At 35.3% G+C, this 72,089-nt stretch overlaps 1 protein-coding gene and 1 long non-coding RNA gene across 2 annotated transcripts; one reads left to right on the top strand and one right to left on the bottom strand.

Moving 5' to 3' along the window:
• Window positions 1–39,130: 39,130 nt before the first annotated feature.
• On the bottom strand, window positions 39,131–57,758 carry LOC131160980 (subtilisin-like protease SBT3.9). Its single transcript, XM_058116846.1, has 10 exons — window positions 57,622–57,758; window positions 45,658–45,755; window positions 45,235–45,390; window positions 45,034–45,145; window positions 43,410–43,965; window positions 42,040–42,137; window positions 41,710–41,949; window positions 40,091–40,205; window positions 39,822–40,014; window positions 39,131–39,699 (listed from the first exon to the last, which is right to left on the bottom strand). The coding sequence occupies exons 1-10, from the start codon at window positions 57,756–57,758 to the stop codon at window positions 39,131–39,133; spliced, it is 2,274 nt and encodes a 757-aa protein (XP_057972829.1).
• Window positions 57,759–60,635: 2,877 nt separating this feature from the next.
• Window positions 60,636–63,674, top strand: LOC131160234 (uncharacterized). Its single transcript, XR_009137968.1, has 3 exons — window positions 60,636–60,989; window positions 61,429–61,508; window positions 63,274–63,674. It is a non-coding gene; the product is annotated as an uncharacterized LOC131160234 (long non-coding RNA).
• The last annotated feature ends 8,415 nt before the right edge of the window (window positions 63,675–72,089 follow it).

The following is a 72,089-nucleotide window of genomic DNA, read 5'->3' as shown; positions in this document are numbered from 1 at the left end:
AGCTTCGTGCAAAATGAGAGCAAGAGAGAGCCTTGAAAATTTGAGAGCAATTGAGAGAGATTTGAATGTTGAATTTAATTCTTGGTAGCTAAATCAATTAAACTTGGGTGTATTTATAGAAGTGGAAAAGTATCTAGCTTGTTCCCCAAGGTTACTTGGAGCAGGGTCCAAGTTTTAAATAAGTTTGAGCCTCAAGTAATTGAATTTTTCAAAATATGTCCGTTATGTATTTTAAAATCTACCACGTAGCAGTTGATTGTGAGGTTTTTGTCAGTCGCCTGTCAATGCATTACTCATATAAAATACACAGGCAGTAGGGTGGCAATCGCCTATCAGCATAGGGTCAATCGCTTGTCACTGAGTAACTTAGTTTTCAAAAACAAACAGAAGGGTGACAGTTGACTAACAAAACTTAGTCAGTCGTTTCAAAATACACTATCAGTCGCCTGTCAAGTCCTAAACAGTTGACTTACATGTTTTTATCTGTACATTTTAAAATCTTTAATATGACAGTAGACTATCCATCTGGAGTCAGTCGTCTAGTAAGTAAAAAATTTGATTTCAAATTTAGTTTTGTTCTCTCTCTCTTTACCTACTTATGTCTTGGAATATCAATTTGTTTTCTTTTAAAATTATGTCTCAAGGTTTAAAAATAAGGTCTCTAAGTCTTGTCTTTCCTAAGAGCTTCATAAAGAAGATTCATACTTGAAATATACTTGAAGTACTTATAAGGCTTGTCCTAATGATTTATTTAACTTTTCCTTTGAGTTCTCTTTATTGCTGAGCTTCAATGTTCCTTGATCCTTGTGAGCTTTCAAGATATGTCATTTTAAGGTCTGAGCTTTATTTGATCCTTAATTTTTGACATGAGCTTTTAGAATTGTCATTTAATCATCTGTAATCCACTTTGCCTTCATTAACTGAAATATGACAACTTTGAAGTATATTAGATAGCCTTACTTTGTTATCATCAAAATCAAGAGTCGTGAGCCTAGTTAGGCCAACAAATTTGTATAAAAATATATCTCAATAACAAACTTAGGGTTTCAAAGATTTCTACCAAGAGTATTCTAAATATCTCTAAACAATATTTTCTCAATGTTCACGCACAAGGAGATATTCAAAACTAAGCTTGTAAAAAGATTTTTACACAACCAAAAATACAAGTCCAAATGAGTCTTGCAATAACAATGCAAAAACCCACTTAACTATAAGATTTTTCCCACACTCAGATTTATCAAATTAAATCAGTGAAAAAATCTTTACTTAACTCTCAATATGAAAATCAAATATCAACAAATGTAATGAGAGTTTCTAGCAATGTAGAACAATATATAAACACTCATAAGGCTTTGATTTCTTAAGAGAATGATAGTATGTGACTGTGTGGGGTTTGTATGAAGAAATAGGGCCCTAAAAAATTTAGAGAAATTTTGCTAATTAAAATCCCTAATCACATGCTAATTATTGCAAATGAGGGTATATATATATATAGCCTCTACCAAAAATATGGCTGTTGGGACATAGAGGGGATAATAAATTTTTAAAAAAAAATCAGTTTAACCCAAATAACCCCATTTTAACCTCGATAAAAATCGAACAACCCGAGAGGGTCGATCGACTATATTGATGGTTCGGTCGACTGTGGTGCTCAGTTCGGTCGACCAGGGAGAATTTGAACTACAATTTTTGTTGACCATTCATAAGGCGATTTCTGAACCTCTGAGGTTCGGTCGACCGGACGTAGTTTGGTTAACCGAACGTCATCTACCTCTGTCGACCAGGATGTTGGGGTTTCCCGCGTGATGGTTCGATCGACCAGAGCATTGCTTTACATTTCTGGTCGGTCGACCGAAGAGTCAAACTGTTGACCCCAGGGAGGTTCGGTCGACCGAAGTGCTTAATGTATTTGAGTTCGATCTAAGGCCTTTGAACATATACCCTAAAAATCTGGCATCGGTCAACTTTCGGTCGATCGAAGGGTGATCCCTAAGGTCCATCTATGGTTTTGGAGCTTATAGTCCTATGTGCATGATATGCAGATTATTACAGATCCATTTGAAATTAAATTAATACAAACCAAATAATATTACAAAAAATGATATATATATATATATATATATATATGTCGGGTCTTCATAATTCTTCAAATTGCTGCATGCTATCAATGTGATCTAGTTAGTATGATCCTAGACACAAACTTGAAAGTCATCAAATACAAAGAGTATTTGTCATTATCAAAATGGGGAATGACCCATAGGGTCAACATGGTTAATTGAAAACTAATATATGATTTCAAAAATTATTTTGAATTATATTTTTAAAATGATATTTTTATGAGTTTATGGGCATCTAAATGGGTGTAGACAATTATCTAAGTGAATGGCGGGTGACCCGAAATTATTTTTGTTAAAGTTTGATAAACATTATTGATCCATAACCTAACAGTTTAAGCTTTTAGGTAAAATGTTAATCTAACATGGTATCAGAGCCGGTTTCCAAGAAGTCCTGAGTTCTAGTCTTGCTACCCGCATTTATTCTGTGATGTTTTAAAAAAAATTATTATGTTCCCTATAATGAGTATTCTGCACATGCTGGAAAGTGTTAAAACTTTATATGCATTATTAGCTTACAACCTAATAGTTTAAGTTTTTAGGTAAAGTGGTAATCTAACAATTTTTATTTTGGCATGTAATCATACTAGATCCTCTATTTCTTAATTTAATTTTTGTATTTTGCCAAAAAGTAAGCCTATGATTTCATGGAACAATCATAATTTGAAAAATCACATGTTATACTTAGGGGTGTATTTGAGTTGGGTCAAGTTGAGTCGACATAATAAAATACTTAAATTCGATGTGTCTCGAAAATGTTAAGCTCGAAACTCAATTTGAATTTGATTAATTTAATAGTTGTTAAACCCAAACTCGACTCAACTACAAGTTCATAAAATTTAAGTTCGACTCAGTGAAGCTCCAATTATAAATTAATATTAAATACGTGTATAAATATATATATATATATATAAATAATGTACATATAATATTAAATATATTCATAAAATATATATTAGAAGATATATATATTATATAAAAATAATAAAATTAAAAATGTTGATTAGACTCGAAACTTGACTTGAGTATTATTACTAAACGCAAACTTTAAAGTAGAATCAAGTCAAGTCAAATTTGGGAACAAGTCAAATTCAAGTAATTTACGAGTAAATTTAACTCATTCACACTTCTATTGACATAACATTATAACAATTAAATTCTTAGAAATTGTAAGTAATTATTAAAAAAATTTAACAAAGGAAAATGTAATTAATAATCTAAAATATGCAATAATTAGATAGTTTAACAAAATAATTTCTTATTCCGTTGCTAACCTAGTGACCTTTACGCGGCGAAGGGTCAGCACTCCTATCTTGATGACGTGGATTTTTTTATTTTAAATAAAATTAGAAAATTGACTGAAAGTTCTCTAGAAAAGTCAACTGCAGCCATAATTAAGATGCCATAGATGAGGTGGCAGGGGTAGGCGGATTGCCGCGTCACACCAACATTCACGTCTACTCATTGCTGACTGTACACACGCGCTTTGGTTGGTTTGTGGCAGGGGTAGGCGGATTGCCGCGTCACACCAACGTTCACGTCTACTCATTGCTGACTGTACACACGCTTCACAATTTGTTAAGAAAAACATTTTATTTTATTTTATTATTTGATAAAAATATTATTTTTTTCATAACTTTAAATATTTAATTTGTTGAAAAATTGAAGAGTTAGTTTGAATTTTTTTATTTTTATAAAGAAATTATTAAAATGTGTTTGTTAGTTTTGTTATTTATTGACATCTTAAAAACTTAGATAAAGATTTTACAATTATCATTTATATTAGCAACATGTTTCGATTAATATAATGTTTTTGAACAATTTGATTTTATGAATTAAATCATTAATTTTACACTCAAATTCTAACAAATATTAAAATAAATAGACCATGTAAATTTAAAAAATAATTAAATTAAAATATTTATATATTTTAAGAAAAAAATTGAAAATATTATAAGCAAGTTTTTTTTTTTTTTACAAAAATGCACTATATTTTTGTAGAGACCCGAACTTGGGAAATAAAGGAAAATAAAAAGAATATAGATAAAAGAAAAAGGAAAATAAATAAGGGAAAGGAAGAAAATTTGAATTCGTCGACAAGGAGGTCTTGAGAGTCAAGAAATTTCAGGTTTCAAAAGATTTGTTGACGAACTCATTGTTCTCGTCGATGAGTGTCCTTCATTGACTCGTCAACGAATCTTTTATACTCATCTACCAGCCTATAAATAGGCCTTGGATCATCTTATCCACGAAAATTTCTCTCCTCTCTTTTTCTTTCGCTAGGGTTCGGCCCTTATGCCTTCTCTATTTGATTTTGGTTCAAATTCAGCCCGATTCGACGATTAGAAATTACCACGAGATTCTAGGGGCGATTCTCTCCAAGTTAATCGGAGCGGAATCGTGATTTGGGGTTCTTGAGCACCACCCCAAAATTAGGGTAAGAAAGTTATTTTTAAGATTTATTAGCTATTTAATTTATATGGATTTGGAAATGTTAGGATATTGAGCATTATGGAGTTGAACTGATTAAGTTAGGATTTTTGGAATACAAGGTTTCGTTTTTTCATTTGTTTTAGGCAGAACTTTGAGTATCAGGTAAGAGAAATAAATTATACCAACTTTTTATTAAATTTGAACCGATTAATTTCGAGTAAAGGATCCGTATAAATATAGTATGATTTTTCTGAATGAATTAGGCAATTGAAAACATTGGTTTTGATTATAATTCGTATTTAGGGAAAAACTGTGTGGCATGAAAATAACTCTTCATAATTTAACTGGTCGTGAAAACAGTCTGGTTGTGAATACTGTCTGATTATGAATACTGTCTAGTTATGAATACTGTCTGGTTGTGAACATAAATGTGCATGTGATGTTTATTTGTGAAAGCTTTATGTGATGTGAAAGTCCCTGTGTGGGTCACGTACTGAGAAGTACGCAGTGAAAGTCCCTGTGTGGGCCGCGTACTAAGAATGATGGGAAGGGATGCTTAGTGCGTAGTTGTATGATGTGAAAGTTCCTGTGTGGGCCACGTATTGAGAATGATGGGGAGGGATGCTCAGTGCACAGTTGTGTGATGTGAAAGTCCTTGTGTGGGCCACATACTAAGAAGTATGCAGTAAAAATCCCTATGTGGGCCACGTACTGAGAATGATGGGGAGAGATGCTTAGTACGAAGCCAAGAGGCCGGATAGTAAAGGTATGATGTAGAGATGTGCATTTCAATTATGGATGTGCGTGCATGAATGTGAATTGAATGTATGGTAATTGTGATATGATGTGGTAAACATGTATGCAGATTCTGTGGTATGGTTGATATTGAATGTGTGTGGATTCTAGTTGGAAAATGAAAGTTAATTACAACAAAATATTAAATGTAATTTTATACTGTGACATTATATATGATTGAAGCGAGGTAAAACTCTCTGGCCGAGGGCTTACTAAGTAAGGTGAGTGCCCTAATAAGTATTAGTCGTAGTCACGCCTGAATTAATCGGGTAAGTTTACAAACGGTATCAGAGCAAAGGGGCGTTACATGTATGGGCGTGTAATCTACCCAATCCTCGAGAACCTTCGTTAATAAATAATGGTTGCATATGCGCGAGTACAGTCTGCTTGTTTTTTGTCAGTTCCAGTTGATTAATAAATGATTTTATTTTATATTTACTAAAACTCTTCTACCACACACTATTATAGTTTATTCCTTCCTTACTAAGAAGTGTCTCACCCCAATGAATAATCAATTTTTCAAGTCCTTCGGGTGATCGAGCTTAGAAAATTCCGGGGGTAGGGTTTAGGTTTTGGTAATTATGAGTGGTTGTAAGAACAGTTATATGTATAGTTTATGTTTTAAATGCTAGTGATGTAATATGGATAAATGGATATACCTTTTTGGGTTGAATAGTATAGAACTCTAGTATTTTATTGGAGAATGTTTAATTATTTTTGCTGCGTGAATGCTATCAAAGACGTGTGAGTGGTCTCTTAATGTCCCCAGGCCCCACGTGGGGGGTTCAGGGCGTTGCAAAGTGGTATAAGAGCTTTATGTTATAGATTATGCAGACTCTACGGCAGATTAATTCTAGAGTATAGATTCAAGTTAAGATGAGGATAGGAACTGGTAGATTAGTGGACCACTAGGATTTTGAGTTTTGTTTTGTGGCTTGGAGGCAGAAACCCCTTGATGGCCTTCTGTGATTTTCTAAATCAGTCGTGAGTTTCAGAAAACCATGGTAAATCCATCGACAATAATGTTTCAAAGCAGAGAGACTGAAACTTGAAAGTAGAACTCGAAGGTTAAGATGGGTGATTTATGAGGATAAGCCTCCGAAAGAGAATTTTGGTAATTTAGGAATTGTGATTTGATGATTGAGGTCAATTGGGTGTTTGATGTTTAAATTGAGGATTTGAATGTTAAACTGGTTTGTTGCTTCTTAATTGTACCAGTTGTATTAAGATGTGGAAATTTTAAACTTGCCTCTATCCTATCTTCAGGGTGGAGCCAAGAGGTAAAGACGTGAACGCTGGAGGGGAGAATGAGTTAGGGGCTTCCAACGGGGATGAGATTGATACCTTCGGACTGCTACAAGGTATAGCCTGACAAGTTAGGGAAGAAATTAGATGGGATCCCGAGGGATCGAACTGCCCACCTGTGAACTAGGGCTGTTCGATCAACCAATTCACTCATCTGAAACCCTCTGCTTTTGCTGGTGGCACCGACCCAATCATAGCTGAAAGCTGGGTGCAGGAGATGAACAAGATATTGATGGTGCTGGGTTGTACTGAGGAACAAAAGGTTCTTTTCCCCACCTTTAAGCTGACAGTAGAGGCCGAGTAATGGTGGCTAGCGATGAAACTGTAGGAGGAGCAGCGGACAGTATGCATGATGATGACTTGGGGTCGTTTCAAGGAGGTCTTCTACAATCGGTATTTCCCCGCCACCACTAGGAATGCGAAGGCGGAGGACTTTTTTAACCTGACTTAGGGGCACCTCACTGTTCAGCAGTATGCTACTAGATTCGTGGAGCTTTCTTGCTTCGCTCCCTTCATGGTCCCAAATGAATACCAAAAGGTGAGGAGATTTGAAAGGGGCCTCAAACATAGGATCCACGAGTAGGTGGCCATCTTGCAGGTGCAAAACTTCTCAGAGTTGGTGGATAAAGCCACCATAGTAGAGTTGAGCCTATAGAGAGGTGTAGAAATTTCAGAGCAGAGGAAGAGACTCATGCCTTCCAGCTCCCATGCAAATGTTAGACAGGGTTCATGGAGGGGAGATAGAGATATGAGGGGTCAGAGGCCAATTAGGGGGGATCAAGACTATCGAGGTAACTTAACACCCTCTTACTGTGTGAGGTGTAATAAGAGGCATTGGGGAGAATGTCGAGGTAGGGGTGCTATATGTTACGAGTGTGGCAACTACAACCGCATAGCTCAATATTGTCGTGAGCCGCTCGACAATGCACTCACTTCTAATCACAACCAGGGATCGCCGATCAACGCATCCACTCCTGATCAAAACCGGAGGAACAACCCGGTGCCTCAAGGCGGCCCAGCGCGTGTCTACACACTTGCCCCAGCTGAGACAGGCACTGCTAGAGGCTCAGGTAACATGTTTTTGTTAGGATAAATAATAAGTTTCATTCGATTCAAGGAGATGCAATTTTTTACAAGTTGGAGCATAATGAAATGTGTGAAATGTAGTTAGTTAATAAACTTCTAAGTTCGTGAAAGATAATGGGTTAGAAAATTTTAGGGATGAAATTTCTATAAGAGGGGGAGATTGTAGAGACCTGAACTCAGGAAATAAAGGAAAATAAATAAAAGGAAAGGGAAAATAAATATGGGAAAGGAAGAAAATTTGAAAGGGCAACACAACAAGGCCTCGTCGACGAATGCCCTGTACTCGTCAACGAGGAGATCCTGAGAGCCCAGAAATTTCAGTTTTTAAAAGATTCATCGATGAACTCATTGTTCTCATCGATGAGTGTCCTTCTTTGACTCGTCGACGAGTCATCGACGAACCTTTTATACTCGCCAACGAGTACTAGCCTATAAATAGACCTTGGATCATTATATCCGCGAAAATTTCTCCCCTCTCTTTCTCTCTCTCTCTAGGATTCGGCCCTTCTACATTCTCTCTTCGATTTTGGCTCGAATTCAGCCCGATTCGATGATCAGAAATCACCATGAGATTCTAGAGGCGATTCTCTCCAAGTTAATTGGAGCAGAATCGTGATTTGGGGTTCTTGGGCACCACTCCAAAACTAGGGTAAGTGAGTTATTTTTAGGATTTATTATCTTTTAAATTTATGTGGACTTAGAAATGTTAGGATATTGGGCATTCTGGGGTTGAATTGATTAAGTTTGGATTTTTGGAATACAAGGTTCCATTTTTCCATTTGTTTTAGGTAGAACTTCGAGGATCAGGTAAGGGGAATAAATTATACTAGCTTTTTTTAAAATTTGAACCGATTAATTTTGAGTGAAGGAATCGTATAAATATAGTATGATTTTTCTGAACAAATTAGGCATTTGAAAACATTGGTTTTGATTATAATTCGTATTTATGGAAAAATCCTGTGACAGGAAAATAACAACATTGGTTTTGATTATAATTCGTATTTATGGAAAAATCCTGTGACAGGAAAATAACTCTTCAAAATTTAACTGGTAGTGAAAACTGTCTAGTTGTGAATATTGTCTTATTGTGAATAATGTTTGGTTGTGAATACTGTCTAGTTGTGAACATAAATGTGCATGTGAGGTTTATTTGTGAAAGCTCTATGTGATGTGAAAGTCCCTGTATGGGCCACGTACTGAGAAGTACGCAGTGAAAGTCCTTGTGTGGGCCACATACTGAGAACGATGGAAAGGGATGCTTAGTGCGCAGTTGTAGTGACCCGAAGAATAATAGTATTTTAATAATAAGAGGGAGGAAAATGGAAATAGGAACAGAAGGAGGCAGTAGGCTTCGTCAATGAATACAAGGATTCGTCGACGAATGTCTTCAGGATCTCGTCGACGAGGTTCCGTTTCGTCGACGAGAAAACAACGAGTGAGGATTTTGGGTTACTCTGAATTTCGTCGACGAAGGGTAAGGTTCATTGACGAATTTCCTTAAGAACTCGTCAACGAATTTCCTTAAGGACTCGTTGATGAGATGATGTGGCTCATCGATGAATCCCGCAGTATAAAATGTCCTAAACTGATTTTTAATCGCAGAATTTCAGCCAAACCCTCTCTCTCTCTCTCTCTCTCTCTCTCTCTCTCTCTCTCTCTCTCTATCTCTCTTTCTCTCTCTCTCTCTCTCTCTCTCCTCTACGGCTCCTCCTCCTTCTTCTGTCGATTTTGGTCCCGTTAGTCACCGGATCGATGATCTGAGGCCACCACGACGTTTCTGGCGGAGTTCTCTTCAAGTCTGCCGAAACGGATCGTTGGTGAAACGAAGTTGGAATCCATCTCAAATTCAGGATAAGGTCTTTTATTCAGTTTTTTTTTTTTTTTTTTTGATTCTTGGAAGTTATAGGAAATGATGTAGGCTAAGAAATATTGATGTTTTGTTCTAGGATTTATAGTTTTCAGGGTGTTGAGTGGAGAACCTTGCAGGTGTTGGTCCCGTTATAGTAGGAGATTTTTAGCAGGAAACAGGTAAGGGAAATATGCTATGCTAGGTTATATGAATATGTTTTCAATATGAAATTATAAATGTTCCACCAAAGTATTGTTTACAGCAGAAGTTTATACAGTTTATCAAATGTGATTAATATGTTTTAAAATTTCTATGTGGCTTGAGAATATAGATAAAGTATAGAAACATGCTTTACAGTATTTTCAGAGATGTGTTTTATAGAATATATAGACAGTAAATGTATTTTTACAGCAACTATAGAAATACCATGATTATACAGTTTTACAGTACCATGGCATACAGATTTACAGTTAATTATAGAGATACAGTTGATATAGATACAGTTTTCTACAACGTCATGGTTTATACAGTTATTACAGAATCATGGTAAAACAAATAGTGGTATATAGAGATGTATTATATAGTATCAGACCTTGTAGGACCATATAGTTACAGAGCACGGTACCGTAACTACATACAGTTTATAGAGTACAATCACCTATTTAGATAATACGTGGTATAAAGGTCGATCGCATAGAGCCCACGAGTGGACAGGCTCCCCATCAGATATGGGTGTAGGAGCGCTGGCCAGACTATGGAGTATAGTGATTTATTCCTGGTTGGCCAGCTAGGGTAAATCCCACCTACGGGCCGCACAACCCTGTCACGAGGGGTTTAATCATGACACACAATTATCTATAGGGAAGTTTACAGTTATTACTATGTTTATACAGTTTTACAGAAATAGAAAACATATACATATATTAGCAGTATTTTGAATAGAAACCTAAAGTACAGAAATGTTAATCAATAGGAAAAAGATGAAGACTATATTTCTAGTATTGTGCTTTACAGATTCAGTGATACATGATTATATGAAAATAGATTTTCATATTATTGTAACTCATTTGCCACACACTAGTAATAGCATATTTCGTCTTACTGAGCGTTGAATCATTTTTCAGGTGATCCAGGTAGGCGAGCAGACCAGGCTCGCAGATAGAAGGGCTTCAGTATTGTCCTGTCAAAGAGAGAGTGAGTATATTTTTGGGAGTATTTTTGTATAGCCCTCACGGGTTGAGGATATTGGGGAAATAGTAAAATATGTGTATATTTTGGGAAACATGTTAGCACTCTGGTATTGTATTGTATATATTTACATATGGTTATGTTTATTTGATTTCTGCTTCTCGCTGCTTAGGTTAATGATTGGATTCAATCTAGTATGGTATCAAAGCATGTTGAATTTCATAATATAAAAAAATAAAAAATAAAAACCATTTGAATAGCAGGTCCTTATAGTAGTTGTGTGATGTGAAGGTCCCTGTGTGGGCCACGTACTGAGAACGATGGGGAGGGATACTCAATGCGTAGTTGTATGATGTGAAAGTCCCTATGTGAGCCATGTACCGAGAACAATGGGGAGGGATGCTCAGTGCGCAGTTGTGTGATATGAAAGTCCCTGTGTGGGCCACGTACTGAGAAGTACGTAGTGAAAGTCCCTGTGTGGGCCACGTACTGAGAAGTATGCAGTAAAAGTCCCTGTGTGGGTCACGTACTAAGAAATACGTAGTGAAACTCCGTATGTGGGCCATGTGTTGAGAAGTACGCAGTAAAAGTCCCTGTGTGGGCCACGTACTGAAAATGATAGGGAGGGATGCTTAGTACGCAGCGAGGAGGCCGGATAATAAAGGTGTGATATAGAGATATGCATTTCAATTATATATGATTGTGCGTGCATGAATGTGAATTGAATGTATGGTAATTGTGATGTGATGTGGTAAACATGTATGCAGATTCTGTGGTATGGTTGATATTGAATGTGTGTGGGTTCTAGTTAGCAAATGAAAGTTAATTCTAGCAAAATATTAAATGTAATTTTATACTGTGACATTATGTATGATTGAAGTGAGGTAAAACTCTCAACCCGAGGGCTTACTAAGTAAGGTGAGTGTCCAAATAAGTATCAGTTGTAGCCACGCCTGAATTAATTGGGCAAGGTTACAAACGGTATGTAACGGCCTGCTAGATTTACCACATAATCAATCATATTAAATACCCAGATACCAATAACTAATGATATAGCAAAGTCGACCCGAACCCGTGGGTAACGAGGACACACCTGTCATGCACAAGGGACACCTAAGCAGCGGTAAAAATAAATTTCATCCATAGTAACAGTACCAAAGCTACTCACAATTCACAATAATTCTGTAAAAATATATATACAATCCCCATAACATTAAACGATAAAAACTAGGATCACATATGAAAAACCAACCGACCCTAGTTCAAAACTCACCCTCCTAGCAGGGTAGTATAAACTGCCCCTAATGGCACAGAGCTCGGTCCGCCTATATGTCTGGGTTTCCTGAAATATTTTTAAGCTTGGGTGAGACACCTCTTAGTAAGGGAAATAAACTAAATACAGTTGTATGACAACATCAGTATTTTCATGTTATAATAAATAAACAGTACGTGATACATGCTTGGTAAAAATCTATAATATAATAACTGAGTAATGGATATATAATCATAGGCATATTAAATCATACTAACTTTCTATTATCATAAAATTGTCTACTATAACTAATAATATTGAAATATACCCACGATGGATAGCTAGCTGATGTCATGTATTACCCTCCATGACGGGTTGTGCAACCCAAAGGTGGGACCTGACAATGGCTGGCCAACCACTACTAAGTCAAATATGTCTGTAAGTACGATGGGTCCCCCCCCCCCACCCTAGTCCAGACTGCCAGGGGGACATCTACAACACTACACTGAAGCCACATCGACTATCCATCTCCCACCCTCTCTACTGGCAGGGGTGGTAGCACAAGTCTGAACTAAACTGAATAGCTACGGTATCGTGCCCTTAATACTGATCTAAACTACCATTCGGGTTCTGATAATATATACGACATATATATATATATATATATATATATATATATATATAATGGTTTAACATAAAAACTAGATTGATAGCATTACTCTGAATTCTGACATATCATAGTAAGCACGGCCTTGCACTGGATAAAGTACATAATTACGAACTTGCGCCGGCTATCAATCCCGACCTTGCGCCGAGCATCACGTACATACTGAATTGAATATATGTACTGTTTATCATAAGTGTTGAAACCATACTTTCTTGTATTTTCCATGTTTTTCCTGAAAATAATTGTAAGCATGCCTTTTCTGTAAATCTGACTTAACATAATACAATATACATAAAACAATATTCATGCCACACAAACTGAATAAAAACATGAAATCTGTTCTAGAATTACATTTTCTGACATTTTACACTAAAAACATATTCCTGTATAACAGCAGTATTTTTCAAAATATACTCATACATAATACATGCTTTCTGAAAATTCATCTACTATTAAATAATAATTTTAATGAAAAATTATTGTTTTAGTTTATTCTCTTACTTGACCACTGGAAAGCCCAAAAAATAACTAGCTGTGCATCCGCAAAGTTCTTAGTTCAACACCCTAAAAATAATACTTTTCAAAACAAAACTTTAGTATTTTTCCAAATACTACTTTTCTACAACTCTAAAAATACCAAATATTCACTAAAAAGCCTAGAAAAACCAACTTACCCTGAATCTAGGATGGTGTCCAAGTTAGCCTTACCAATGATCTACTCCACCAGAAATGAAGAGAAACTTCCCAGGAGTAGCGTGGCGGCTTTGGATCGTCAAACCAACGGAAAATCGGCCTGGATTTCTAGAGAGAAGAGAAGAAAATCGTACAGAAGAGAGAGAGAGCTGAGAGAAAAGGATTTCTCTCGCAGAAAGGGTCATCTTGGCCTTATATAGAATGCTCAGCCATGTGTCTTCGTCGACGAGACACGTCACTTCATCGATGAGGCCTTATAGGAATTTCGTCAACAAACACTTACCCTTCATCTATGAATTTCAGGTTCGAAAACAGCCTTCTCGATATCTTCTCATCGACGAGACACGTGTCCCCGCCGACGAGCCCAAGAAGCTCGTTCGTCGACGAGACCCTATTGAATTTCCTATTTCAATTTCTTTTCCTCTCCTCCTCCTATTATTTTAAATAATATAATTCATCAGGTCTTTACGTGGTATCAGAGCAAAGGGGTGTTACATGTATGGGCGTGTAATTTCCCAATCGTCGGGAACCTTCGCTGATAAATAATGGTTGCATATGTGTGAGTACAGTCTGCTTGTGTTTTGTTAGTTGTAGTTGATTAATAAATGATTGTATTTTATATTTACTAAAACTCTTCTGCCTCACACTGTTATAGTACCCCTATGAATTATTAATTTTTCAGGTCGTTCAAGCGATCGAGCTTAGAAAGTTCTGGGGGCAGGGTTTAGTTTTTGGTAATTATGAGTGGTTGACAGAGTAGTTACATGTACATGTTTTGTTTTAAATGCTGGTGATGTAATATAGATAAATGGATATACCTTTTTGGGTTGAATAGTATAGAACTCTAGTATTTTATTGGAGAATGTTTAAATATTTACGCTGCGTGAATGGTATCAGAGACGTGTGAGTGGTCTCTTAATATCCCTGGGCCCCACGTGGTGGGTTCGTGGCGTTAAAATTTTAATTGTCATGTACAATATGATTGTTTAGGGAGTATTTCTGTTTTTATGACATGGGAACTCCAACCACCGATGAGCCCTTCGAACCCCTTGGTGTGGCACCTGTAGTGATCCCAAAAAAAATAAAAAATAAAATAAAATAAAATAATAAATAAATAAATAAATAAAATTAAAAAGTAACGAATTAAGTAATTAACTAAATTAAATAATTAATTAAATAATGATAATCATTAATTAAATTATATAACATAACATATTAATATATAATAATATAATATAATATATGATTATAATATATAATATATAATATATAATATATATACATATATATATATATATATATATATATATATATATATATAAAATAGGATAAGCCTCCTGAAGCTTAAGCTTCAGGAGATAGAATTGTTCTGCAAGAAACTCACGCCCCCCCTCTGAAATATTTTCCTACGCCCAGCCTCAGCTCTAGCTCCTTCCGTCTCCGTCTCTCTTTCTTTCAATTTCTCAGCGGATATGTAGTGGATCAGGAAACGGAAGGTGCCGTTGGATTCCTGGTTTCGCTGCTGACATTTCTACTGGAACAGATTTGTCGTGGGAACGACTTAGGTATTACTCTTGGGAAAAGGTAATTTTTTCCTATATTTCTAATTTCTTTGAAAATATGCGGTTAGATCGACGATCAGGCACCGCCATGTGGTTCTAATCACGGTTGTCGTCATTTTGGCATAAGTAAACTTCCAATTTAGGTTTTTTAGACCTCACTCCAAAGCGAGAGTAGGATTTGGAAAATTTGGAAAATTGGGTATATTTGCGGGTATTACTATTTATTTAGGAATTATAGTCCTAGGAAATATTTAAATAGTATTTTATTTAGGAATAATTTATTAGAATTAGGAATTTAATTTCAGGGTCCGGGTAGGTGCCGCAGGCATCTTTTCGGGGTCCCTGTTGACGTAGTGTAAGAAATCAAGTACGGGAAAAAATATATATTAAATCAGAATTTTTATGAATTAAATGAAAAATAAATTGTGTTATATGAATGTGTAAATTTTTCGGTATGAGTTTAAAATGTCAACTATTTAAATTATGTTTTTCAAAATTTTGGACTATTTATTAGATACGTATATGTAAAATTGAACTGATGAAAGTGAAATATTTTTCAGAATAATTATGCAAGAAATTAAAATTATTTTTCTAGTATATGAATGTTAAATCTGGGTTGACTTATTTTCAAGCAATGCATGAATTTTACTACTAAATTATGTGGCATGAGTAAATAGGAATACTGTGTGGAAATATGTTACATGTAGGAGATATATGATATACAGGGAATGAATAGAGTATGGAAATGTTAAATGAAATATGCTGCTTGTGTGTTTTAATACAACCTTATAAACAACTGAAATATGCTGGGTAAACAGCTGAAAAATGTTAGGTAAAACAGCTGAAAGATGTTGGATAAAACAGGTGAAAGATGCTGCGTAAATATATGACAGCTGAAAAATGCTGGGTAAAACAGCTAAAATATGTTGGGTAAAACAGCTGAAAGATGTTGGGTAAATGTATGACAGCTGAAAAATGTTGGATAAAACAACTGAAAGATGTTGGGTACAAAATGAAATGAAATGAAAAAGGAAATGAATGAAATAGAAATGAAATGTGTAATATGAACAATGTAAAATGGGAAAGAGTCACGTAAAGTGAAATGAAATGAAAAGTAAAAGATGAAAACATGAACAATTGAGAGATGCAAAATAATGGCAAACAAAATGATGTATTATGATATTAGAAGTACTTATGTACCTAGAATGTGCTACGATTTAGGCGGGGCATACTCTTCGCCTGAGGGCTTGTTGAGAAAGGCGAGTGCACTAGTAACTTCAGAAGTGGTAGTAGCTACATAACGTACTAGGGTAGAGGGAACCTATTTGTATGGGCGGGTAGAGTTCCTTATACTTAGGGCCTTCGCCGGTAAGCTATTGTTGAACGGTGTGAGTACGAGATCAATCTAACACTTGAGGGCTTACTAAGTAAGGTGAGTGACCTGGTATGCTTTAGTAGTGACCTTAGGGTTACCTAAATATCAGAGCAGAGGAGTGCTTCTTGTATGGGTGGGTAATCACTCCTATCCTTGGGTAATCTCGTGGGTTAAATCTCTGTATGTGTTTGAATAGGATCAGAAAATGATTTCAGAAATTATGTTAAATATTTGCAAATGTTAAATATTATGTTGATTATAAACTCATGTTAGCCACACACTGTTTTAGTATATTATTTCTTCCTTTACTGAGGTGTATCTCACCCGAATATGAACTAATCTTTTTCAGGACCTCCACAAGATCGAGCTTAGAGAGCTTGAGCTGCTATAGCACCTTTGAGGAAAAAGGGTATAATTTTGATGTTTTTGCGAATGTTAATATTTTATGTATTATGTTTAAGTCTTCTAAGTGATGGATGGTTGTGAAACATACTGATATTTGGGGATTATGTTTTGGAGATATGTATTTATGTGAATACAGGTGGATGTATGATGTATGTTAGAATGTAGATGGATATAAAAAACTCTGGTGTTGTATTTGTTGAAAGATTTTAGTTATGTTTTCCACTGCATAAATGATATTAGAATGTGGATTATTAGGTAAATGAATTGATTAGTAGCACTCCGGACCCACTTAGGGGGTCGGGGGGTTACAGCACCAAACCCACGAGGGTGGAAATGTTGTTGCCCACTCATTGATACACCCTTGGTAATTAACCGTGTAAACCATAAGTGGGAAATCGAACCCATCACCAAAGTCATAAGTTTGCTCTTAGCACTCGAGTAACATAATTATACTTAAGCAACATAATTCTACTTAATTTATATATTTATTATAATATCTAATTTGTAATATTTATGCATTTAATTGTGATTTGATTCAAGGACAAAAATAAATACAAGACCAATTGGATTTTGAATATATTTTCATTCTGAAAACAATAACCAAACAATTTGTTTGTTTTTGTATCCACTTTTAGTTTCTAATTTTAGTTTTTATTTTTATTTTTTATTTTTAAAAAATCATAAATTTTGACATTGATACAAAATGACCCAAAATAACAAAATTTGGATCTAGAAGAAATTTAATTATGAAAATTGTAATATATTGTTCAAAAAATGAGCAAGTTGCAACCCTCCAATTGAGAAAATATTAGGTACACATAGGGATGCGCATAATTTGGGTTTAACCGAATTAATCGACCAAGTTCGATTGATTCGGTTTAGTTTGAGATTTGGATAATTTCGAATTTTCGGTTTTTGGTTTAGGTATAGGGAGTCTTTAGTTCGGTTAGCTGAATTACCTGAATTACTAATTACGTAATAATTAAATATAAATTAATAACATTAATATATAATATATGTTAAATCTTAAATGTTTAATCTTAAAATATCTCTTTATCAATAAACCATTTTATTAATTAAGCTGGAATTGGTAAACTAGAAACAAAAATTTGCAATCATATTTTGTTTTTACAATTAATTTTAAATTTATTCGATCAAATTCTATTAACCAAATTATCCAAAAAGTTGGATCGGTCAGGTATGTTTCGATTACAACAACTAATTCAGACGGTTTGGTTAGGGATTAGTGTTAACCGAAAAATTCAGTTAATTAACCGAATTTGCTCGAACCGACCGTTTGCACACCCCTAGGTACACTAGTGTGTACACTGGATTCAATATAATTTAACTATATGTTTATATTTTAGTTAAGTTAGTCACTTATAATTATTTTTGTAGACGTGATGAAATCATATTGAATGTGACATGTATACACTTACCCTATGTATGGGGAGCCCTTGAATTTGGATTGGCATTGATGTGGATAAAATGTAATGTAAAATTATATTAAAATTTGTTCAAATTCACTCAAATTCAAATCCACAGACTAAATCCAATACTTCCAAACAGTAACTTACTATATCTAATAATTTCTCCTAATCACAATATGCCACGTTAGCATTTAGATAAACACAAGTAAAAAGTTTTACTTGGTGTGGATGCCAATGATATGGGCCCATATCACTTTAGTGGGTTTAAATATTAGAGTGCGAAAAATAAATCATGAAAAACACAAAAAAATTTATTTGTATGTACATATACACCTATGCAAATTACATACACATCTATGTGTATCCATGTACTCATCCATAAGGGTGTACACGGTTTAGTGCGGTTCAGTTTTGGCAAAAACTGAAAACCGAATTGAAAATGTCAGTTTTGAAATTTTTGGATCAAAACCAAAGCCAAACCAAACTTGCTCTTCCTTTGAGAAACAAAAATTTGGCGATTCGATTATGATTTTTTTGGTTTTAAACTGATTTAATAAAAAAAAATTAACCTTTATGGTTTGGCAGTGCTTTAACCATCAACATACAACAAAGTCTTTCCATTCTCATATTACATCTCAAACTAAAAATCCAACTAACTCGGTCCATACGACCATAATACAAGCCCTGAGGCATACAACATAAACTACTCACATCCGAGTTCTTGCAGGCACTCACAAAAAGACACTATACTAGTCTGCACCCCCTGGTCCTACTAAACCCGATCTCTGAGATTCCCTGAAAAGATATGTTGTATACGGGGTGATACACCTCTCAGTAAGGAAGATTAAGTTAATGACAGTGTGTGGTTAGCATGCGTTTCAGTGTATACAAAATCATACATCTCTCTTTTACTGAAAATAGTATGTATACTCATTTCTCATTTCTCATAGTATAAAACAGTACTAAAAACAATTACATCATTTACATAAATATACATATATGCATGAAAGACTCTCCTTGGAACTAAACACCATGTATAAACCCCCATGGTCAAGGCCGTGCTACCCAAAAGTTGGACTAAAACCTGGGGGATCAACCTAGGCCAAGTCATTCCTTGCTAACTACGTTTACAGGCTTCCACAAGCTTGCATGCGGGTCCAATTGCCTTACAACTTTGTGGTACATACTCCCAGGGAAGGTAACACATCTACCTGAGTCAATCGGCTAGGACCACCCAATACCACTCTCGAGTAAAGTGTGGGTGCACACGGTTAATTGGTGAAACTCTCTCTAGCAACGGTACCGTGCTCATAACAACTGGGTCCTCAAGGTTCCTAGACCATATCATGCAATTTAAGTAATTAAAAATGTACTCTAAACTCATTTCACATTAAATATGTCATTTTATAAATCCTGGCTTCGCATCGTATAATATAAACTCAGGCCTTGGCCCTCTGTTACAATTCAACTTTCAATCGCTGAATAAAACTCAGTCTTTTTATAAACCCCGGCCTTGTGCCGTTTAATACGAACTCAGGCCTTGGCCCTCTTATAAAGTCCTTGCATTTTTCAAACAGTTACAATATGTTTCACAAACAGTTCAGTATTATACAAATATTCTCATTTTCGGTATTACTATAACTCTCAAAACAATATTCACCAGCCACACAAATTTTTTTTTTTTTTTTCATAACGAAAGCATAACTCATAGGCAACCATGAAAAACACTATATAAATGGTTTATAGGATAAAACCAAGCTTTCCATCGTTCATTTCTACTCAAAATATCATATCGTATATCCTAGGTTTGAAAAAGGGCATTTTTAATTGTTAGTTTTCGAAAGAATAACTGAAAACATAAATATTCTCACTCAAACCATATTTCCATTGGTTCAAAATCATTAAAATGTTGCATTAACATAATCCCCTTACCTGTTTTTGAAATAGAAACCGAAACGAATCGAAAACAAAAAAAGTCCTAGCTTTTCGAACCGATGAAACTATAAGATCTAGTAAGCCGAAAGAAGAAAAACTGATCCTGGAGCACTTGGGGCCCGTAGGAGTCTTTTAGCGAGGAAAACTTGAAACCCTAGTAAAGCTCAAAAGAGGATTTTTTAAGATTTCCAAAAAATTGAGCTCATTCCTATTTATAGGAGAGCAACCCAGGGGAAAACCGGCATCGGTTTCCCCTGCTTCCACAAAAATCGTCGCAAGTTTTGTGGTTGACTAGCCCGGTTGACCCAAAATCGGCGCCGATTTTCTTCTAGCTTGCAAAACCATTGCCGGTTTGGGCCATGACTTGCCCAATTCCTTATTTTTCTTTATTTCTCTCTTTATATTTATTTTCTTTTATTTTTTGAGTTTGGGTTCCTATAATCTCCCTTCTTTATAAGAATTTCGTTCTCAAAATTTTCTAATTGTTATTGAACATACTCTAAACTCACAACTCAACTCTACCAAAGAGTCGACAGCCACCCACGTAGCGGCTCCTGCCCAAGTTTATTACATACCCTCACTTATGGCAGAGGAATACTATGGTTACAACATAAGGTCTTGAAGATTACAATCGCATACTAAACTCCCTCTCAGATACCTGAAAATAACTAATAACTATACAACCTACCTTACTTACCTAGAGCTAAACCTCTCTGAAAAGCTGTGGATATTTCTGGCGTATCTTAGACTCTAACTCCCAAGAAGCCTCCTTTACTGCATGATTCCGCTACAACACCTTCACTAATGGTATCTCCTTAGCACACAGCTTCTGTACCTTCTGGTCTAAAATCTACATCGGTACCTCCTCATATGCTAATGCGTCTCCGATCTCTAGAGGTTCATAACTTAGCACGTGCGAAGGGTTTGACATGTACTTCTTCAGGACTAACACGTTAAACACGTCATGAACTCTAGACAATGCCAAAGGTAATTGTAACAACCTACTTATTTTATATTTTTTTATTATGATAATAAAAATCAATATAATAAACCTAACAGATCATAATCAACCTGAACCTGTGGGTACCAAAGATACATCAGAAATACAACACGGAAGCCTAAATAGTAAGAAACATAAAATCATATACATCTCATTTTATCATTCAACATAATACCAGAATTTACTATATCCATCGTATATATCCCAAAACAATCAAAACCAGTCCTAGGGTCTCACCCAAAAAAAATCCATCTGACCCTAGCAAAAGACTTACCCTTCAAATAGGGTAGGACTAACGAACTCTATCACTGTGGAGCTTTATCTGCTCTCCTATCTGAGGCTCCTAAAATGTTCATATAATTTGGGATGTGACACTTCTCAGTAAGAGAAAATAAACTAATACCATTGTGTGGCAACATGAGTATTTCCGTGTTATACATAAAACCAAACATAAACATATTTGATGAAACTGTTTGTATCATATCTGGGAAAAACATATATAATCATATCATGATAGAACATACTCGATTTCCATAAACACAATTCATCTCATATGATAATAATACAAAAACAACCCTATAAGGTTAGCTGGCTGGTGTCATGTCTTACCCCCCACATGACTAGGTTTTGTGGCCGGAAGGTGGGACATGACAATGGCTGGCCAACCACTACCAAGTCAAAAGCAAAGTCTGTAAGTATGATGGGTCTGTCAGACCTGGTCCGTACACCAGGGGCCCCAACACTACCATAAACCACATCAACTATCCATCCTCACGTTGCCCCATACAACAGCAATAACACCAACATCATGATTGAAATTAGGAATAGCTTCCCAAGAGGGGGGGTGAATTGGGTTTTAAAACTTTCTTTTAACTTCTTTTAAGAATCCTTAACTTCTTTAAAAACTTAACCAATTCTTCAAGTTATTTGTTTAATTTCACCAATCACACAACAACTTAATTAAACACAATCTTCAAACCAAATAATCAATTTACTTTCCAAGTACAAGTCAAACAACAAACAACCAAACCAAGATATAAAGTATTCAGCACTTTGGTAATATAACAACTCAAGATGGTTGTTTGTTTATATTTGCCAAATTTGAACCAAGCCCTGTAATGAATGAAAATTTATGTTTGCTGATGTAAAGCCCTGTATAGATGAATCAAATCACTCTTTCCAAATATTTAGAACTCAAATAAACTCTTGGTAAATTTATCTTTGGGATGTTAACCATGTAACGTACTCCCGTAAGGTTTCCGCAAGATATGGTGTAACCAACGTACTCCCTTTATGTTTCCGCAACCCAAATCAAAATTAAACCTTAAGTTTGTTTGATTTCCAAATATATGTAGTTTATACGATTTTCAAATTTAAACCATCCACACAATTTAAATACACTGAAAATAAAGAGTAAGGGAAAGAGAGAATGAGACAGAGATTTTTACGAGGTTCGACTTATATCCAGTCTACGTCCTCGCCTTTGGCAAACCACCAAAGGATCACTAGTTCAGTTTCGTTGACAGGTGAAACAACACCGATTACAACACTCCATGGTTAAGGCTAGAGCCCGCCTTCTCCAAACGATATTCCCTCGTTTAGTCACTCCTTACATAGGCTAGAGCCTGCCTCTCTAAGCAATATTTCCTTGCTTAGCCAACGATCCAAACATCCCTTGGAACGTCAAAGAACAATAAGAAATAAGATATAATCTGCGTACAAGTATACTCTCTCAAATAGCAAGTTAGTACAATTTCAGCACTATATATTTTGAATGTAAAATATCAATATGAAATACAATGAAGCTCAAGTGTAGAATTCACCAATATCCTTCTTAGATAAGGATTAGAAATAGAAATTCAAAGGAGGAAGAAATAGCACTTCAGAATTTCTCAGCAAAATAGATTTGCAATGAGTGAGCAAGAGAGCTTTTGGAAGAACAAGAGTGCTTTCAGCTTTACAAGAAGATTTTTCAATTCTTAGATAAGTTTTGATTTGCAAAACCATGTATTTATAGGCTTTCAAACTTATTTCCATGTTGCAAAAGTTTCCTTAGAGAGTTTCCCAAAATTTTAGAAAGTTTAGAGCTCAAACGGCTATATTTTAAAACATGAAAAAAAATTTTTTTGCCCGTTGAACAGTGTTCAGTTGATTGAAGTTACAAGTTCAGTCATCTGAACTACTACTGCCTGCTGTATATTCTATCCAAAAAATCTTCAGTCGATTGAACTTAATCTTCAGTCATCTGAAGTCATCTGCAAAGTCATATGAAGTCCCTCCGTGAACAGTGTTCAGTTGATTGAAAGTAGTGACCCCGCTTCAGTGTTTTAGCCATAACTTTTTATGTATAACTCCAAATTTGGTGTTCTTGGTGTTAAAATAAATATAAGAGAAAATAATACAACTTTCATGTTCTTCATTTTTTAAAATAATGAAGTTTTGATAGTGAAAAATACACCTGAATATGGCTGTATAAAAACTGACAGCAAACAGAAAAACCCTTTTGGGTGCTTTTTATTCCAAAAATGATTCTAACCCTTTTAAAATAATTTTTGACTTTATAAAATTATTTTACAGATATTTTAAAATGTTTTAAGGTCCAAGAAGTTAACCTAAGAGCTTCAAAATATTGCAAATGATATTTTAAACATTTAAAGTACTTACATAAAAACTTCTAAAACTTTTCTCATTTTAGGTTCTTAAGTCTTCATGTTTTGTTTCTTCAAGCTTCAAGCTTTCATATTCTTTGAGCTTTATCACTTTGCTTTTCTTTGGCTCTTTGGACTTTAATATGCCTTGGCTTTCAACAACTCATTCATGTCTTCATATTCTTCAAGGTTTAATATATCATCTTTAAATCCATGCTTGAACTCTTTTAAGCTTCATTTGATCCTCTTGAGCACTTTGACCTTTGCTTTCTTATATATGAGCCCTGAAACATCATTACTCACACAAATACATTAAATTTCACTTGTTGTTAGCATCAAAACAAGATAACAAGGTTTTAAGCCTTGTAAGGCCAACAATGATGATCGTGATCACGTAGCTACGGTACCATGCTTGTGTAAGCCTAAACCAAGCCAACCAGGTTCTGATAACATATAACATATTTCAAATTGTGATACATTGCTATTCCATAATAATAATTGTCAAATCAATATCATCATATCACATTTCATAACATAATTTAAAAATCTTTGAGTCTTATACCGACATTTTGTATTTTATTAATCACGGCCCGTACGTTGTATCACATATCAAATAAAAGGCTCGGCCCATACGCCGGCATATCATGTGAGAACATCCTTAGCTCGTACGCCGGTATATCATATAAAACTCTTGACATGTACGCTGATATACCATATAAAACTCTCGGCACGTACGCCAGTATATCATATAAAACTCTCGGCCCATACGCCGGTATATCATAGTAAAACTTTGTATCATTTAATATTTTCCTAGAAAAAAGTAATTCATAATAAATTCTACTCATGCCACACGAAATGGGTATTACACATATTTAAAACATATCATCATTTACAGCAGTAATTTCCCAAACATAATGCCAACATATATTTACTTTCCTGAAATTAAATAATGTAAGATTATACATATATTTTCATAAAAACAACTAACTTAGTTTATCCCCTTACCTGCTTCCTGAAAAGCCCCTAAAGTATATCAGTCCTGCACCCGCAGGGTTTTCAATTCAATACCCTGAAAACAACATCTCCCAAAACAAAACTTCAGTATTTTCTTGACTACTACATTTTCTACAACTGCAAGAAAGTAAAATACTGAATAGAAAGTCTTACCCCAAATCTAGGATGGAATTCAAGTTAGTCCCACCAATGATCCACTTTAACAGATTTGAAGAGAAATCTCCCAAGAGTATCATAGTGGTCTCAGATCGTCGAATCGACAAAAATCCAGCCTAGAAACTTAAAGAGAAGGGGTGGAAACCGAAGTGGAGAGATAAAAAAATTTGTTTTGGGTTAAAAATCTGCACTGAAATCCATATTAGAGTTATTTATACACTGGCCTTTGTCGATGAGCCACGTCACCTCGTCGACGAGGTCACGAAGGAAGTTCATTGAAGAACATTTGTTTCTCGTTGATGAAATTTAGAAATGGGAAAATAGTCTCTCGGTATTTTCTCGTCGACGAGACATGTCCCAGTCGACGAGCCCCTCTTGTGTACTCGTCAACAAACTCTCTATGTTCCTCGACGAGGCCCTGTTTAAGTATTTCAAATACAATGTCATTTTCTCCTTCTTCCATTATTTAAATACTATAATTTCCCTAGGTCACTACATTCTCCCCTTCTTATAAAATTTTATCCTCAAAATTTGCTATTTATATGATTCAACACCCCTTAAAGGAAAAACAGTCTAATTATTTTATTACTTACCCTCACTTATGGTAAAGGAATACCATGGTTAGATTCCAAGTCCTGGGATATTACATATATGAAATAAAATTCTCACAAAACTAAAATACTACTTACTAACTAAACTAATACATACACTGACTAACTTGCGAAAGAAACATTACCTACTATTACACTTTCCTGAATAATTGTGGATATCTCTGCCTTATCTGTTTCTCGAGCTTCCAAGAAGTTTCTTCCATTGCATAATTTCTCCACAACACTTTCACCAGAAGAATCTTTTTATTATGCAATTCTTATTCCTTCCTATCCAGAATCTGCACTGGCACCTCCTCATAAACTAGTGAATCACTGAACTCTAATTCACCATAACTAATCACGTGTGATGGGTCTATGACATATTTCCTCAACATGGAAACATGGAATATGTCGTGAATCCTGAACACAGGCGGCAAAGGTAGCCTATAGGCAACCGACCCCACTTTCTCTAGAATCTCGAATGGGCCAATGAACCTACTGCTAAGTTTACCTCTCTTCCCAAATTGCATAACCCCTTTTAACGGAGCTATTCTAAAAAATACATGATTACCGACATCAAACTCCAATTTCTTGAGGCAGGTATCAGTGTAACTCTTCTGTTGACTTTGAGCTGCATTGATTCTATCTCTGATAAGTCGAACCTTGTCATACGCTTGTTGTACCAACTCTGGCCCTACAATTCTCCGTTCACCCATCTTATCCCAGTATAAAGGAGAATGACATCTTCTACCGTAAAGCGCCTCAAATGGTGTCATGCCAATGCTGGCTTGATAACTGTTATTGTACGCAAATTCCACCTGCGGCATAAACTGAGTCCAACTACCCCCAAAGTCTAGGACGCATGCTCAAAGCATATATTCTAATATCTGAATCGTCCTCTCATTCTGCCCATCTGACTGAGGATGGAACGTCGCGCTAAAAGATAACTGAGACCCTATAGCCTCCTGCAAGCTCCTCCAAAATCATGACGTTAAACATGGGTCTCTATCTGACACTATAGACATTGGCACATCGTGAGAACAGACTATCTCCCGAATATATATTTCTACTAGTTTGTCCATGGAGTAACCGATCTTGATGGGAAGGAAATGGGCGGTCTTGGTCAAACGATCCACAATCACCCAAATTGCATTCTGGCCATGCATTACTAACGGCAGCCCTGAAATAAAATCCATAGATATATGATCCCATTTCCACTCTAGGATAAAAAGTGGCTGCAACTGGTCTGCCGGTCTCTGGTGCTCAGCTTTTATCTACTGACACGTTAGACACTAGGCTACATACTCAGCAATTTCTTTCTTCATACCACTCCACCAATAAGACTCTCGCAGATCTTTATACATTTTTGTACTGCCAGGATAAAATGTGTACAAAGATCTGTGAGCCTCCTCTAAGATGATCTTCCTGATGTCAACATTGGCAGGAACACATAAACTAGAACGGAACCGCAAAGCCCCGTTATCTGTGATATTGAATTCCTCCCCCTGACCATTCTGCACTTTGACTAATACCTCTGCTAGTTCTGGATTGTCTCTCTGAGCAGCTTTAATCCTTTTAGCAGAGTAGGCTACACCACTAAACTAGCACTACAAGCCTGAGAACCACTCTCGACCAACTCTATGCCGAATCTTTCCAGATCCATCATAATCGAATACTAAATCTCCATAGCTGCCAACATTGGTCCCGCAAACTTTCTACTCAAAGCATCAGCTACCACGTTTGCTTTCCCTGGGTGGTAACTTATGGTGCAGTCAAAATCTTTAATAAGCTCCAACTACCTTCTCTGCCTCATATTCAGTTCCTTGTGAGTGAAAAAGTACTTCAAACTCTTGTGATCAGAGAAAATTTCACGTCGCTCGCCATATAGGTAATGCCTCCAAATTTTCAATGCGTAAACTACTGCAACCAATTCAAGATCATGGGTAGGGTAGTTCATTTCATACTCTTTTAATTGCTAGGAAGCATATGCTACCACCCTACCATACTGCATCAGTACACAACCAAGTCCCTTCAAGGACGCATCACTGTAGATAATATAACCCTCACCCCCTAACGGGATGATCAATACTGGTGCCATGACAAGTCTTTGCTTCAATTCCTAAGAACTCATCTCAGATCTGTCGTCCCACTTAAACATGACATTCTTCCTAGTCAGTCATGTTAGAGGCCCTGATAATGCTAAGAATCCCTTAACAAAACGATGGTAATACCCAGCTAGCCCCAAGAAACTCCTAATCTCCTGGACGTTCCTTGGTCTAGCCCAATTCACTACCACCTCAATTTTACTAGGATCTATAGAAATACCACCTCCTGAAATGACATGCCCCAAAAACACAACCTTTTCAAGCCAGAATTCGCATTTACTGAACTTAGTGTACAACTTCTTTTCCCTAAGTGTCTGTAGAACCTATCTCAAATGTTTCTCATGCTCCTTATAGCTCCTCGAATAGACTAGTACATCATCAATAAAAACAACAACAAACTGGTCTAAATATTGGTGAAAAACTCTATTCATCAAATCCATAAATACCACAGGAGCATTCCTTAGACCAAACGGCATAACGAGGAATTCATAATGCCTATATCTAGTCCTGAAAGCTGTCTTCGATACATCCTCTACTTTCACTTTCACTTGATGATAGCCTAATCTGAGGTCAATCTTAGAATACACCCATGTACCCTAGAGCTGATCAAATAAATCATCTATACGGGGTAGAGGATACTTGTTCTTGATTGTCACTTTATTAATCTCCCTATAATCTATACACATCCTCATAGTCCCATCTTTTTTCATCACAAATAGAACTGGAGCTCCCCACGGAGATACACTAGGTCGTATAAAGCCCTTATTAAGTAAATCTTGTAACTGATTCTTCAATTCTACCAACTCTGCTGGTGCCATTCGGTAAGGAACTTTAAAAATCGGCGCTACACTTAGAAATATATCAATAGGAAAATTTACCTCACGATCAGGTGGCAAGCCTAGTAACTCATCTGGAAAAACATCTATAAACTCCTTTACTACTGGCGTACTAGCTAGTTTCAATTCATTCCCTGACATTTCCTTCACAAAGGCCATGAATCCCTAACAACCACTCAACAGTAGTCTCCTTGCCTAAATAGTTAAAACTGACTGAGGCGAGAATTGCACTCGCGATCCTACAAACCTGAATTATGCTTTTCCTGGGGGTTTGAATATCACTTCCTTTACATGACAATCTATGTTGGCATAATTGGTTGCCAACCAGTCCATACCGAATATTACATTGAATCCATGCATATCTAGTACTATCAGATTAGCAGACAGAATTTTCCCCTGAATATCAACTGAACAACCTTGAAGCACCTTACTACACCTCACTGCTGACCCGGTTAGTGTAGATACCAACAGTTCAGTGTCTAACAACTGTGTTTTTGCCCCACATAATCTACTACATTCTAGAGACACAAATGAGTGTGTGGCTCTTGAATCAAATAATACAATAACCTTAAAGGAAAATATGCTAACCATACCTGTCACCATGTCGCCGGCTATCCCAGCATCATCCGGCGTCAAAGAAAAAACTTTGGTTGGAACCATATTTCTCTGCTTACCTCCATGTGGGGCTTGATAACCTCCTCGGTACGGTTTGGGAGCAGGAGCGATATCTGATGGTAAAGGGCAGTCTCGCACCAGATGTCCCTGTCTACCGCAGCGATAGCAGACAGCTCATCCCGCTTGACTCTCTCCCCAGTGCCTCCTCCTACAAGTCTAATAAACAGGAGGATTATGCACTGTTTGAACCTCACGACCTACTGTCTCCTACCTTCGTCCTCTACCATAATTTCCTCTCCTCCACTGACCCTGCCTAGGATCCTACTGGTAGCCTGAAGATGCAGATCTCTTCTTCTTTCCATGTTCCTCTGCATCCATACGCTCACCAACCTCTGTCAAAGCTGCTCTATCGACTAACTCAGCAAAATCCTGAATCTTTAGTACCACCGCCTGCTTGTATATGCCTCTCCTCAATCCTCTTTCAAATTGTCTCACCTTCTTTATCTCTTTAGGAACAATATACGGAGCGAAGCGAGAGAGCTCTATAAACTGTGCTGCATACTGCTGGACCGACAGCCGTCCTTGCTTCAGACTTAAGAACTCTTCCACTTTAGCTTCCTTGACAATGTCTGGAAAATACTTGTCAAAGAATAATTCTTTAAATCGGTCCCACGTCATGACTATCTGTGTCGTCCTCTGCTGCTTTAAAAGTCTCACAACAGTCCGCCTTTTCGAAATAGAAATCGAAACGAACCGAAAATCGAAAAAACTTAACTTTTCAAACCGGTGAAACTACGAGATCCGGCGAGCCAAAAGAAGAAAGACTGATCCTAGAGCATTAGGGGGCCCATAGGAGTCTTTTAGCGAAGAAAATTCGAAACCCTAGCAGAGTTTAAAAGAGGAGTTTTTGAGATTTCCAAAAGAATGAGCTCATTCCTATTTATAGGAGAGCAGCCTAGGGGAAAACCGGTGCTGGTTTCCCCTGCTTCCACAAAAATCATCACCAGTTTTGTGGTTGATTGGCTTGGTTGACCCAAAACTGGCGCTGATTTTCTTCTAGCTTGCAAAATCGATGCCGATTTTGTTCCTGACTTGCCCAATTCCTTATTTTTCTTTTATTTTACTTTATTTCTCTCTTTTATATTTATTTTCCTTTATTTTTTGAGTTTGGGTTCCTACAATATCTCCTCCTTAGAAGAATTTCGTCATCGAAATTTGCTAACTATTACTGAACATACTCTAAACTCACAACTCAGCTCTACTGAAGAGTCAGCAGCAACCCACATAGCGGTTCTAACCCAAGTTTATTACATACCCTCACTTATGGCGGAGGAATACCGTGGTTACAACATAAGGTCTTGAAAATTACAATCTCATACTAAACTCCCTCTCAGATACCTGAAAATAACTAATAACTATACAACCTACCTTACCTACCTGGAGCTAAACCTCTCTAAAAAGCTCTTGGAAGTGGAATCTTAAAGGTGTCAATGGGTTTTATGGTTGCTATGAAGGGTAAATGAGTTTATAACAATCTATGTCATGGGTATTGCAATAGCCATTTCATTAGATACCGACACAGTTGATACCAAGCTTTGGCATATGCGCTTGGAACATATGAGGGAGCGGGGTAATAATGAAAATCCATAAGAGAAAATTGCTGAAAGCATTGAAGGAGAGTAGAGTTTATTTTTTTAGGTATTGTATTTTGGGTGAACAATGTAGAGTAAAATTCAAGCTATCTTTCCAAAAGGGTAGAGGTATTTTGGATTATGTTCATAGTAACGTTTGGGGCCTGCAAGGGTACTAGCTAGGAATGGAACTTAGTATTTTGTTAGATTCATTAATGATTACTCTAGGAAGCTTTCAATTTACTTTATGATGGAAAAGTCAGAGGTTTTCTCCAAATTCAAGAAATAGAAGGCAGAGGCTGAGAAACAAATGGGAAATTCAGTGAAGCATCTCAAGTCAGATAATGGGCCAGAGTATAAGTTTGATAAGTTCCTGTTTAAAGGAATTGTCAGACATTATATAATTCTTCAGACTCCACAACAAAATATAGTGTCTGAAAGGATGAACATGACCATGCATAAGAAAGTTAGGAGTATTAGACTGCATGTAGAATTTCCCAAGAATTTCTAGGTAGATGCAATCAACACAACTTGTTATATTATTAACAGACTATCTTCTACAAAGCTTGATGGCAAAGTAGTCAAGGAAGTTTGGATAGGTCACAAGGTTGACTACTCTACAATGAGGATCTTTGTTTGTATAGTATACACTCACATCCCTAGTGAGCTTCAATCCAAACTAGACCCTAAATCAAAGAGATGCATTTTCATTGTTTTCAGAAAGGGGGTTAAAGGGTTCAAGTTATGGGATCTAAAAAATAAGAAGGCATTTATGAGCAAAGATATGGTTTTCTATAAGGCATTAATGTTGAGATAAAGAGAGGATGGAAAAAATAGTAAAATTGACAAAAAGGATCTAGAGGTGCAGGTGGAGCTTGGTAAAATTCAAGACTAGCAACCAAATGTGCCCTCAGTTAGGCACCATGATTAGCAACAATCAGATGACCATAGTGTAGCTACAAATAGACCTAGACGCATTACCCATGCACCGCAAGGCTATGGTTTTGAGCATATGATATCCTTTAATTTACTTTAGTTCATGGTAGTGGCGATCCATATTCTTTCCAAGATGCAGTTTTTGGTCCTAAAAGAAATAGGTGGATGGAAGCTATAATGGAAGAGGTGGAGTCTTTGCATAAAAATCAGACTTGGGAGTTGGTGGAACTTCCTAAAGGAAGGAATGCAATGGGATGCAAATGAGTGTTTAGGAAGAAAGATTATATTTCAAAAAGAGATGGTAAATGATTCAAGCCCAAACTAGTGGCAAAAGGGTATCTTAGAGGGAAGGTATGGACTATGATCAAATATATCCTCCTATTGCTCGATATACCTTCATTTGGGTTTTATTGACCATGGTTGCACAATTTGATTTGGAGATAGAGTAGATGGATGTTAAAATAGTATTTCTTTATGGTGATTTAGAAAAGCAAATTTATATGGAAAAACTAGAAGGTTTCATAGCACCTGAGAAGGAAAATTATGTTTGCAAATTAAAGAAATCATTGTATGACCTAAAGTAATCGCCAACGCGTGATACAAGCTCTTTGATTCATACATGATGAGTGTCAGATATACCCGCTAGGAGTATGATTATTATGTTTACTTTAGAAGTCTATCTGATGGTTCACTTATTTTCTACTATTATATGTTGATGATATGTTCATCACTGTAAATAATATCCGTGATGTCAATGGTTTAAAGTCTTTATTAAGTAAGGAATTTGAGATGAAAGAACTTGGTTATGCAAATAAGATCCTTGGGATGGAAATACGAAGAGATGGGAAAGATAGGAAGATTTGGGTCTATCAAAAGTATTATGTAGAGAAGATGTGGAGAGATTTAGCATAAGCAATGTCAAGCTAGTATCTACCCCATTGGAAAATAATTTCAAGCTATCATTAACCCAATGTCTACAATCAGAGAAGGATGTTGAGGAGATGCCAAGTGTTGACCTTATAGGTCATATCCGGTTTTGATAATGACAAATACTCTAGTTTTTGATGACATCAAGTGCATGTGCAGGTTTTTATTAGCATATCAAGAAATGACACTTGAAGCAAAGCATGAAGATTCTGAAGACTACTTTCATGATTGTAATTCATTTTAATTTAATGAGGGTCTGTAATAGTAATTAGGAGAAAATGTCTGCAATAATTATCTATATATCATGCATATAGGATATATGGTAAGCTCAGTAAGACCTTAGTGAGACCTTAGGACCCAACACTTATGCACAAATAAGTCCCCAATCACATTCACAATCAATGGATCAACTTGAAATGAAATTGAATAAAATAAGAAATATTTGTAAGAGGTCGGGCGACCGAACCCCAGGTGTTCAAAACACCTTGGGCGCCCGAACCGCTAGGAAGTCAGCAGTTTGACCTGGCTTCGGGCGACCGAACCAAAAGTGAACCTACCGTCCACGAGTGACCAAACCCCTAAAAGAGATCTTTTCATCAACTCGGGCCACCGAAGATTTTTGTTCAAAATAGGCCTTAGGTGACCAAACACTTGAGTTCGGTTAACCAAACTTAGCTTCAGGCACTCGAACCATGGACAGAAAGTTTTTGACTTTTTTTTAGCCAACCGAACCTAGACTTAGGCTACTAAACCTTTTAAAATGCCTTTTATAGCTGAGTCTATTCGGGCGACCGAACCATAGTTCAGCCACCCGAATCATCTCGAGTTAGTTAATAATTTACTGTGGTTAAAAGGGTTAAACGGGGTTAATTTTTTAAATTGATTTAAAACAAATCTAATAATGCCCTACATGTCCTAAACGGTCATAATTAGGCCTTGGACTATGTGTATGAGCTCATTTGTGAGGATTAGATATAGATTAGCAAAAATCATTAGCAAAAATCTTCTCTATTTCCAAAAGTTCATATTGCCCATTTTACTTCAAAACACTCTCAAATCTTCATTCCCTTAATATATCTTAGCTTTGTGAGAGTTCTACATTGGGTTATTTATTAGTATAGATTGCTCATACTCCCATTTGCTTGGCTTGATTATTTGATATTATTTTAGGGAGTTTAGCAAAGTTTATCCCATAGATTTGAATATAGTAAATCTTGTGTTGGGATAAACTCGTAGGCTTGAGGATCTTTGCATTGTCATTGCAAGATTCCTATAGCTTGATTTTGTTGTGCAAAATATTTTTACAAGCTACAATATTTTCAAACTACTCTTGTGCTCATTTCATTGAAGGAAATCTTTTGAAATAATTTGATTATCTAATTAGCAACTTTGAAACCCTAATTTGTTATTGAGATTTGATATAACTTGTTTCAAAGATATAACTTGTTTAGAACACTCTTGAACATTATAGTGATCACATCTTGTTGAGTGTTGTTTGCATAAATAGTCACATCACTGAGCTTACATATTATATATTGTTGATGTGCATGTGATTGATTACATTTAGTACATATTTGCTTTACTAAGAAGCATAATCAGTGTACCAGTCATATTATGAAAATACTGTTGTATTCCAGGTGTGGCCTGAGGAGGCAGTAATCTAGCCTGGTAAGGATTGGTTGTAAAGGTTGAGGTTAGCCCTGTGCTAATTGACTTGGCTCCACCCGTTAAGTGAGTCTTATAGTGGTAATCCTTGTACTTGTTAGCTAAGGCGGGGACATAAACAGTTTGTCAAACCTCGATAACATTTCTGGGTGTCATCTCTTATTTACCACTTTCTGGTGCATGCTTGATTAATTTTATTGTGCAATTTAATTTCCCCTACATATTTAAATTTATTTAATTTATCTGCATTAGATTGACCATAAGGTTGTGTAATATTGCTGTTAGGGGATTAACCTAGGACATTTATTTTTGAAAATACCAATTCACCCTCCTCTTGGGTTCACGATAAAGCTAACACCAAGGGTACCTTCTGCTAATGCAATGAGTTGCTTGATGTATGTCATAATTTGTACTAGTCTAGATCTTGCATATGCATTTAGGATGGTGAGTAAGTTTATGCCAAATCTAGGCAAGGAACATTGGGGTGCTTTGTAGTGGATCCATAGGTACTTGAAAGGAACTGTAGATTTTGGCATTGAGTTTGGTATAGGATAAGATTCAGTTCTAGTACAAGGATTCACTGATGCAGATTATGCATGAGACTTGGATGACAGAAGGTCCATCATAGGTTACGTATTCACTATGGGAGGTGGTCATATTTGTTGGAAACCCATGATACAGTTATTTGTTGCAATATCTATCATTGAGGCACGGTATATGACAATGATAGAGGCAACAAAGTAGGCTATGCGGTTGAAGGGATATGAACTTGGCATAGAGTAGCATACTATGCATTTGTGTTGTGACAGCCAAAGTAGTATTTACATAGCAATGAAACAAGTTTATCATGCCAAAATAAAGCACATTGCAGTAAGATATCACAAGATAATCGAGTTGATTGGTATTTATGAGATTTAGTTGATTAAGGTGGCTACATAAGAAAACACAGCTAACATGTTGATAAAGGTTGTTACTAAGGAGAAGTTTTTTGTATTTCTTGATCTTACTCCATATCACTTGTTGCTAAATTGATCTTGTGCGACTTTAGGTAGAGGTACAAGTCTGAAAGCTCCAAAGGGGTGAACATTTGTGGAGGTGGAAATTGTTGAGTTCTGCCTCATATTCAGAGGGTATGCATTTGAAGGCTATTACAAATTGGAAGGCTCAAGGACCTGTAAGGCCCTTAATCCCTTCATGCATAAGATCTTCTTGTCTTCTAAACTAGTTAAATGGGGGTGCATTGGGGTGGTGCGGGGGTTCCCCCTACCCCCCGCGATATGATACAATATATCTAAGTTAGGGTGTTATTTAACTCTACATCATATGAAGCTATTTTGAGGTTTTCATATGGGGCTATATACACACATTGTACCTAAAGGTTGAAACCATAAGGTAGTTTTTCATTTGATTATGAAAATTCTGTAGGGACTCCATGGACGTAGTGCAACAACCCATAAAATTTAATTAATAAAACTAATAAAAGAAAAGGAGAGGAAAGAGAGAGTGGAATAAAAAGGAATATTTAAAAAGGGTGTCAGCGAGGCCTCATCAACGAACCAACTAGTTTTGTCGACGAACGTTCTTCTTTGGCCCATCGACGAGGGTATATAACTAATTGACGAGGAGTTACCGAAAGGGTTTGAGATATTTTGAAACTCATTAATGAACTCACGGTCTCGTCAATGAGTGTTCTTCATCGGATCGTCAACGAATCCACATGTCTTATCGACAAGTCCCTACCTATAAATAGCGATTTCTTTCATTTTCAGCGAGAAAATCTTGCATGAACTCTCTCTCTCTCTCTATATAAAATGGTCTCTCTGCCTTCTCTCTTCGAATTCGGCTTGGATTCAGCCCGATTTGATGATCTGGAATCACCACGAGGTTCGTGGGATCGTTCTCTGCAAAGCTGTCGAAGCAGATCGTTGATTTGGAGTTTTGGAGCACCATCCCAAAATCAGGGTAAGTGAGATATTTAATATAATTATTTGGAGCTTGGGAATTATTAAATGACTATTTTTTTTAGATTTGAGTAAGTTGGGATTTTTGGAATACGGGGTCTCGTTTTTGTTCGATTTTAGGCAGAATCCCGAGGAGCAGGTAAAGGGAAATATTTCATAACAGCTTTTTATTAATTTTTAACCAGTTAGATTTTGGGTATAAAATTATATATATATATATATATATATATTTTTTTTGGTATAATTTTATGAAAGGCACAGGTATTGAAAATATTATTTTTGATTATATATTATATTGGAAAAAACCGTGTGACATGAAAACAACTTTGATAATTAAATGGTTATGGGTGCTGCTTGAATTTGATTGATGTTCACTTCTGGATTCTATTTGGGTTGCAAATTCTGGTTGGTTGTGATGTTGTTTGGATGATTAAATATTATGAATGGGAATACATTAATGTGTTTACTTGTACTGGATGTGTATTGTTTTATGGTTCATGTAAATTGCGATATAGCGTTGACAGTGGTATGAGGAGGTCGTTATATCATACTTGATATAACCGTCATATAACGTTGGCAGTGGTATAAGGAGGTCATTATATGGGCGTTTATATTAGGGGGTAAAACATTGACAGTGGTATTAGGAGTTTATTTTACCTATTTACCACGAATAGGGTGGTGTGTGTGGGTGTGATTGAGAATCATATGTTGTAACCTGTGTGATTAAGAAGACTATGTAATATCCTGTGCGGTTGATAGTCCTGTGTGGATGTTGTATTTTGTGTGGCTATGGACCCTGTGTGGGTGAGAATGTGGAATGTGTAAATCCTATGTGGATTGATTGTGATATGTGTGTACATGTGGAACTTTGTGAAATGATTAGCATTGGTTGCGTGTGACTGTAATTGCATAAGTATTTATGGTAAAGTCGAACTCTCCACCCGAGGGCTTGCTAAGGAAGGCGAGTACCCTAGTAATTATCTATGGATACTATAGTAGAAGGAAGTCACTTGTATGAAAGGGTGACCTTCCTTATTCTTAAAGACTTTACCTGGATACATAATCGAAGGGTTTACTGAGAAAGATGAGTGCCCTGGTTTTAGCACTAGAGCAGAGGAAATCTACTTGTATGGGCAGGTAGACTTCCCTATTCTCGGGAATTATCGGTAAAAATAATTATGTATGTGCGTATGTGATTCAGTGATAGAGAAGTCGACAATGATGTGATTAAGAATGTATTTTCTCATGTGCTATTGATAGTGAAATACAATTGTATGTATATTTTGTAGTTATATATCAAACACTTCAGCCACACACTGTTGTAACTTATTTCTTCCTTACTGAGAGGTGTCTCACTCCGGCAAATATTTAATTTTTTTAGGCCTTCCAGGTGATCGAAGTTGGATAGCTCCAGGGCGGGGTTAGTTTTTGTGAGTGGATACAAGAATGGATATGTGTATAGTTTTATGTTTAATATTTTATCCTGGTTATGTAATATGAAGAATAAGATTGTATTTTATGGGTTTGCATATGTATATATATATATATATATATATATATATATATATATATATATAGCACTCTAGTATTTATTCGAAGTTATTTAATTAGTTCTCCTGCGTGAATGGTATCAAAAACGTGTGGATAGTCTCATAACACTCCGAGCCCCACATGGCGAGTCCAGGGCGTTACACGTAGGCACATTAAAAGCCTGGTAAATTTGTGTTCTTCTTCTCCCTTTTGATTTTTTCTAATTTTTGTATTTGTTGTGTATGCATGCATATAATCTTAGGACATAATTTCACAACAATCTTGTTAGCACCGGAAGAGTCCATAAGTTTACTTGATATGCATAAGTGAGCACCAGCTTGACTAAAAAGTTTAACCTATTGGATCTTGGGTCCAACTATGCATATAAGCCACATCTTACATTCTATTTTCAAATGTGGGATAAACTCATATTTGGAACTCTCAAAATCTAAAATCCACATTCTTAAAGTCGACCTCAACGTTTTGTTCCTTTCACTATCCACACAAATAAGTTCTTGCTATTGAGTGAAGTTTCTTTCTTTTATTTTCTTTTACCATACTCTATTTGCGTAGCCAAGATCCATCACCTAGGCTTATCATTAGTAAATTCTTTATCCTATCTTTGGCAGCTTGGATTACAAGTCTCAAGTTGGATTTGTATATGTGTGGATAAAACATAATAGAATTTCGAATTGTATATTTTATCTAAATTTTTAAATCCAAATCCTAAATTTGAAGTCCATACTTCCAAACTAACTCAATCTTATTATGTTTGAAAAGAAAAACTTGTGGGGCTATATTTAATATTTATATACCCATCCACTTGATCAATGTTGTATTGAACTTTTTTTTTTTTTTGTAGATTGGAAGTCCATACTTCCAAACTAACTCAATCTTATTATATTTGAAAAGAAAAACTTGTGGGGCTATATATATACCCATCAACTTTATCAATGTTGTATTGAACTTTTTTTTTCTTTTTTTTTTTTCGTAGATTGAAAGTCCACACTAATAGACTCGGATTGCATAATGGTAGATAAATCATCTCCCATTCCATACTCCTTCCTACTACCTTAAGAGTCCCTGAAAGATATGTTATATTTGTACTGGATGTTATAACAATTCACAATCAATCAACAAGACACCATAAAAAATAACCCATATTATATTCATTCTATTGATCATTGCATCTTCAATCATGGCACAATAGTGATTAATTTTTGGTTGGAAATAAAAAGCAAAGAAAAGAGTGCTAGAAAGCCCAAAAAGGCTCCCTTCAAAATGGAACACTAGGTTAATTAAAATAGACAAACAAAAGAAAAACTTGACAATTTTATCATTTAGAGGTTTAGTTTGGTGGAAGAGAGTCATAATAACCAACCATGATTGATAAAGAAGTATCGGCAAGTGTGTCTATAATCTTGGCATCATGCATCTGCAGCAAAGTCATCTATGATTGGACGAACAATTACTGGCATCCTCACTGAATGCCAGTGACTGACCCAAAGTAGATATCCGAATGAGTATCGTCCTTGAACTCTTACTTGGGAGCAAACTGTGACCTTAAACATGAGCTTCTGTCTTGAACCGGTGAATATTAAAACTGGTGGATTAACCATCAAACTTATGCCAGGGGGAGCTTCGATGCGAGAAAAGTACAAAGAATTTATTGGACCAACATTTGTAACCGTCCTTGATATAGTCAAGAAATTCTTCAATTCAGGAATAGAAATAGAGGGCAGATTAAAATTTCCGAGAAAATCAGGTGTTACGCTGCATTGAATTTGAGTCCTAGTCATCTTACTAATGGCACTCTCATTATAGCCCATGGAACAAAGAAAATTAACATAGTCTGAAGTTTCCATGTCAAAAACAAGACCAGGATCTATGGCTTTATTAGGGTTGACAACACCACCCCCAAAATCAAATGCATCAGCCAACTTGCGTGGGAGTCCCTCGGCAACAATATTTTGACCATATACATCATTTATGGAAGCTGTGTAGAGAAAGAGAGAGAGAGAGAGAGAGAGAGAGAGAGAGAGAGAGATTAACATTAGCTATGAGACACATTGTGTAATTCAACTAAAATGTTTTTTTTTTTTGTTTGTTGCTTTCTACCTGTTGTAACTATTGCAGACTTGATGGCAGCTGGGCTCCAAGTGGGATAGATAGCTTTTATAAGAGCAATAATACCTGATATATGAGGACAAGCCATGGAAGTTCCAGAAACGATTCTATAGTTAACTGGAAATAATAAAGAATTAGGCGACCAAGCAGCCAATATATTAACCCCCGGCGCAGCAATATCAGGCTGAAAAAAGAATCATGAATTGTAATTAAAAGAACAACTAAACATAATTTTTTTTTTTCTAAAAAAATGCCTATACCTTTAACACAGAGGGAGAAAGAGAACTAGGTCCTCGAGACGAGAAGTCTGCCACTTCAGGGGCAATTTGTTTCCCCACACTTGTTGTTGTGACACTGATCTTGACTGTAGGATGTCTGTCATATGGATAATCCATTTTTACGTATCGCTTAGTAATTACTTTTTAATAGCATACAATGCAATGTAATAAGCAATTCCAACACCATGTAAATTTGAAGTAAAAGTTAAGATTTTGTATATAAGTTGTGCAAAATAGTACATACACACATTGAATATAAAGGACCTTTTTTTGCTAGTTCAAATTTTGCTTCATATAATGTCAACTAATATAATTAGGGTTTGATCTAATCATAGGTATTACACAATTGTATCAGTAACAAAATTAGAAAACGTGACATTAATTTTTTTTAAAAAAAAAAACTCTAATTTTGATAATTTTGTGATAAGTGAGGTTCGAATTTTATTCGTATGTAAGATATCTAGTGAACTTTTGATTTAATAGCGGGAATCCTTTTTCCGGCCCTATGTAACATAGGTCCAATGACTATTAAAATTTATTTAATCAACATCCGATTTTAAAAACATGATTTCAATCCTAATTGGGCTCTTTTATATCACTAATCTTTGGCTAGTTTAATTCTTCACCCCAAAATGTTGCTCATGCAGCAAAATTTTAATTCAATCCTATCAGATTTCATATTATTCGTGTCAAAATCAATTTTCACACTCAAATTTAATCAAAATAATTATCCAACTTTATCACATTAAACAATAAAATTAAATCATTTCTAAACAAACCCTTGTTGTCCTAGCGCTTTAGTGATTTAAATTTTTTTTTTTTCGGTAAAATGTTTACTATATATGTTTTTGTTTTATGGTTTTGTCATATATGTTAGCTCGAAGTTATATACTTAATTTTATTTTAATATATATTCTTCGCATATGCATCACAATTTTTACATACAATATATATATATATATATATATATATATATATATATATATATATAAGATTAAGATCACGATTGAAAAATTTAAGATACGTTTGGTTTGCGGAATTTCTATTTCTAGCATCAAATAAAACGAGAATAAAATAAGAATGTAGTAAAAAAATTATATAGAGATGTAATAATTTAGAAAAAGTCACTGATGCAAGTTTTTTTATTTTATTTTATCCAACATGGAACAAACTAAGAATGGAAATTTCAATGGTGAATTTTTTTTGAAAATAATCATTTCTTATCTATTTTATATTGTGGATCAATAAAAAAAAACAGCACTGTTCTTTGCTTTATCATGATAATAATATTCTTTTATAAGTTATCAAGTCCTTATATTATGACTCTTTTATTTATAGAAGTAGACAATGCTTGCACCAAATAAAGTCTTAATGAAATGTTAATCCCAATGATAATTGGAATACATGTATATATTGTGTACCAACTTCAACTACATAATCCATTGATGCCTACATTAATTAATTGTATTATGAATTTGTAATTAATGTGTCCTCCAATTTGGCATAACCAAACCCAAATAGATAGAACCAACACAATGGATAAGAGGCTAGTTGTTAGCACACTTTTGAATGCTTGTGTTAAAGGTCTTTTAAAAATTTACCTTTTGGACTTCACATATTTCAACAAAGACGTTCCAACTATGTAGTCCACTTGAACAGCAGGAAAGATATAGGATGGAATAATCTCTTTCGAGGGTGCTATGGCGAAGATGACGCCGACTGCGTCAGAGAAAACTATAGCTAGGTATGCTTGATCTAGTGAACTTTGAGTCTCTGTTTGGAAACAAAGAACAACTTTTCCACGTGCTAATGTTGCATTTAATGTGTCAATTTTGCAATTTCTATAAAAATAAACAAACATTATAGAGATGAAAATCTTAAATATAGAATAAAATGATACTCATTTAAAGCTCTTACGGATAGTATATTACTTTGCATCCTCTCCATCTGCATGTATAGATGCAATGGAATTTGCATACACAAGGGGATAGAAATCCTGAGCATCCTCCCAAGTATTTAAAGCTTGACCCTATAAAATAAAATAAAAAAATATACTTTATATATAGTTTAAATGATAACCTTACAAGCCTATATAATAACTAATATGAAATGATATTGAAATGGAATTTATCTACTAATAAGATGTTGTATGTTAATGTTTGTCTCTTTAATCTAATATTTGTTTTCTTTGGTTTTCGAAGGGAAAGTAGTGATTTTTTTTATAGGAATTAAATAATTATTAATTTAAAAAAATATTAGATTTAACAGTCAAGAAATTATTAATACTAACAGATTTCAATGCCTTGAACTATCATACAACTGAAAGAGATAGAAATTGAAAGAAGATAGAATACATATATGTAAAATAATTTAGGTAAAATGTAGAATAGTTTTGAGAATGTTGTGGGATTGATAGAGCAATTTTAGAATTAAGATGAAAATTTTATAAGATAAACAAAAGACTAATTGTAACATATAGATTCAAATGTTATTAATTAAGAAACAACTATATCTAAGATGTAAAAGTTATCAAAAATGAGAATGCATTGTGTAATTCTACAAGGTAAATCCAAGAAAGAAGTAGTAAAGATCAGTTAAAATGCTTTCAAACATTTGTAGTGTAAGCCAAATGCACAGTAATAAGAAGTAATGAATGAGTTGACTTAGAATAGCTTTGAGTAGGATAGTAAATATAGATTCACAACTCTCTATTTATGATAGGACATTGCCCTAAATTGTGTAGAAAGACAAAAAAAGAATTCATGTAATAGAAAACCCATTGTAAATCATTTGTTTATATATATAATTTAAATGTAAATAAAAGTAAATTTTAAACTATGCTCATGGGGGGAAATACTTATGGATTGGGGAATTATGTTCATTTTTTTTCGAATGAATAACTTACTCTACACTAAGAGTACTTATAAAATATATTAGAATTATTGTTCAAATGTATAGATGCATGCGTCCTGTCTCCTCTAGCCTTTTCCATAAATTTGTGCCCTTTCTTTGCATTCCCTACTTATCAAGAACTCTAGCCTTATGCAACCTACGACTCCTTATCTCGTTTTGGTTTAAGCATATCTTTTCCTTGAATGGATTTATCTTCTCAAGGATCATAATTAGATTTTCGATCACGTTCCAACTCAATGGTTCCCTGAACATTGATCTTCCTATGCTTTGATTTTTTTCAAAGTTTGTGTTGCGTGTGTAGCTAAAACTAAAGGTTTGGCAATTTAACAAGTGTTCATTGCAGAATGAAGTTAAAATAAATATTTATTGGTTCAAAGTACGAGAGTACCAGAAAGGTCTGATTGCTCCCAAGCGTAAGTAGAGTGGGGTAAGCTCTGTCAATGGTGGCAGCAGCAACAGATATAATCCATGGAGCAGTATGATCAACTGTTTCAGGGTTGGGACCATTATTCCCAGCAGAGTAGACTACAGAAATCCCTTTATCCACAGCGTGAAATGAACCGATAGACTCAACGTCCGCGACATAAGGATCATATGGGAGTGAGGAGCCAATAGATATAGAAAGAACATCTACTCCATCATAGATAGCATCATCAAACGCGGAGAGAATATCTGCAGCACTGCATGTAGTAAGGCTACCCTTAGATTCCCAACAAACTTTATAAATAGCCAAAAAAGCTGATGGGGCTCCCCCTCTTGCTAATCCTTGAGCTAGCCCTATAAAACTTGCATTTTGTACAAAAGCCCCTGCTGCAATTGAGGCTGCATGAGTACCATGGCCATTTGAATCTCGTGGAGACAAGAAGTCAACCAAACCACTTGTGTTCAAGTTTCCTTTTGAGGCTTCGTATCCTTTAATGTACCAACGCGCACCAATAATTTTTCTGCCAATGTGTTAGTCGATACCTTAGCAAGGAGCTTACTGATATAATATAAGAATAATTTTATCGATCTCTTAACATGCACCAAGTATTAGAAGGCAAAAATGCCGAAATCATTTGAATAAAAATATAATATAGTTGGCATTCTCTATATAAGCTTGGTTTGTGAAATAACTATTTTTGAATAAGATGGAACAAAATGAAAAGTTTAGAAATAGAAGGAATAGTTATTCCGAGTATTTTCCTTATTATTTCACCTAGTTTATAACAAGAAAGGAATATACATTCTTGTAGTGTAATTTGAGAATATTTGTGCTTGTTAGTTCTTTGTCATCCATTATTTGTTTTATAGTAACAACATTTTTTCTTACGTTACTAATTATAATTAACCTAATCCTAAGAATAGACATCACACAAACCAGCTGTAATCTAAGAGATATAATATTAAGATTTTGTAGGAATCTATGTATAAAATTTATTGGTCGTAACAAATCATTGCAATGCTACTATCAAGGTAATTTATAACAAATAAATATCACGCCCACATGTTGTAGAAAGAAAATCATGTTTTTTTAAAATTATAAAGCGAATAACTAATTTTAATTATGAGAGAAGGGAATTTGATCCTTACAAATCATACAATAAAATAACTCAAAAGCCTGAGTTGAATTGAGACTTTATAACCAAATCATACATGACACTAGCATTTAACTCACTTTTCCTTGTGAAATTCATCAAATGATTGTGAGGCAACATTCTTAACATAAGTTCCATGGCATTACTAGTAGAACTTAGATTTTTTATCCTTCGTTATACGTGACACTTACAACAATTTATATTACCAATGGTCAAAGTGCACTATAGACTAATACTTATGCCATAAAACAAACCTTAAAGTTGTTTATTGAGCTAAGAAAGATAGGAAGTTCAAATATGATAGCTTTTCATATAACTAATGAGACATTGATATATTTGATTCCACCTTAATTTTTGAATTCATTACATAAACCAAAAAAACATATAGTGGTAAAGAATGCGAATGAAAATAGGATGAACGTGTAAACAATTAACCTATTACAATTGGAGAGAGTGAAATTTTCTCCTTCTTGGCATATCCCTTTCCAATGAGATGGGATCGGTCCCATATCCTCATCTTTGAAGCTTTCAGACTCTGGCCATACTCCTGTGCAACAATTTTGCATAATCATGCATGTACAAATATAAGTCAAATGTCCACTACCTATACATGCATGCAACATTTTTAATATTTACCAGAATCTAGGATGCCAATAATTGAACCACTGCCATTCTGACTCTTTCTAAGTATTCCGCTCGACACTTCAGACTTTACTTGTAGAAAATCCCAACTTCTAGTTGTATGCAGAGACAGAAGTGTACTGGGAAATACACGAACAACATTGGAAAAACCTATATTTTATTTTATTAGTATGGTGATATCAATTTTAAGTACTCATTAGAGCACATTTTTCACTCTTTATTTGCATTAAGAAATAACTTTATTCTCCAAATATTTTAATTTAGTTTCTCGAAAAGTGTATCTTGAGAGTATCTAGACACACTTAGGTCTACAGTTGGGCCCATGGCCAAGTGTGAGGTCTATTTCAAACCTGTGTGTGTTAGAAAACTTATGGGACAAACTTTTCAAGAAGCTTAGTGCAATTGATGTTTTAATACCTGATAGATTCATGGCTTGAGAGTCAGATAACATTGCAGCAAATCCTGAAAACCCATACTTGTAATTGTATAAGATTGATTCTTTGGCTGCTTCTTTGCTGTCGAATAAAGGTTATAAACAATTATTTTTTTCTTGGAGATAAAGCATGCACGTTGTGACACTAGCCAAACGTAGAGTGAAACACTATTAAACAAAATCCCTGAAAGCTATCCACTATACCAAATAAAATAAGAACAATAAAACAATGCATCAAAATAAGCTCATAATTTTGTACAAATTTGTACACATGAACTTTTGTACTATATGTAATTTACTTTTGAGTTTATATTTTATTTTTCACTTATTTCATTTCATCTTCCTTAACATTCAAGACTTAAGTTATCATTATTATGCCAGAAGGCTCTTACAATATGTATTTCATGGCACAACCCAGTGATTCTTGATAATGGAGGTATAAATCAATGAGGAAAAACTCCATTCAAATTTGACAATAGTTATCTAAAGATTAATGGATTCACCAATCAATTGGAAAAATGGTAGAAAGGCTAAAGTCCACAAGGCTTACCATCCTTAAATTAGGCCCCAAGTTGAAAGCTTTGAAAAATATTCTAAAAGAATGGAAGATCAATAATCAAGTAAGTTTACCTTTGCAGAAGCAAAGGATCGTGGCTGATATGATGACCGAAGTAGAAAGGAGTTATTGGTTTCTCTAAATTGTGAGGAAAGGAAAAAACAAGAAGCAACTGAGATAGTGATCCTTTTGCTAATAGATATTGAAGAAGCTTTATGGAGGGTAAAATCGAGAGAGCTTTGGTTAAAGGAGGGCAATAAGAACAAAAAGTTTTTCCATAGAATGACATATATTCATAGAAGAAAAAAACTTTGATCAGTTAATAATTAACAATCAAGTTTGCTTTTAGAGAAAGAAATTAAATCGCAAGTTATTGATTTCTTCAAACATCTTTATAAAGAACCTTTTCAGAGGAGGCCAAAGTGTAAAAGGTGCAGAGTTAGAATCCCCTTTCATAGAGGAAGAAGTTTAGCTAACTATTAAATATCTAAATGGGGAAAAATCTCTTGGGCCAGATGGTTTTACTACAATTGTTCTTCAACGGGGCATATTTAAAAAAGAATTCATGGATGATTTGAATGAGTTCTATTTCATCAATAAATTTGAAAGAAGTTTGAGTTTAACTTTTATTGTCTTTATTCCTAAAAAGGGGGTAGCAGTTGAAATAAAAGATTTCAGACTCATTAGCCTCACTGACTTTTTCAACAAAGTGCTCTCCAAAGTCCTTTTTCTCAGACTCAGAAAGGTATTGCTTCTCATCATATCAAATAATCATCTTGCTTTCACTCTAGATAGACAGATTCTCATCGCATCTTTTATGGTTAATGGAAGAAGAAAAAGATGAATCGCTTTCTTTGCAAAATTGTTTTAAAAAGGATTTTAACCATGTTAATTGGAACTGCTTGCTTAACATTTTAGAAATCATAGGCTTTGGACTTGGATGGAGAAGCTGGATTTTCACTTGTACTTAAAGCCTCCTTCTCATTAATTATAACTAGTGAAATCTTTAAACTTTTTCACTAGCTCTAGAGGTCTCAGACAAGACAATCCTCTTTCCTCCTTTCTTTTCACAATCATTATGCAACCTTTCAACTTATTGATCAAGAAGGTCAATGCTTTAAAGTTGATTAATGGTTTTCATTTGACAAGTAGTAATGAATCTATCAAGATTGCCCATCGACTTTTTGCTAATGACGCAGTAATATATCACAAGGGCACAAATTCAAAAGTTAATTGGTTAAGAGCTTTCTTCTTTGCTGTGAGGCAACAATTGGACTCAAGGTAAATTTCCCCAAAAGCAACTTTTACCTAGTAGGTGCAGCATACGTATGCAAATTACTTTGCAAAGATTTTAATTGCAAGATTAGCAACTTCCCCACTTCTTTATCTAGGACTCCCTTTGGTACCAAAGCTGGGATGATAACTGTTTGGGATCCTATTGTGGAAAAGATCAAATCAAAATTGGCACTTTGAAAAGCTAAATATTTGTCCATAAGTGAAATACTGTTGTTTTTTGTCCCACATTGGTAGAAAAGGTTCACATTGGTAGAAAAGTTGTTGAATTTTTTGTTTGTTTGTCCCACATTGGTGAGAAGTGTTTTTTGGACTTGAGGTTGAAGCTATATAAAGAGCTCAATTCTCCATTTGTAAAACACACCTCAAAGTTGTACTTTATCAAGAAGTAGTTGATTGGTCGTCGACGCCCGAGGACGTAGGTAATTATGTACCGAACCTCTTTAAATTCTTGTCTTGTTCTTTTTGTTTTCTTTTATTATTATTTTCTGCATTGCTTTAGTTTTTTATATATTCAATAGCATTAGTTGTAGTATTGGTGTTTGACACAAGTGGGGTGTCTGGCACAACAATTGGTATCAGAGTTAGGTTGAATAGTGTCGATATGGAGGTATTCTTCTGTTAGGATCCTTGATCCCACATTTGATGTCTAAAAAAGACCTTATCTAAGTGAGTGCTTAGAGACCATTGCGGCTCAGTCGCTCCCTGGAGGTCGGCTTTGTCAAAGTGGAATTAAATAAGATAAAATAGAGTAAACACAGTTTGTACGTACTATTCATCCTACGCCTTTTGCTTTGTTGGTTGCTATTGAATATATAGAAGATGACAGAAACTAGTGCAGTAGTAGAAGAAACTCTGTCCACACAAACTTCAACCCCTTCGGCTTCAACATCATCGTCAAAGATGATAGCTATGCTCGGTTTGAGGTGGATAAATTTGATGGTACCAATAATTTTGGTATGTGGCAATGTGAGGTGATGGACATCTTGTATCGGCAAGAATTGGATATTGCTTTGAATGATAAACCAGCGAATATAAGTGACAAAGATTGGGAAAAGATCAATCGTCAAACATTTAGTACGATTCGTCTGTGTCTGACTAAATATCAGAAATATTGTGTTATAAGGGAGACATCTGCAAAGAAATTGTGGAAGACATTGGAAGATACATTTATAACCAAGAGTCTAGAAGATCGGCTTTATTTGAAAAAGAAGTTATTTCGCTTCCATTATCAACCAAGTATTTTGATTAATGACCACATAAATGTTTTCAATAAAATTTTGGCCGATTTGTTAAATTTGGATGAAAAGGTGAAAGATAAGGATAAAATCATATTGTTACTGAACTCTCTCCCTTAGATTATGAATATCTGACCACCATTTAATTGTATGGGAAAGATAAAGTTACTTATGATGCTATTTGTACTGCATTGATTAGTACTGAATGTAGAAAGAAGGATCAGAGGGTCTATAAGGAAACAGCAGAAGCACTAACAATAAGGGGACGTTCTTAGAGTCGTATGCTTGTAAGGAGGAGTAAATCTCATAGGAGAAGTAAATCTCGTGAGAGATCTGCTAAAGATGAATGTGCCTTTTGTCATGAGAAAGGATATTGAAAGAAAGATTGCCCTAAATTACAGTAAAAGAATAAGTGCAAAACACATTCTAATGTCAATATAGCCAATGATGATGGAAGTGAGTCAGATTTTTCTCTTGTTGCAACATCTTTGTTACATTTTTTTGGTGAGTGGATTGTGGATTCTGGTTGTTCCTATCACATGTTTCTCAATAGGGAATTATTTTCTAATTTTGAAGAATTAGATGGTGGAGTTGTTTTTATAGGAAATAATAATACCTGTAAAACAACTGGACTATGATCAATACAGTTGAAATGTCAAGATGGAACTATTAAAACCTTGACTGATGTTAGGTATGTTCCAAGCCTAAAGAAAAATTTGATTTCATTGGGTGCCTTAGAATCTAAAGGGTTCACTATCACTTTGAAAGATGGAACCTTAAAGATTAAATCAGGTGCGCTGGTGGTGATGAAAGGAATAAGGAAAAATAACTTGTATTATTTATAAGGTAGTACAATTATTGGCTCAACAGCTGTTGTTTCTGAGAAAAATGCAGGTTTAGATACAATCAAGTTATGGCATATGCAATTGACACATGCAGGAGAAAAATCTTTGCAACAATTAGCTAAGCGAGGTTTGTTGAAGGGTGCAAAGGTGTGCAAACTTGAATTTTGTGAGCATTGTATTCTGGAAAAATAGACTAGAGTGAAATTTGGAACTACAATCCACCAGACTGAAGGTATTTTAGACTACATCTATACATATGTATGGGGACCCACAAAAACGGCTTCATTGGGTGGTATGCATTATTTTGCCACTTTTATTGATGATTTTTCTAGAAGAGTTTGGATGTATTCTATGAAACATAAAAATGAAGTGTGTGATATTTTCCTTAAGTGGAAAAAATTAGTTGAAACTCAAACTAGCAAAAAGATTAAATAGTTCAGATCAGATAATGGTGGTGAATACAGGAGTAACCCATTTATAAAGGTATGTCAGGATGAAGGTATTGCTCAACACTTCACAGTTAGAGATACACCACAGCAGAATGAGGTGGCAGAGCGCATGAATCGGACTTTGCTGGAAAAAGTTCGATGTATGTTATCTAATGTTGGGTTGGAGAAAAGGTTTAGAGATGAGGCTGTTAAATATGCGTGTCATATCATCAACCATCTACCATTATTTGCAATATGAGGGAAAACACCTTATAAGATATGGTCTGGAAAGTTTGCTAGTGATTATGATTATTAACATGTATTTGGTACTATAACTTATTATCGTGTTAAAGAATATAAGTTGGATCCAAAAGCCAAGAAAGCAATATTCTTTGGAATTAGTGCTGGAGTAAAAGGATATCATCTTTGGTGTCTAAAGAAAAAAAAAATGATTTTAAGCAGGGATGTGACTTTTGATGAACTTATGATGATGAAAAAAATAATACGCAAGGAGTCACCAATTGAAGAAAAGATCAGTGGTACTCAACAATAGGTGGAGGTTGAGACAATTTTGGGAAACTCAATGAGAAATGAGACTACACAAGGTAACTCTCCAGTTACGGTGGGGAATAGTGTACAAGAAGAGGAGATTTCAATTCAAGAATCTTCACAGCAATAAGAATTAATTGTTTCTTAGAGGTCAAGACGAGAAATTCGAAAACCTGCTCGGTATACTGATATGGTGGTCTATGCACTTTCAGTTGTGGATGATAATGTTCCTTACACTTTCAAAAAAGCAATAAGGAACTCTAAATCAGACAAATGGAAAAGAGCAATGGATGAAGAAATGCAGTCTCTTCATCAGAATTAGACTTGGGAGTTAGCCCAACTGCCCAAGGGTAAGAAAGTAATTGGTTGCAAATGAGTTTATTTAAAGAAAGAAGGATTTCCATATGCAAATAATGTTCGCTTCAAAGTTAGATTAGTAGCTAAGGGCTATGCACAGAAGGAAGGCATTGATTATAATGAGGTATTTTCTTAGGTTGAACATTCTTCCATTCAAATTTTGTTGGCTTTGGTAGCACAATTTGATCTTGAACTAGTTCAGCTCGATGTAAAAACTGCATTTTTACATGGTAATTTGGAAGAGGAAATCTATATAACTTACCCAGATGGATTTCAGGTTGCTGGAAAAGAAAATTGGATATGTAAACTTGGGAAATCGTTGTATGGTTTAAAATAGTCTCCAAGACAAAGGTATAAACGATTTCATCAGTTTATGATGGGTCACAAGTATATAAAAAATAAACATGATCATTATGTTTATTTTTGTAGACTACAAAATGAATCTTCCATATATTTACTCTTGTATGTTGATGATATGTTGATAGCTTCAAAGAATAGGGAAGAAATCAACAAGTTGAAAAGTCAATTAAATCAAGAGTTTGAGATGAAAGATCTTGATGAAACAAAGAAGATACTTGACATGGAGATTCACAGAGACAGAATGAGAGGAAGACTTAGTTTGTCTCAAAAACAATATTTGAAGAAGGTAGTATAGAGTTTTAGTATGTCTGAGCAGTCAAAACTAGTAAGCACTCCTCTTGCTCCTCATTTCAAACTTAGTATAGCTTTATCTCCTAAATCAAATGAGGAACGTAAGTATATGTCATAGGTTCCTTATGCAAGTGCTGTTGGTAGTCTGATGTATGCAATGGTTTGTACTAGACCTGATATTTCACAAGATGTTAGTAGGGTGAAATGGATTTTGAGATTTATTATGAATACGATTGATCTTGGTATAGTATTTGAGAAAAATAATACTATTGATCAACGGGTTGTTGGATATGTGGATTCTGATTTTGCAGGAGATCTGGATAAATATCAATCAACTACTGGATATGTTTTTACATTTGCTAATGGTCCAGTGAGTTGGAGGTCTACCTTACAGTCTACCACTGCACGAACAAAGCACATTGACGTTCGGTTTCATTTTATGCGGGATATTATTGATGAAGGCAAGATACTTTTTTAGAAGATTGTTATAGCTGAAAATCCCGTAGATAAGTTAACCAAGATTGCAACAACAATCAAGTTCAAACATTGTTTGGACTTGATCAATATCCTACAAGTCTGAATATTTTTGGAAGGCATCGATGGTGTGGAACCCCAGAGAATGTTGATGACTGAAAAATTTGTTAAATTTATCATCAAGGTGAAGAGTTGTTTTTTGTCCCACATTGGTAGAAAAGTTGTTTTGAATTTTTCCTTTGTTTGTCCCACATTGGTGAGAAGTATTTTTTGGACTTAAAATTGAAGTTATATAAAGTGCTCAACTCTTCATTTGTAAAATATACCTCAAAGTTGTACTTTATCAAGAAGTAGTGGATTGATCGTCAGCGCCCGAGAACGTAGGTAATTCTATACCGAATCTCATTAAATTCTTGTCTTGTTCTTTTTACTATATTTTATTATTAGTTTCTACATTGCTTTAATTTTTTATATATTCAATAACATTAGTTATAATATTGGTATTTGGCACAAGTGGAGTGTCCGACACAACAAATACTAACTCTTATAAAAGCTACACTATCAAATTCACCAACCTAAAGTGCCTCTATATTCCCCATTCCTTCAGCAGTTGCCAATAAAACTAAAAAAACTAGGAGTGGCTTTTTATAAAGTGGCAATTTAGAAAGTTTTAAATATCCCTTGACCAGATCGACTAATTTATACCCTTCTATTCATAATGGAGGTTTGGGTATAAAAAAACATTCGGTTGATGAACATAGCTTTGCTAGGAAAGTGGCAATGGAAGTTTCTGTAAGGAATCTGAAAGTTTGTGGAGAAGCCTTAATATGATTATCAAAAAGGTGCTTGGGAACCTCAACTCTGCAAGAGTAGCCATGGTTGGAGCATTGGGAAAGACATTTTAAAGGCCAGTGAAGACTACTTTTGGGGTTTTGCAAAATTAGATTGGTAAAGGTGATGGAACCTGCTTTTGGCGAGATTGTTGGGCCGGGGAAAAACCTCTGAGGCAGCTCTTTTCCAATCTATTCTTGTTGTCTGAACATCAGAGGCAAAGGTCCAGTAGCAGCTCTTCTCCAATTTATTCTTCTTGTCTGCACATCAGGAGGCAAAGCTCAATAATGTTATTATGTTCAATGGTAACAAGCCTTTTTGGGATATCATTTTTAATAGGTTGCCTAGAGGATCATAATTTGCGTCTGTTTTAAATCTCTTAAGTTCAATCTGTCGATGTTGATACATCTAGAGAAGATAGTGTGGGGATTCACTACAAAAATTTTGGAATCCAATCATATACTTTAAAAATCTCCCTCTTTCTCTAGTTCGCATCAAATAACAAAATTCTCACAAGTGATGGATGTGGGTACAGGTATGGATATGGTGGTTTTAATGGATGTTGTTTGAGTATTAAGTTGGGAATTGAAGTTGGAGATATGAGGAGATATGCTCAAATTCATATTTATGAGGATTCACATAAATTTCAATACAATTTTATGTTTGTACAACTACACTAAATTCATTATGTTACTACGTATACACCAAATTCTATGCAAATTCAAATTGAAAGTCTCTTAAAATATAGGGTAACTATTTATAATTAATTGGATTTCTTTATTATGTCTTTCGTCCTACTATATTCTCTTTGTAGTCATTTGGTCCCGGAAACCCCTTCAGTTTAATTTTTATTTCTCAATTATAGTTTAAAATAGAAGGTAACAATTCATATCAGCAAGTTTTCCATGACCTAAGAAATGCATTATTAAGGTAGTGCATTATTTGAGTGGGTTCAAATTAAGTCATAAATTGTCACTGCCATCTAATTTCATATGACATATTTTCACTTGTAAAATCAAGATTTTGAAACTTATAAATGTCATATTATAATCCAAAACCCTTAAAAAGCTACAGAACACACACATCGTGCGTGTGAGCGGCGTGTTTATGATTTTCTTAGTTTTTTTTATTTATTTTAAATATGTGTAATTTATTTAGATATTTTGATCTTTAAGAAATTTCTCAAAAGGATTATGCCACAATGCTTTAAAGCTTATGCCTCGACTGGTAAAGGTAAAAGTGCCTCACCTTATACCTTCGCCTTTTAAATCATTGTGCAATTTAACATATACTCTTAAGTGGTGTATTCTTGTTATTGCAACCTATGAAACTATTGTTGAGAATTCTACTTGTAAGTTTGTCCAACATTGGAAATATCCGTGGCACGTAAGGCATCAGTGGTATGGCCCACTTGAGTAACTGTTGGGGAATTAGGATTACTCTTATAAGGGAGACTATTTTTGTTCAAGGGAGAGCAATTGGAACTTGCAAGTGAGGGAGAGATTGTTGAAAATTTCACTTGTGAGTTTGTCCTACATTGGAAAAATTGAGTGGATGATGGGTGCTTATATACATAGTTGGGCCCAAGACCCAATAAACTTAAACTTTTGGGTCAAGTTGATATTCACCCATGTGTATCAAACCCACCCATGGGCTCCTCCAACGCTAACAATTTTCACTTCACCAAACAATCTAAGCCTTCATCAACTCCCATGCATAAAACTTAGATTTCCTTTGTCTCTTTTGATGCTCTCCTAATCTTTCCCACAATTGAAATACTTTTCTTTCTTTATCCATGGGTTTTTCTTTTCAAATTACTCTCTAAAGTTGCCTACCAGTCAAGGAAATCTTCAACATACAATTTCATAGTAAAGTTTGGGATTTCCATATGAACTATTGGAATCAAGTCAAGCACCTTTCTTAATCACTCTTCTACTCCAACTTTTTTTAGTAGCTAAGAAATCACACGGTTATGGAAATGATTAAAATATTCTTTAGACTTTCTTGGTCTAGTTTTATATCCTTTAGAATAGATCAAATGAACTTAATCCTAAATAGAGCTTAATCATAGAGATCAATCTCACTTTGATATCGAATTGCCACACATAAGTCTGATAATTACTAAAGACATTTAGCTTGCAACAAATATCAAAAAAAGTTGTCAAGGTAGCAACAAATATCGAAAAAGTTGCCAAGGTATGCTTCTATGCTATATATGAGAGGAAAAGAAAGAAAATACTCTTTTTTTTTTTGTTGAATAAAGGTCAAAATCTCTATTGTAATTCAATTATAGCCCATAACTAAAGTCAAATCCTAGTCCTCAAAAAATAAAAATATTAGATGTTTATTATAACATCCAAAATAACTCAAAAAAAAAAAAAAACCAAAACCCCTATGGACACATATAGTAATAAAGAATTGTGCATCATGTTTAATCTAGTTGGAAAAAAAAAACAAAAAAAGGAGATAGTGACTATTATAAATAATTAATGAGTTATATGATAAAATCTCAATATGAGTTACAATTTAGCCTATTAAATCCTAGATATTAGTAAAATGTGCATCGTAATATCGTTTAGGATGATTGAATTAAGTTTATGTTTAAATTATTTTTTAATAATTTTAAAATCTCACAATAAATATTTGGTAAAAATTGTGTACAAAAGAATCGACATGGTAAAAGAAAATTGAAACAAAAATCACAAGTCAGAAAAGTTCAAAAAAAAAAAAAGAAAATCAAAATCACAATAAGAAATAGTGAGCAACATTAGAAACATTGTGGTGACAATTCTTTGATACCAAAGGAGATATTTGGGGAATTGTCAAGAACTTTTTGGAGGGTCCCTATGATTTTATTATTATTAGTAAATAATAAAAGTTCAACCAAAATAAAAGTACAGCGGTGATTAGTACAACATTAAAATCAATAAGAGAAATAATATATATAAAATTCACAAATAAATAAAATTGCAGTGAGAGTGGATTATTGGGAGACATTGTTGTAAGAGTCTACTTGAAGTTTTACTCGAGGCAGAGGAAGCTGTGGAACTAGATCAAATCTTCAAATGTCTCAAAGAAACTCATTGGATGGCCCTATGAAAGATTCTTTAAGGTGTAGGAAGATTTACTTAATTTGAAGGGTCAAAATGGTGCAAAAGGATTTTAGTAACTAAAAAAACCCTTTCTAGTCAAGTGTTGAATTTGAATCGAGATGTTCAGAGAGTTATTGATACAATATAACAACAACAAAACTAAGCCTTATGTCCCATTAGGTGGGATTGGTTATTTGAATCCTTTTCTGTCAATTTATGCGATCATTGACCATTTCTTTTGACATATTCATGACTATTAAATTTTTACTCGTTATCTCCTTCCAAATTATTTTACGTCTGCCCCTAATTCTTTTGTTGACCCCCATAGTAACTAACTCACTCTTCCTCACTAGCATACTATGTGACCTACGTTACAAGTGTCTATCTCATCAGAGTCGTCTCTCCCTCATCTTATCTTCTATAGGAGCTACACCTAACTTACTATGAATATGTTCATTCCTTAATTTATCTTTCAATATTATATCACTTATCCATTTAAGTATTACCATCTCATCAACTTTTACTTTTTGGATATTCTATTTCTTCGTCGCCTAACATTTTGATTCATATAGCATAACTCATTTTATAGTCGTCCTATAAAACTTCTCTTTTAATTTTAAGGGTATTCTACTATCACAAAGCACATTTGAAGCACTTATCCATTTTACCTAACCTGATTTAACTCTATGCCTTACATCATCTTCAATTTCTCCTTCAACTTGCATAATAGATCTAAGATATCGAAATCTACAAGTGTTATTTATTTCTTCATCTGCATCAAGTTTAACTTTGTCTCCAATATTCCTCCTACCATTAATGAAATTATATTTCAGATATTCTATCTTATTTCTATTTATCCTAAAGTCTCTAGATTCCAAAGCTTCTCTCTCTAACTCAACCTCTACTCTGCCCCTAATTTTATCAATTAATATAATATCATCTGCAAGCAACATACACCATGGAACCTCATTTTGAATACTCTTAGATAGTTGGTTCATCACAAAAGCAAAAAAGATAAGGGCTCAAAATAAATCCTTGTTCATCAAGTATGACATGCCTATTGTTCTAGGCTTCTCATGCTTGGTACTAGTATTGTTGATTTAATAAGAGCGACAAGGATCAATGGTAAACCCAATCAATGAAATAAAAATTTTCAATGTGTGTTTTAGACAAAAAAGAAATTAAATATATATATATATATATAAAAGGCATCTTTCGGTCACAAGACTCCCCACTTAGTATGTCCTTATAATAAGACCCATGAATCCTAGTTACAATGTACACAGCCTTACCCTTACTTTTATGCAAAGAGGTTGTTTCCTTATACTCAAACCCATGACCAAGAGATCACAAAGGAGCAACCTTACTGTTAATCTAGGATCCACCATTTATGAGGTGTGTGTCTATATATATATATATATTGCATCCAACAATTTGGAAGTCATTGTTAAAGTATACTTGGTCAAGATATGTTTTTCTATGTGAGACCTTGTTGAGGAGACTATGGAATTTATAATGAAGAATGAAAGGGGTTTAAATTCTTTTGATAATTTTTAAACAAAATTTTGCTTTTTCAAGAAGAATATATGTGCATGAGCATATAAATGTTTATATAGGGGATTGCAAGATGAAACCTTCCTAGCAAATTTGTGAGCATCTCATAGTGCGAGTTTTCAATGGATCGAGGATCATCAACAGTTTTGGCTCCCATGTACACAATATAAACCTGTAAAAGGCAAGTAGATATACATATGTAAAAGAAAGTTAACATCAAACCTTATAGTAAGAAGGGCAAAACTTACATTGCTTTGTTCACCTAGGAGGACGGAAAATTGTTGCATAGCAAGAACAAGAACAAAACCAAGTATTCTTGAATCCATGTGCGTAACAAAGCTGAAAGAAAAAATAACTAGTGGATAGTACATATAGATTTATAATCTTCCTGGCCTATTTATAGATAATTTGAGAAAAGAGTGGTAGAAGTAATCAACTATAGTTTAGGCACTACTACTAGTAGTCAAATATTTTAATTGATAGGAATCATGTTTGATGAAATGTTTTATCACCCCTTTTAAGAACTAGCTTTCATAGCTTGTCGCTTAAAATATGATATGTAAAGTCTCTATTGCTTTTGTTTAAGAATTTGTTATAAACTCTAGCTACCCTATAATCACTGCATAATTTCTTTTAGATGGAGTTAGTCAAAAAGCAGTCTCATTAATTTTCTTGATTGAGTGTGGTTAAATAACTAGAAGTAATGTTAAGAACATAATTAAATGTGCTAAAAACTTTTCACATCAATGTTTTTGTAGTTTTCAAGTATGTAAACATAATAATTGGGCAAGAATCAACACCTTGATGTCTTAAATTCATAATCTTCCATATTGTTGCATAGGGGCCATAATGCACTCTAATTTTGTATCCATTCTTCTAAGAGAGATTTATGTCATAAAAATGTTGAAAGCTAATTTTTGTAAATGTTACTTCATATATTTTGTAGTTAAACATTTATTTTTGGTCAGAAAATTCTAATTTGCAAAAGAAAAAGATTTACAAGCTGTCACTGGTTTTCAAAACCATTCCATTCCATTTGATGTTGAGCCAAAGAATAGACTCTAAATGGTCAAAGGTATTGTTCTGTTACATTGAATCTTATCACTTTAATTTAGAGACACAATCTTACACCTAGTTAGAAGTCTCAAACTTTAGTTAAGACTATATGTCGACATGTAGCCTCTAGGTATCAATATGACAGATGAATTATGCATCAATTTGATTTAGAGTTACAAACAATTTTTCACCCAATTTCTTGTTTTAATATTTCACATTTCTTTCTATAAAATTTGATTTCTAGAGGTTTAAAGAGAGGAAGTTTCTTTTTTCTCGATTTTCTATGTTTCGGAGTTTCAATGCGAAAATGGTACTATTAAATTCTTAAGAATTAAAGAGTGAATGAAAATGTTGCTCTTTTTTTTTTTTTTTTTTCAATTCTTTCTCATGATACTTCCCTTGACATCCACATTTTCCAAAGTTTTGATTCATTGTATGGAGAGAAAAAATTAAGATTAATTCATTTCAATATTGGTTCAATGATAAAAAAAAAAAAAATTAAGAAATTTGAAGCACACCTAAAAACTTTATTGATTTTTAAGCTAATTGTGTTATAAATAGAAAAGTCAACAAACACTATAGACAAATCCATGTGGGTAATATCGTTAAATAAGTAGAAAATTGCATATATCAAAGGTTTTGTACACGTATCACACTAAGAGCATAGGCTCTTTTAAATTACTTGTCTATGGAAAAACTCTAATACAAACACTTATAGCAAAATAATAGCTAAGGGTACCGTGTTTGTCTTGTCTCTAATCATATCTATTTTCTTTATACTAGTGATTTAGCAGACTTGATACACATGCAATATAATTTTATTTAATATTTTTATTGAAAATAATTCTTTTGTTTTTTGTTTTTTATTTTTAGTGTTTTTTTTTTCTTTTATTTATTTTTTAAAAATTTTTCTTGGTTTGGGTCTCTACACAAATCCAAATCAAATGATTGAAATCCATGCCCTCAAATGTAGTGTTTGTATTATATTTATGACTTCTCATTGATTTTGAATTTTTAAATTCACATGTTGATTATATTGAAGAAAAATATCAAAATTTAGCAACTTAAAATTTTAAATTATAATTTTGTGTGTTTAATCACTAGATATTAGTTTAATAACCGATTAAATGAATTTCTCTTAACCATTTGGAACAATTTGAGCTCAGTTAGCATTTTTTGGTGAACTGAAATTTCAATTCAATTAGCAATTTGAGGTATATGCTTCGGATAATTAAATCATAGGCAACCCTAATTTGCGCAGCTGCTTCATTTGTTTGGCCAAAGTGGTCATACACGCCTATAAGCTCGGGGAAATGGTAATTCATGGAAAGGTAATTCACTTTTTGAGAGTTTTCTTTCAATATTGGGTACTATAAAAAATAAATATTTATTATAATATATAGGATTAAAAATAAAAAAAATTCAAATGTAATTGAGGTCTAAAATCAAAATTCTTTTAGTTGATTTTCCTATCTATTTTTATTTCTTCCTCATTGATAAATTAAATATGAATAGGTGGATTTCTTTACATTTTCATATTATTTCTATAATATTTTCCAAATTCCGAATGTGCGCTTGCATTTAAGGTCCATTTGGATTTGTTAATGGTTATTTGGTTATTTAGCATTACTATTACGCGTTAGAGTTATGTTAGTAAGTATGAGTAAGTTAGGATATTACTGTCATTGACATTATACTTACATCTATTATAAACAGAGGAAGAGACCTATCATTAAGGTTAGATATTCGATTTTACTCAATTATTCAATATGGTATATTCTGAAACTTAAATCATAATTACTATAATCACCATCAAAATTAAAATCAAAATCAAAATCGTCAAATTCATTGCATGTCTTTCATAGAAGGGTTTCTAGAAATACTATAGCCTTATAAAATAATTAGCAGTGGTGAAAAGTTAGACCAATTGTTGAAAATTTTCTAGATGATAATGTCACTTTAGGAACACATAATCTACTATAGATTTTGTTAAAAAGAAACAAACTTGATATATGGGGACAATAAAAGGGTTTAAATCATATACTAAAGCGGATGCTCGTGTCTTTTGGTCTCCTAATTTGGCCGTAGGCAAGCACTGGATCCCCAATTTCATCATTCCCGCGCAGCAGCCCTCAATGTTTTCCTCCGTTGCATTTTCTCCTGTGCCCTAAATAGCATTTGCTCTCTGGTTGTACAGAGCTTCTCTCTACGGTCTCTCTTCAACCGCGAAGCTTGTCATCTGTGAAGGTTTCTTTAAGCACAAAACATATCTGCGAAGGTGTCCTCCTTTACTCTGAACCGCGAAGGTCTCTCCGTCAACTACAAAGGAATCTCTCCTCACCGATCTGCCAAGTTCTCTCCCTCAAATTTTCAACAAAACATATCTGGGAAGGTGTCCTCCTTAACTCTGAACTGGAAGTACTTGAAAAAGGACCTCCACATTATCATGGGCTCCAAATGGGATATATGCTGCACGAAAGGACATGAGTACTATTTAACCGCTTTACATAGAAGCAATGAATCACCTGTATCTGAAGCAAAAAAGACTGGATTTGTTTTGAGCTTCTCAATGCCGAGGGATCTATTTTTAAGCAGAAATGTAGAATTTCGTGTCTTAAATCAATGTTTCAATATGCCAAGTTTTTTTCCCTCTACATGTGTAGACTCTAAAAGACGAATTTACTAGTTTTTTTGTATGATAGGAATGGTAATAAGCTTGGCAATCCTGATAGTATTAAGAACGAAGTTTTGACACATAAAAAATCAAAAGTGTGGGGGCTTTTTTTTTTCCCCTTTTGTGCCCTGAATAGAATCTTTTTTCCCTCTGGCAGTAGGGCTTTTCTGTAAAGCATGCATTCTCTCACAACGGAACTGCTGGGTGAAGGCCACACAATGGACCAAATCTACAAAGGTCTCTCTTCTCAAGCTTTTATGTATCATCGATTTTTTGTTGCTTAATTGGCTAAAAATTTGGTGTTTGAAGGTTTCATCCTCTTTATTGGTTTTCTGAATAAGGGAGGAGTTTCTGAAAATCTGTTGTTTGAGGCTTCGTACTCTCTATTGGTGTTCTAAACCCATGAGGAGTACCTGAAAATATGCTATTCTCAGTTGGCGAAGACAGTGAGGGGTATCCATGAACAATTGTTGTAAACGTGATTTTGGAGAGTCGGGGACCATCCTCTCCGTACGATCTGTTCCAAGCCATTTCCCTCTCCATTGTCAACTAGTGTTATGCATTTGGAAGAGTTAGTCAATTAATTGCTGAAGGTTATTTTAGAAATTGATTACTATAATATATAAATAATTGTTGAATGTTATTTTAGAAATTAATTATTGATGTACATAATTAATACTGTTTTAAGACTATATAGTAATAATTTGTTGCCATTTTCTTCATAATTTTTTTGGGTTCAATGGTAAAGTTTTGTAGAATGAATTCAGCCAGAGTCATGGTGAGCATAAGTGGGAAAATTTTCAGATAAAACAAAAAAAAAATTTAAATTATCAATTTTTCTTAACTCTAATTAAGATTATAAATTTTGAAACTTGGATTTGAATAAAACTTACCCTATGTTTGGAAGCGGCCTTAGCTTTGGATTTGTATAGGTTTGAACAAAATAAAATATAAAATTGTGTTTAATTTTGTAAAAAACCACCAAAATATAATCTAAAATTCAAACTTTATGTTTTGAGTTTAATTCAAATTCACACAAATTTAAATGTAAGGTCCAAAATTTATGCTCTTGAACAAAAATTTGATCATATAGACTGTAATTTGTATAGAGGTAGCTAGGTACGCTAAAGTCTGATATGGTCTTTGTGGAAGTATAGCTAGGCTTTTAATTGGTAATATATATTAATTTCTTTATTTCACACACACACACACACACACACCTGCTTTTTTCGTGATTCACATGGGTAGCTTAGCTTGTTCTATGTATATATAAGCCACTGCTTATGCACTTAACCAGCAGGGCCACAATCTATATCTGCATATTTTTAGATCGCCAAGTCATCATTCACATGTCACCAAAGCTGGCTATCACCTATTATTCTCAATTTTAATTTTACTATTTCGATATTAAAGATTAAAAGGCTTCCTTAAATAAGTTTAGTAAGGTGGCCATCTTATGAGTTTAAGCAATGTTATTCTGACCATTTAATATTCATCACACTGCTGCGCATATTTTATAAGTTAGTTAGAAAGGGGTATTACAAACGACATTAGCCATATGAACAATTTTGTTTTCAAATAAGACTATTGTATTTTTGCAGAAGAACATTTAATTCTTATTCTGCTAGTTGTAAATTCGTTTCCCCTTCTCACTCTCTTTTGATGAAATTTTCTTCTAAATAACTAATGTATAAGTGCTGCTCCAGGCTTAAAAATTGAAATTAGAAGATTTAGAGAGAGCATTGTTGGAGACAGAATTTGTTGTACGTAAGTGTGAGAACAATGCCAAACCTTTGTTCTGCCACAACTCTAGGTCTTAGAGTTGAGCTTGCTTGGACTTACCCTACTTGCTAAACGTGTCATCTTTCTCAGAGAATAGGCATCCTATCCATCTCCTTTTTGCTTTCTTTCAATTTATTTCTTGAACTATTCATTGTGTATCTATTTGGAATTAACATTATCTATTGGATTCTTATGGATCAACGTATCTTGAACTATGAAGGTAGAAAGAAGTACATTGTCAACCCTCGAGCAGAAAAGGTTATTAAGTTAGAAAGTAACCTGAAGAATATGTAGGCACGCTTGGAGGACTATGACCAGCAAATGGTGAGGATGACAGATAGAGAAGAGTGCACGGAGAACATCATAAAGCACTATGAACAGATGCTGCACCAGTAAACTCGCTCAAATACTATGGTGAGTGGCTTTTACTTGATAATTAACTTTTAATTTTAAGTTGAAATTTAAATATGGCAGCAATACCTTGCAGCGGTAGTTTCGGACAATGTTTATGATGGATATTTTGTTTTTTAGTGAACTTGAAGACAACTTTTGATGAATATATTGTTGGAATGATGATTAAAAGTACATAGTAATAGATAGCATGGTAGATGATTATTTTAATGTTTAAAATTTTATAACTAGTAGTTCTTCAATTTAATGCTTTGATAATGTGCACTGATAATGTGCATGAGTGCTTAGAGAAGGCATGAAATCAGTAGGCAATGGGGTGATTTAATATTTGTATTGGTTGTACTGAAGTAGGTGTTGGGATGTAGTTTTAGGGAATGGATTGTTTTGATGGTAGAAATGCTCTATTCAGTGATTAGGAGTCTTTATCTGTTGTTTTTCCCTTTTCCTGGTTGTGTTATAGTGATTGAATCTGGGTAATAGTGTTGGAAAGTTGAGTTTTTGAGTTCCTAGTTTTAATTCCTTTCATCGAATCTGGAAATGGGAGAGTGAAAAAAATAATGTACGAACTCAAGAACTAGTAGCTAGGAAAGTACTAGGTAAGCTTATGCTTAAACAAGTGACTAAATCCACCCTTTTGGATTTTCTCCACTTTTTACTATGATATTTTGTTTTTAACATTAAATTAGAGCCTGCTAGATGACTGTTTTAATGTTGAAAAATTTAATAACTAGTAGTTTTTCAATTTAATGCTTCGATAATATGCATGAATCGTAATATATGCGATGAGAAATGGGTCAAAATGTAGTCCAATCAAGTGGCCGCTAACCTATTTTTACCATAGGTGAGCTAGGTTAGAACACTTGTTTAATATACTACCAATTTGTTGGTCTCTAAGCTACTCCTAGGTCCCAAGAAAACTAATAGTCAATAGTTTGTGCTACTAGGTCGGGTTTGGGAGTACAATTATGTAAAGGTACTAGCAGCCCTTTGCACTTGTTCGATGGATGGCACTTGATTAGCTAGGATTACCTTTGAAATTAATCGATCAAGACTCAAATTTTTTTTTTTTTTATTCATTTACCTCATCGTAATATATTAGATAGCCTTGCGAAAGACAAAAGCTACCCTCACCTTGAGATCCCCAAAGGTGTGTGGAAACACAACCTCCAACGATCCCTATGAGGATTAGTTGCTTGTTGAGTTTATTTCAGATTATTAGTTTGTTTTACTTGACCTTTAAATATATGAGACCTTGTGAAAGACAAAGATCTCTCACCTACAATTTCTTGAGGGCATGCGAAAACATAATCCCCAAGTTCAAAGGAAAGTTCATTATGAAGATTCATTATATGCAGGGAGATAAAGTCAGCATTTGAAGCATACAAGCTACAAGGCACCCATGAAAATGTATATGCAAAGTACACATGAAAGGTATGCACTTTAATTAAGGAGTTTAATATAATCACTACTGAGTTTACTTGAAGTGATTCTACTAGAATCCTTACCCCTTAATCAAGCCATAATCGAGGATTACATAATCCTAATTCATCATATTTCTCATAGGGGTGTGCACGCACACAAAAGTATGTAGGTACACGCATACATAAAATAAGGTGGCAAACACACAGTTACATGAAAAATCATGCAATAAGCTAGCTACACAAGAAAAACTACTAGCAAATGATTGAAATTGAACAAAAAGGGTCTTAAGATTTTTCTAGAAATTTTCTTTATTTTTTAGGTTTTTTTTACAATTTTTAAAATTATTAAGGAATTTTATGAAATTTTATTTATTTTTATGACTTTAAAATTTTTATTTTATATTTTATATTTTTTTATTCAAAAAAGCTCAAAGAAATTTTCTTGATTTTTTATTTGTAATTTTCTTAAATTTTTTAGATTTTTGAAATAAAAATGAATTTAAAATTTTTTTTTTATTTATAGAAGTGGGAGCAATTTAGGCGACTAAGTTGGGTCAAATCAGTCCAACCAGTTTGATTGGTTCAATTGGTAGGATCTAGGTTAACTGGTTCAAAGGGGAGGGAAGAAGTGGGAATGGGCTCAGGTTTGCCAAGTGTCATTTATTAAGAGGTGATATGTGGCACTTAGTGGACAAACAGATCTCTTTTGTTTTTTGTTTTATTTGAAAAATAAGGACGTGACATATGGTACAGACTGACGTCATGCTAACGTCACCTACCACACCAGCTGACATGAGATAGCCTGCCACTGGCCTGGGCCAAAAGATATGGATCGCCGATGTGACATTGATTTAGTCGTCCATGGAAAACATAAAATGGATAGTTGAGATCGCGCCACATTTCTAGGTGATGCCACCTAGGAAGCGTGGTGTTCAGTGCGCCACATGTCACCACCCAATGAGTGACATGTGGTCCTTTATGGGCGAAACTAATTATATATATATATATGCCTTTTTATTTTTTTTCTTTTCTTCCCTTTTCCTTTGTTTTCTTTTCGTTTCTCTCTCTCTTCTTACTTTTTTTTATCTCTCTGGCCTACACTAGTAGCCTCCATGGCTGCCATGGCTGCTGCTGCATGGCGGCACCCCCTTGACTAAGCCCCATTCTCTCTTTATATTGCTCTCTCTTAGTCTCAACTAGATCTCTCTCGATCTCTCCTCTCTTTATCTCTCACTTGATCTTTTTCTAATCTCTAATCACTTTATCTCTCTTAATCTCACTCTCTCTCTCTCTCTCTCTCTCTCTCTCTCTTATAGGTCAAACAAGAACACGCGAAGCAAAGATCTTTGAGCTTTTTTCGTCATCTCCCTAGATCCAAGCTTGGATCATTTCCTTCACATAGGTAAACCTCTCATTCCCCCCTGCCCAACCCATTTTCTTTCTTTCTTAATCTCTTCCTTTTTTTTTTTTTTTTTTTGTTTTTTGTTTCCTTGGTGTTGCCTTGTGTTTTCTCGCATTTTCTCATGAGTCAACTAGTGGTGGTAGGGTTTGACTAGGGTTAGGGCAAGGTTTGGGGTTAGGTTTGGTTGGATTAGGTTAGGGGTCAGGTTAGATTTTGACCCAAGTTAGGTTTGGATCAAGTTTTTAGGACTCTAGTTAGGTTAGTTTAGGGTTTGGTTGGGTTCTAGGGTTGGGCCAATTGAGCTAGGATTTGGGCAGCGTTCAGGTTTGGGTTTGATTAGGGTTAGGTTGGTTTTAGGATTTGGGCTTGTGCTTGGGTGCATTTGTGCTTTAGTATGGGCTAGGTGAGTTTGGTTTATTGGGCTTGGGATTTAGGTTTGGGCTGACTTAGGTTTTAGAATGGGCCTAAAGGTCTTGGGCCTGGGTAGTTACTTTAGCTTTGGGCTGGACTTGTGTTTGGGCTAGTCTAGAATTAGGTTGAGGGCTTAGGTGAGGATTGGGCCAGGGTTTAAATTTGGTTTGTGCCTGGGTTCAAATTGGGCCTAAGTGGGTTTAGGGTTTTGGTTTGGGTCAGGGTAGACTGACAGGTCAAGGTTGACTCGGGTACTTAGGTCCAATTAACCTGTGTATTCGGGTTGGGTTTGACTTGGGTCCAAATCTTTTGACCTCGGTCATGGGAAGTTTGACTCGGTTATTTGGGTTAGGTTGACAGAATTTTCGAGTTCTTATGTGTGCTAAATTAATTAATAAAACAAAATACATTATACACTCCATTAATCTATTAGACACATAAGACATATGAATAATACAAATATAAAATAGTTAGAAAAGAAAGAAGGTTGAAGTTGAAAAATATAGAACATAAATATCACATTACTAATATTTTCAAAATAAAATATTTTCCTAACAAGTTAATATTTTCAAATTGTTAATTAAAACATCTATTGTGAGTATTTAAAGAAATAGTTACATTTTGTTATCATTTCATCCTCATTATAATTTTTCCCCTTCTTGCACTGAGACAAAGTGGAGAGAAAACAGTAAAAATAAACAAATTTTTGGATTTTTTCGTGTATTTGTATGTTGCTTATTTGATTGTAACAGTCTTGTAGCGGTTGACGTAAACAACGTAGGCACCCTTGAAGTAACGGTTGCGTCCGTAACGGCCGCTCATGACCGATGTTTTCTTCCCCCCGATTCGCAGGTGTAACAGTATCGGTAACCCAAAAAATCGTACGTAACGAGTTGCGGCGGTTTTTTAAACCCATGCTTGATATTATACTTGAATGATAATGAAGTGTTGTGTTGGATGAATTGTGCGTAAAGCTAGGCTGTGACTAATAATGAGACGACTTTAGATACCTCCGTACGGTCCCTCACGAACGTGTGAAATATTCAGCTCGTGACACTTGTTATCAGAGCTGATTAATTGCCACGTGATTCAGGTTCTTTTGTTGTGGGATTGGTAAAGCTTTGGAATGAATCATGTCGACCAATGTTCAGGAATTGAGGGTGCATGGAAGCACAGGCCTTGACGACAACAACCATTTGGCCATGGAGCTGGTCTGACAACGGAAGTGTTGAATGGTGCATTGGAGGGATCACAAACGCATTAACAAAGTTCGATAGATGGTGAATGTCAGAGGACTTTTACACACTGTGGAGACCTTTGCAAGGCTCAGGACAGCTGTGATTTGATGCAAAGAGAATGTGATGGTTGTGATTGGAAACTAACATGTTATGGTGTTTTAGCAAGACTAAGGTACCATAATCCAAGAGGTATGGGTTTGGCTTGTGGATGCCAAGGAGTTGGAGAACTGCTTGTTTTGACATGGAGCAGTACTCTAGGCTTGAGGGTAGACCTCAAAACATGTGACAGTGGATAGTGCGACTGGTAGTAGTGGATTGTTGGGCTCCAGGACTGAAAAGAGGCTCAAGCGCTAATTCTTTCTGAGAATGTGAGGTGTACAATGTTGAAGAAGCGGTGAGCCCTCAAGAGATTGAGCAATCAAGACTACGTTACACAATTTTCTACTCTGTTGGATCTCAGGGTACATGTGAAAAGAAAGTTCTATTTTGTTTTTTTTTTGAGGGGTTGAAAACCGTTGGTAAGGACAAACTTATAGGCAAAGAGTTCAAGATTGTCATACAATAATGTGTCGCTTAGAAGTCGCTTGATTGACCCATGTGCTGTGATAATATCCCGCTTCGTCCATAAGGAGTGTGCTAGAGGTGTGAAGCGTCAGACGTCGTTCCAAAAGCCACCCCAAGGTGGTGAGCTGGGAGAGTTCCCTTCTATAGCTCGCATCAACTTCACACGCCGCTTCATCGTCTCGGGTTTAAAAACCCATCCCTTGGAAATGGTATTCGACATTTCTGCTACTTGTGCGAGGCCATCATAAGCGTGGTGAGTCTCTCAGAGGCATCCACTCATGCCTTACAGCTTCCATTGTGGACTGCGAAGTGTGGAACGTGCTGGGGACGAGGAGGATACTCGAGGATGGGGCAATCCGGTGTGTGCATGCCTTGGCAACACCCCGGAGCCCGCCTCCGACCGCCCCTCTACAAGCGTGAAGGATTGATGTGGTGGGCTTGGGATTAATGGGAAAAGTCAACTTGTGTATGGGGATATCGGTGGCTCCCCATTACTTTGTTTCCCAGGTAAAAGCCGGGCGGCCTTCTCGGATTGCTTTCGTGTCTGGCCCAATTGATTCCGCGTATTTACCAGGAGGTTCACCTTGGTGTTGTGTTTGCGCTGCTATTGTAGTAATGTGCAATGAAAAATAGGGACGGCGGGTAAGTCGCGTGAGCGGCGTACGAGATTTCTGGCGAGACACTTTGGCATCTAGCTGCTTTAGCTATCCGTCGACACTCGAGATAGAATATATGAATGTAATTTAAGTAGTGGTAAAAAGCCAATGGAGACAAAGTTGCATGAACTTGTGAGGAAAACAATAAATCGTATTTGTAAATTTCGATAGCTTGTGAACTATTCTGCAAGAGAAGGAGAAATGAAGATGACTGTATGTATATAGTAAAACAGGTGGTGTTACAATGGATGAAGTGCTTCAATGTCCTTTGTGATCGTAGATAGACCTTTCAATGGAAAGAGAAGCTTTATTAGGATCGCTATAAGCACCAACTATATTTTATGGATACCTAGGAATGTTGGGAGATGAAGAAACATACGTGATCACAAACGTGGGAAAATGTTGAGCTGAGAATGCTTGGATGACCTCTGCGTGTGGAGCCTATAACATTGGAAGATAATTAAGGAATGAACAGATTTCGCGGTATTTAAGTTAGGTGTCTGTAACTCTATAGAAGATAAAATAACGGGTCGGGACAACTCATGAGGGGATAAACAGCTGCAACATAGGCCGCATCACCATAGTCTCCATAGTGAGAAGAGTGGTAGTTACGGTGGGGGCGGGCGATAGAAGGGGTCGAGGGGACACAAATATTAAGGGGAGATAGGTGCAAGTACCATTTTACTATACCCGATCTATCAAAAGAAATGGGTACCCTGCACCTTGGCACCCCACCTAGGGGATAAGGTATGGTGTTTTGTTTTGCCTTGTGTGTTGTATGTCGAGGGTTAGAAGCCAGGAGAAAACTCAACTTACCTCTGGAGAAGACTTAGGACGCATTAGAAAGTAGTGTGAATTCTCTAGCCCACAGCCTTACTCTGGGAAGTAGCCAAGCAAGTGGTTCGTTTTGAACGTTGGGGTGGTGAAGACCCATGCGATAATACTATGTCATAGTGGTGGCATTGCGATAACTTTCATAGTCATTTTGGGAATGGCCATTCCTGTCAGAAGAGAAGACTAAGGCAAGTGACTTGATGCCTTTTGCCGTGGGTTGCCCTGTCTACTGGGAGATATCACCCTTGCTGACGTGTTTAGCCGTTGGCAAAAAAGGGACTGTGTGCTGCAGGACTAGTTCCTTTTAGCATGCCACACAAGCAGGGATGAGCGGGGGTGACAAGCCGCGCCTCTTTTGACACAGTGGTGGTCGAGGACAGGGCCAAAGCGCTGGTGCCTCTGCCACTCTAAACAGTGTGTTGGAGACGTACCAGGCGGTGCTGGAAGGCTACGCTGCCTCCAATCTTGCCTCCAGACGGGAGATGTGGAGCATGAGTCGACGCGATGTTGTTGTTAGCGAACCCCCTGTTAAAGGGCCTAGATGGCCCCCGCTCGCTTGTTTAGCGTATGAGACAAACCAACTTGATGATATGTTGGAAGTCAACGAACTATTTGTCCCTTCCACAACGCACCGTTCGGCGCATGGATTGTTTCACAGGAACCTGATGGGAACATGCGGATGGTGTAGTCCACAGGTAGTTTGGATAGACCAGATAGGTGGTGGTCACATTTCGGCTTCGGTTTAGCCGTGGGCTTTGGTTTCTGTTGGTTCTTGAGTTCGGGTAGGGTACTTAGCTTGGACTGGAAGTGGGTCAGCTAGATGTACCATGGTTGTGATTGGGAGTAGGTTAAGAGCAGGGTGGACTTGGTCAGGTGACCCCGGTAAGGCATGTGTAAGGTTGACTTGCCCCTTGGTCAAGTTGATCTGGTCCTTGGGTGTTTGGCGTCGTGGTTTGGGATCCAAGTTGACCTGGTCACTGTGTGTATGGGGTTTTAGGGTCCTTCTGAAATCAGGTCATGGTTGTGTTTGACGCTAGCATTCGAGTTAGGTTGACTTATTTCCGGTTTGTTTGGGGAATTTTGGTGTAGTTTTTGGTAGGCATTTTTATGGTGAGCTTTTGAATCAACTTGGCCTGCTTGGCTTGGGCTTTTAGGATTGAATTAGGATCTGGCTGTAGATATTTGAAATTGGGGTAAGTTCTACCTAACGGTCGACGATCACAAGCATTTAATTGATATATTAGCAAAATTCGTTATTTCAAAATATCTGATTCAAATTACAAAACTTCTGAAATTTTTGCAAATTGCCAAATTAATCTACTTCCAATCACCATTGGATTTGAAAAAAGTCCAAAATTTATTCATCATATAAAGTAGCTTGTAAGACACTTAAAAACCCTTTTCTCTCTCTCTTTTTTCTTTTTCTTGTTCTTTTTCCTGTGATTTGCATTGGCTGTGGGTCTTATCTGAAACCTCTAAATTTTGCTTGTACTCTGCACGAGCCTCCCTCCTTTCTGATTCTTCTTTGATTCCCTCAAGCTTTGCTTCTCTCCTTCAAATCTCTATTCGGTCTCTTGTCTGTCTTTGCTCTTTCATCGTTGTTTCTTTAGGTCACTCTCTTGGGTTTCTCTTGCTCTCTCTCTAATCTTCCTATTTATATGGCAAAAGAGGGGGTGCCAGATCTGATTAGCTTCGCATTTGCTTTTACGGTGCTCGTAGGAGGCGGTGGATATAGCTGGAGAAGGGTCTAGGGAGGCCTACGTGGTTTACGACTTTAGGGGTGGTGCGTAGAGGCAGGGTAGGGAAGGGACAAGGGGGCTGCTATAGAGGAAGATCTCTTGTATACTTAGGCTTTTTACATTGGCTTTGGTATGGCTTATCACGTCTCTTGATTCCACAAGCCATAAGGCCCCGCCGCAAATGGGTTACTGCTAAACATCGGCCCACTATGGGCCGTAAGAGTAGGCCCCACATTGCGCTTAAGTTTGACACAGGCTATTGTGAGACTTAAATTTAGAAAACGAAGCCCAAAATTGGGCTTTTTGTTGGGCCTTGCCCTACCTTTGCTCTATGATGTTTGGGTGTGCGGTGCAGGCTCT

This window comes from Malania oleifera, chromosome 7, assembly GCF_029873635.1.
Source record: "Malania oleifera isolate guangnan ecotype guangnan chromosome 7, ASM2987363v1, whole genome shotgun sequence".
Taxonomy (NCBI): domain Eukaryota; kingdom Viridiplantae; phylum Streptophyta; class Magnoliopsida; order Santalales; family Ximeniaceae; genus Malania; species Malania oleifera.
The sequence above is the reverse complement of the archived record's forward strand: the minus strand, read 5'-3'. Positions and strand labels throughout refer to the sequence as shown.

Excerpts from the sequence above, each read along its gene's own strand:
- LOC131160980 (XM_058116846.1), bottom strand. The coding sequence starts at position 57,758 with ATGTTAACTTTCTTTTACATATGTATATCTACTTGCCTTTTACAGGTT. Across the intron at positions 45,756-57,621 it reads CTCACAAATTTGCTAGGAAG|CAAAGAAGCAGCCAAAGAAT; the intron begins GTTTCATCTTGC and ends TTTATTCGACAG. Across the intron at positions 40,015-40,090 it reads TTTCTCCCTCTGTGTTAAAG|CCTGATATTGCTGCGCCGGG; the intron begins GTATAGGCATTT and ends TTCTTTTTTCAG.